At 35.0% G+C, this 71,745-nt stretch overlaps 2 protein-coding genes, 1 non-coding gene and 1 pseudogene across 3 annotated transcripts; all 4 read right to left on the bottom strand.

Annotated features, from left to right (window-relative positions):
- Positions 1–29,790: 29,790 nt before the first annotated feature.
- Positions 29,791–35,164, bottom strand: LOC138340666 (uncharacterized; annotated as a pseudogene).
- A 16,095-nt stretch (positions 35,165–51,259) lies between these two features.
- On the bottom strand, positions 51,260–51,731 carry LOC138340250 (uncharacterized). Its single transcript, XM_069291964.1, has 2 exons — positions 51,672–51,731; positions 51,260–51,625 (listed from the first exon to the last, which is right to left on the bottom strand). The coding sequence occupies exons 1-2, from the start codon at positions 51,729–51,731 to the stop codon at positions 51,260–51,262; spliced, it is 426 nt and encodes a 141-aa protein (XP_069148065.1).
- A 1,073-nt stretch (positions 51,732–52,804) lies between these two features.
- Positions 52,805–60,132, bottom strand: LOC138340249 (uncharacterized). Its single transcript, XM_069291963.1, has 2 exons — positions 60,124–60,132; positions 52,805–59,118 (listed from the first exon to the last, which is right to left on the bottom strand). The coding sequence occupies exons 1-2, from the start codon at positions 60,130–60,132 to the stop codon at positions 58,384–58,386; spliced, it is 744 nt and encodes a 247-aa protein (XP_069148064.1). The 3' UTR covers positions 52,805–58,383.
- A 5,513-nt stretch (positions 60,133–65,645) lies between these two features.
- On the bottom strand, positions 65,646–67,162 carry LOC101267924 (uncharacterized). The gene has a single exon (XR_011213082.1). It is a non-coding gene; the product is annotated as an uncharacterized protein (transcript).
- Between the last annotated feature and the right edge of the window lie 4,583 nt (positions 67,163–71,745).

Below are 71,745 nucleotides of genomic sequence, written 5' to 3'. Positions count from 1 at the left end.
GTATGCATATGCTTCCTTCAATACACACAAAAGCAATCCTCAAGACTTCCCCTTTTGTATTACCCAACACTAAAGTAACAATTCTCTCAATCAATGGAAAGACATTAAAAGACACCCAACAAACTATTAAAGTTTTTCCTTTCAAAATTCCTAGTTAGTGCAATGAGTAGATGGTGTTCCATACCACCACCTACGCTAAGTAGCACATTCTTTTAGAAGGTTTGACACCAATCTACTATTTTGGAAGGTCCTAGTTAGTGCAATGCATAAATAGCATCCCATACCACCACCTACCTTAAGTAGTACGTTATTTTAGAAGATTTAATTCATTCAATTCATATAAGTCTCACCAAGACTCCCTTTTTCGGATTGCCTACCTAGTGCAATGGATAAATAACGTCCTAGTACACTACCTACCCTAAGTAGAACACTCCTTTAGAAGACTTAGCAGGTTCATTTTTCTTTTATGGGAGTTAGATTAACCGACATAGACAATGAGATCTAGACATGGAATCTCGATATTAACCCTTATCTGATAAGGGATTCTCACTTTCCTACAATGAGGTCATTCTCTTAGCATTTACATCACTTTCCCAATAGTTACACCTATGCGGGCGCATAGTTAAGGGATAAGGAGATTGATACTAAGTAACTCATTCTCTAATGACGAGGATTACTCATCTCAAGAGGTATATTGGAATACAACATCTAAACTCACGAAGTGTAATCCACTTATAATTCATATCCTCTCGGTACTAGGCATAACTTCCCACGGATTCTAAACATTATAGACTATAGGTTAAGGATTACTAGTGAATACCAAATCTCAACTCACGAAGGGCATTCATCCTCCAACCTATCTTAGAAAGATCATGGGATGTAATGGGGTTGCAACTAAACACTCTACTCAACTCACAAAGAGTGTTCACCCAAAACCTCCCCTTTTTGACTTAACATAGCTCTAATCATTCATTCAAGTGTGTGTGCGTGTATACATGTGAGCACACTTTGCACATAAGCTTCATTTCATTTACGTTTAACTCCTAAACTTGCTTAGACCTTCATTCATCACATCACGCACTTTACATACTTCATATAATCATAAAAGTACTTTATACATAATCCTTAACATACTTCAGATAACAAGTTTAACAAAGCAATTAACAAGAATAACTTCATTCAAGCATACACTGTACATTCTTCACTTAATCAAGTCACAAGGCACATTAAACAAGAATAGCATATTTATCATCTTAATTCACATAACATGCCTTAGTAGACTCTTTCATAATAACAAGTAACTTTACATTTGTACAATTCATGTACACACCGCCACCAAAAAGGTGGACCATACCACTCATTAGCATTTCAAAATCAAAGATAAATATCATAACCAACTTACCTTTAATCCAAACATTCATAAAATATAAGATTTTCTAAACATTTCATCATAATATAGAACTTTGGGCAGTAGCTAATAATCAATAAAAACACTAGAACACCAAAGCTCATTCTCTACAGAAATATGTTGACTTAACCGATTTCTTAAGCCAACATTTAAAGAAAAAACTTTGTCATGATCTTATTCTAGTATTAGACTTAAAACAACCATCTAAATTTATGCATATCATTAATAAGTCATTCAAAAAATTTTCATGCAAGATCCATAACTAGAGTTTAATATAGAAGAAACTAGGGTTGAGAACCCGTTTTGAAATTTCATTAGAAGGGACTCCTTGAATGGAAGAGAATTCAAGCATGGATACCATACCTCACATTGAAAAAATACCTACTATTTTTGATGGAGAAACGTCCATCAACAGCCCTCCTTGCATTTCTGGAAATCTAGCATCCATGATGACTTGAGAGAGTCTTCTTAGAGAGAGGGGGTTTGGGTTTTAGGAAGAGAGGTCTAATATAAGGTCTTCGGGTTTAGAACACTTTAACATACCTATAAAAACTAAAAATAACTTCCTAATGTCATAAAACATTTGGGGTGACTTTACCAAAATCCCAACCCAAGGCAACAAACTTACAGCTTTTTGGAAGTGGCCAAGCGACGACCCATGATACTGGGCGTCGATCGGCTGATGGACCGTGCTTCTGGGCATTGATGGCATAAAAAGGGAGGGTCTCATACTCCCAATAAGTATGGAATGGCAGCCTCCCAGTTGACGGGGCGTCGATGGAGTTACGCCTAGTAAACTGCTCCGGTTGTTGGGCAGTGCCCTTTGCAGCTTTGTCCAAATGTTGGGCCCTTCATGTAGGTCCCCTCATGGGTCCTTGGTGGGGTCGTTCCCAAACGTTAAACCCCTAAAATAAGTCGTCTAGGTCTTAGGAACATCCCATCTTACTTTTAAGAAAAATAAGCATGTAAAACTCACTAAAACCTGACAAGACGCAAGAACACTTTCGAAGGCAAACCTTCCAAATGTCATGCACGTTCTTGGACGTTTGACCTCCAAACTTAACCGAAATTAACACACTGCCTAAGAACTAAATAAACTCAATTTAACATCAAATTAAATCAAGAAACACTCACGAGGCTCTAGTTCATCATAATTTGTTATGGGGTGTTACATGGAGTTTTGAGAATTTTGGATGTCAAATGCGAAGAACGTCTAAGGCCTTCGAAACATAGCCCTTAAGACACTTAATGTGTGTCTTGATGGGTCCTAGCCTATTTGGACGAGTTGTAGGTGTTTGTTTTGGGTGAAAAATATGTGGAAGGTATAAAACTTGTTAAGGTTTGTATTTACATTAGAAACATCAGGGTACGACTTCTAAAGGGACCCATAAAAGTCCTCACAAGAAGGACCCAAGGATGCTCGAGACACTGACTTGGCAGTGTCAATCGACAGACCAAACGACGGTTGGTTAGTTCACCAACGGCCCGTTGGTGAGGTATCAACAAATGGTACTTATCTTGGTTAGGTCTTAACCCAAAAAATTTCCAAATACCAATCGACGGAAGTCAAAGGACGACCCATAGACTAACCTATGGACAGACGATTGCTCCGTCGATAATGGCTTATACACTGGTGCATGCGTCTTTTTTATTTAAGGGATCAATGGGAAATTCATCCCACGTCCTAACCTTATTCTACTAGGTTTATTTAGCTACTTTTAGGTGTATATAAGTAAGCTAACACGTGAAGAACCCATTCCAAATCTTCTCTCACGAAACTAAAACATTGCCCTCCGAAATTTCTCCCTAGAAACCACCATTGTTGGTAAAACTCAAGAATAGCTTCCAGCTTGGATTTACATGGATTAATCATCAAGTTTTAGAGATTTTAATTTAGATAATGGTATGGTGATCCTTCAATTGTAGTTATCTATCAATCTAGAGAGTTATCTCTATGTTTTCAAAGAGAAAAGTATGGTCAAGTTCTTCTTCTTCATTCTAGCCATGGATTTTTTCTTAGATTGATTACAAAAGAAAAATATGAATGTATTGATGATTTTGAACTGATTGGGATTTGATGTTAAATCCTATTGCATGATGAACCCATGTCTTTCACTAACTCGATTTTAGCCTATGTATGGCTTTATGATCTTGATCTTATGCCTATCGATTTGTGATTCAATTATGATAATATGCTTATGTATACTGTTTATTATGTGCATTTATTATATATCATTGATGAATTACCCATTTAAATCAATGCATGAAGGTTTGAACATGCCTAACCTAGTCTTCATTATGATCATTGTAATGTGGGTTCTCAGTTGATTAAAAACTGGATTTCGAATATGTTGATGTACTTGTAGCAAACATTTTAGGTTAATACCATATTTGAATTGTGGATATAAATATTTTATGAACAAAGTAAAAAAGACCTGGTTTGAATTGATGTAGGTTCTTCTAGTCTATCAAGTAGTAACTTGTGATCTTGACGTTAGGTAGTTGTTATATGAATTGATCATTATTGATTGTCTATAGATGCTGCCTATCACGTTATGAGAGTATGAATTATATGTAATGGATTTAATGTGTATCAACTCATGATAGTTTGAATAGGATTTACCTATGTAAACTTACCTTCCATGAATACCTAATATGAAACATGTTTGAGGTGAATTCGACCTTATTGGCAATTTTAGTAGTGTCTCATCTAGACTATGATTTCATTAGCTACTGTCTAGTATTTAATTTCTTGTTAAAATATGATTGATGACTAATAGTTCGGGAAAATTTATAAGATGGACTATTCTCACTACTCTACATTGAATTGATAGTATAATGTGTACGATAGTAGTTTGATCTTGAAGATCTTTAAGCACAAATTCGATATGATTAAGTGTATGATTAGCTACTGCCTTGAATTGATATTATTTACTAAATATGATGTATAATCCATGGAAGTGAAGTTTTTTGATGGTTTATGTCCTTCTACATTATAGCATCTTAATAATATGTTGTACAAGTTTGTAGCATGGCCTTGTAGTAGCTTATGCTTAACTTCATGTATGATTATTGTAACTTAAGATACTTCCCTATACTTGATTTATTAAAAAAGATTAATAATGGTAAATTATGACCAAAGGCTAAAGAATTTGTAAGAATTTCTCTACTCTTATACTTCTTTATTTCTTTATAGTAATGATAATAAAGCCTTGTATCACATTATGTAGTATTGTGCAATTATGGTGGTGGTGTTTACTTTATTGTCAATATATATATGTTTTGATCATGATCATTAAGGAAAATTGATTCATTTATGAACATTTGCCTACAATGATACTATGTGAAGCTTATGCCTACTTCCCTATTCTAGCTGTAATTTAGGTTGTATGGCTATTGTGTAAGCATGTGTACATCCATGTTAGGGTAAAGTATAGGTTCTTCCATTGATGATTTAAAGTGGTTAATAATCCCTTACCGATGTACCCCTATGTTAATGAATGAATAGAACAAGTTAGGAGTCTTAAGTGTAATATGAAGTTGGCTTGTGTCCTATGCTATTGTGTGTTGTGTGGTTTATGCTTTAAAGAGTATTATGGTCTAAGAGGGTGGATGAATCAATATGTTTTTGATAGCCATTAGGTTATCATGCTGACCAATGTACACACACGCTCACTTTACATGCATGTTACAACTGTATAGATCATAGTATTTAAATGAAAGGTAGTTTTCATATTCACTAGTGTCTACTACTACGGATGTAAAGTATATGTATGTGAAGTATGTTATGTATTCCTTACTGGGATGAATTTATTGGTGTAGTAGTATGGGCAAGGGTATGAGACTTTGCTTATGCTTTACACATGTGTACCCTTGTTGAAACCCAATTTTGACCGACCTTTAACCATTTTTAGGATTATATTCGATTAAATACGTATTTTGAAATTTACTTAAATTTTTTAAGTTTTAGTCGATTTTTCTCATAAATTATATATTTTAGTATTGTTTACTTAATAAAACTATCGTAAATATTATTAAAATATTTTTAAATTATTAATGAATTTCAAATGTTTCAAAATTTAAATGATTTCCAATTATATAAAAATATTTTAATATATGTAGTATTTTAATTAAATAGTAATTCCTAAGCTTTCCTTAAAATTATTTAAATTCTAGCCTATTCTATTATAATTTCTTCCAATTCTAGCCACTCCAATTAAAACTTTATTACAATCATAGCCACTATTTCATTTCAATTCCAGCCAATTTAATTGCAATTTTAGCCATTCCAATCGTCCAACCAATTTGATTTTAATTTTTCATCTTTTAATCTCATCCATCCATCTTAAATAATTCCTAGATCTAATCCTTGCCCTTCATTTCAAATTAGATCAACGGGTTAGATCAAATCCTTCTCTTAATCTATCAAATAACTAAGCCTATAACTCTTCCTCCCCACCCTCTCTCAAGCCACCCCTGTCCCTCTCTCCCCATTCTTTCCGGCGAACCTCCCTACTCCATAGCCGCCGCCGACAACCGCCACCCCCCTCTTCTTCTCCCTCTCCAGTCGTCCCTCTCCCTCTCTTCTCCTTACCCTCTCTCTGCCTCCCTCTTCTCTCTCCCTTTCCCTCTTCTTCCCCTCTTTCTCCCTCCGTTCTTCTCTTTTCACCTTTCACCTTTGCTGCCTCCCCATTCCCGTCTTTCTCCCCTTCCCGTCTCTTCTCTTCCGCTGTATCTTTTTTCAAATGCGATGGTGCGATTTTCTCATGAATATTAAGATCCTATGAATATTTTCTCTATAATCGCATATTCGGGTTGATTCAAATTTTTGCTCATATTTTCATCATTTTATTATATGCGTGTATATGTTTGTATTCTTGTTAGATGGGTATTAAAATCTAATTTCCTATGATTTTGAAAGGACTTCTCAACTAAGTTTTTCTATTAATTATTTTTTTTTTGTTAATTTGTACATTCACTGTTAATGATAAATTGTTAATGGTAAGGAATTGCTGCAAGAATTGGATCAGTTGATAGTTGATTGATAATTCCTCTAATTGCTCATGAATAGATTTCTCCTTTACAAATTATGGATGATTACTAATATATTCTTGTTGCCTTAGTTTTGAAGAAGATAGGCATATTTTACATGGTAAGAATATATATTTGATAATTGGTAAAAAGTTCATTAATTCACATGTTTATTTAACTAATATTTATTTATTCATATTACCTTTAATTTAGAGCAGATTCTTACTTGTAACATGATGGTAAAGTATATATAATTGGTATGTGAATATTTCTTTCCTTACTATCTTTTATATTCTATTAATTGGATACCCTCAATTGTTTATTTGCTTGTCTCAAATAAATTAAAATAGAGTTTTTACTTACATTATTTTTGTAAAATTGTGAATTATTGTCACGACCCAAATCGGGCCGCGACTGGCACTCACACTTACCCTCCTACATGAGCGAACCAACCAATATAAACCTTAACATTTCAATGTAATATCACATAAAGTAATGCGGAAGACTTAAACTCATTAATAAAAACCAATTCAATAACTATTATTTCCCAAAATCTGGAAGTCATCATCACAAGAACATCTATCCTCAAATTACTAAAGCTAAGAGTATCTAAGAAACTAAAAATACATAAAAGCTAGTCCATGCCGGAACTTCAAGGCATCAAGACATGAAGAGGAAGATCCAGTCCAAGCTAGAAGCATTAGCTCACCCTGATATCCGGAGTAATGAAGACTGGCTAGAGTTACTGTTGAGTCGAAGATGACGGCACGTTTGCTGCACTCCACAAATAAACAAGAAGAAAACATAAAAGTAGGGGTCAGTACAAAACAAGGGTAGTGAGTAGATATCATCGGCCAACTCAAAATAGAAATCAATATATACCAAGTATAAACATAAAATCAACAATGATACTCAATACCATACTCATTTGGGAATTATGCTCATTAGATTGAGTATATTAACATCTTTCAAGATTCATTATCTTTATTTCTCTTGTGTCGGTACGTGACACTCCGCTCCCTCATATTCATTAATTCTCTTATGTCGCTACGTGACACTCCGATCCCCTACTACTATGTGTCGGAACGTGACACTCCGATCCCCTAAATCTATGTGTCGGTTCGTGACACCGATCCCCTAAATCTACGTGTCGGTTCGTGACACCCGATCCCCTAAATCTACGTGTTGGTTCGTGACATCCGATCCCCTAAATCTACGTGTCGGTTCGTGACACCCGATCCCCTAATCTACATGTCGGTTCGTGACACCCGATACCCTAAATCTACGTGTCGGTTAGTGACACCCGATCCCTTAAATCTACGTGTCGGTTCGTGACACCCGATCCCCTAATCTCCTTCTATCAATTCATCAAGCCTACTTTCTTACCAAGGCATTATCAATCTCATTATTTTAGTTCATCACGCCTTCTTTTATACCAAGGCCTCATCATTAACAAAGAGATTAGGGTTTCGCAAGATTTGGGATTCAATAACTTCATCATGCTTATATAATCACAATTATATAATTACATTCATGCAAGCATACAATTAAGCACATAGCAGGGTTTACAATATTATCAATACATATCATTCGCTATTAAGAGTTTACTACAAATATCGTAAGAGAAACCATAACCTACCTCCACCGAAGACTAGTGATCAAGCAAGCAAATTCCCAAAGCTTTGTTCTTCTTCTCTCCCTGTTTGTTCGTTTTCTCCCTCTCTTGTGCTTTCAAATTTTATTATTCCAACCCTCTTTATTTTACCCTAATTAGTATATAATTAAGAATAAAAGATGGAAATAATAACCCACTAATTAACTTAAGGTTAACTCTTTGAACCCCCAAGTAATTAGACTTGTTAACATTAACCCACTAACTTTATAATCAAAGCAGGAATAGTCAAAAACGTCCCTTAAAACCATTGAGGAATTCCAACTCAGACTGGGATTTACGCAGCCTGTGACGGCCCGTCGTGCCTGCGACGGTCCGTCCTGCAAGTCGTCGCAAGATTCAGAGACTCAATTTCCACCAAAGAGTTTGTGACAGTCCGTCACGCCTGTGACGGTCCGTCCTGCCATTCCGTCACGAAGTTCAGAGAGTCAATTTTCAGTACCCAATTTCAGATTTTCTAAGTGTTTTGAAACGAGACCCTGCGACGGTCCGTCGTGCCCATGATGGTCCGTCGTGGGTTCTGTCGTCTCAATCTGTTTTTCCAGAAATAAAATCTGCTGCTCAAAACGACTAAACAGGTCGTTACAATAGATACCAATTTACCCATCGTTCGTCCCTGAACGATCACAAGAAGGAAAACAAGTGCGAAAAGGAGTACCTGAATCTGTAAACAGATGTGGGTATCTTTCTCGCATATCTGCCTCCTTCTCCCAAGTGGCTTCTTTAACGGGTCGATTCTTCCATTGAACTTTGATGGATGCAATCTCCCTTGATCTCAACTTGCGAATTTCTCTATCAAGAATGGCAACAGGTTCCTCCTCATAAGACAAGTTCTCATCAAGCAAAACTGAATCCCAACGGATAATGTAGTTTCCATCCCCATGGTATCTTTTCAACATCGACACATGGAATACCGGATGCACTCCAGACAGCCCTGGAGGCAAGGCTAACTCATAAGCCACCTCCCCTACTCGCTTAAGTACTTCAAATGGACCAATATACCTTGGGCTAAGTTTACCTTGCTTACAAAACCGCATCACCCCTTTCATTGGCGAAACATTCAACAAGACTTGTTCACCCTCCATAAACTCCAAGTCTCTAACCTTCTGATCTGCATACTCCTTCTGTCTACTTTGCGCCGCTAGAAGCTTTTCTTGAATAGATTTCACTTTATCTAATGATTCCCTCAGAAGGTCTGTACCCCAAGGTCTAACTTCAAATGCATCAAACCACCCAATGGGAGACCTACATTTTCTCCCATATAGTGCCTCAAATGGGGCCATATCAATGCTTGAGTGATAGCTATTTTTGTAGGAGAACTCTGCTAAGAATATGAAGCTATCCCACTGACCACCAAATTCTATCACACATGCACGAAGCATATCCTTCAACACTTGAATCGTTCACTCAGACTGACCATCGGTCTGAGGATGGAACGCAGTACTAAGGTCCAACCTAGTACCCAATTCCGCATGCAATGTTTTCCGAAACATAGAAGTAAACTGCGTACCTCTATCTGATATAATGGAGAGTAGAACCCCATGCAACCGAACAATTTCCGAGATATAGATTTTGGCTAACTTCTCTGCATTGTAAGTCACCTTGACCGGAATGAAGTGAGCAGACTTAGTTAACCTATCAACAATTATCCAAATGGAATTAAACTCTCCCAATGTCTTTGGAAGACCAACCACGAAATCCGTTGCAATCCTTTCCCACTTCCATTCAGGAATGGGCATTCTCTTAAGTGTTCCTCCGGGCCTTTGGTGTTCATACTTTACTTGTTGAAAGTTTGGACATTTGGCAATAAAATCCACAATATCACGCTTCATTCTACTCCACCAAAAGTGTTGCTTTAGCTCACGGTACATCTTGGTTTCACCCGGATGTATCGAATACCTTGAACTATGAGCCTCGGTCAGAATAGTGTTGATCAAATCATCGACGCGGGGTACACATACCCTTCCCTTAATCCTCAAAACACCTTCCTCGTTGATTGTCGCTTCTTTAGCCTCTCCTTGCAACACTTTATCTCGGATCCGGATCAATTCTCATCATTAAACTGCTTTCCCTTAATCTTGTCAAGGAAGGAAGATCTTGCCTCCACACAAACTAAAAATCCTCCCTTCTCATTTACTTCTAATCTCATAAGGTCGTTAGCCAGAATCTGAACTTCTCTAGCCAATGGGCGTCTAGAAGCTTGCAAGTGAGCTAGACTTCCCATGCTTCCCGCCTTTCTACTTAAAGCATCCGCTACAACATTCACCTTCCCCGGATGATACAAAATAGTGATGTCGTAGTCCTTCAGTAGTTCCATCCATCTCCTCTATCTCAAGTTCAAATCTCTCTGAGTAAAGACATACTGTAGGCTACGATGATCCGTATAGACCTCACACTTAACCCCATATAAATAGTGTCTCCATTGCTTTAATGCAAACACTACCGCGGCCAATTCCAAATCATGAGTTGGATAGTTACGTTCATGAACTTTTAATTGTCTTGAAGTATAAGCAATCACATTCTTGTCTTGCATTAGCACTGCGCCCAAACCCGAATAGGATGCATCACAATAGATAATGAAATTCTTACCTTCTACTGGCAGGGTAAGGATTGGTGCAGTAGTCAACAAGGTCTTGAGCTTTTGAAAGCTTTCTTCACATTCATCCGACCATACAAATGGAACATTCTGCTTAGTCAAGTTCGTCAATTAGGAAGCAATAGAAGAGAATCCCTTGACAAATCGGCGGTAGTAGCTAGCTAACCCAACAAAGCTCCTTATTTCTGACACATTAGTAGGTCTTACCCAATTCTTCACTGTCTCATTCTTAGAAGGATCCATCATCACTCCATCCTTAGAAACCACGTGCCCCAAGAAGGACACTGCATCTAGCAAAAACTCACACTTAGAGAACTTGGCATAAAACTTTTTCTCCCTCAACATTTCCAATACCATTCTCAAATGCTCCTCATGTTCCTCCTTACTTTTAGAGTATATCAGTATATCGTCAATAAATACGATCACAAAGAGATCCAAATATGGCTTAAAAATCCTGTTTATCAAACTCATGAACGCAGCAGGGACATTCATAAGACCATATGACATCACTACAAATTCGTAATGCCATACCTGGTTCTAAAAGCGGTCTTTGGCACATCCGTTGCCTGTATTTTCAATTGATGATAGCCGGATCTCAAGTCAATCTTAGAGAAGACACAAGCACCTTGTAACTGATCGAACAAGTCATCAATGCGAGGAAGAGGATATTTGTTCTTTATGGTTACCTTGTTCAACTGCCGGTAGTCTATGCACATCCGAAAACTCCCATCCTTCTTCTTTACAAACAAAACCGGAGCACCCCAAGGAGATGCACTTGGTCTAATGAAGTCTTTGCTCAACAACTCTTGAAGTTGGGCTTTAAACTCTCTTAACTCCATGGGAGCCATTCTATAAGGGGGTATAGAAATGGGGCGAGTACCTGGTTCTAGATCAATACAGAAGTCAATATCCCTATCTGGTGGCATACCAGGAAGATCTACAGGGAACACATCCAGAAACTCGCGGACCACCGAAACCAACTCAATCGAAGGTACTTGGGTAGTGTCATCCTTGAGATGTGCCAAGAAAACTAAACACCCTTTACTAACCATTTTCTTAACATGAACAAAGGAGATGATACGCACCGGATTGGAAGTGTAGTCACCCTCCCACACTAACGGATCTGTCCCAGGCTTGGCTAACGTCACCGTTTTAGCATTACAATCCAAGATCACAAATTGCGGAGAAAGCCAAGTCATACCCAGAATTACATCAAAAATCATCCATTTCTAAGATAACCGAATCTACATAAGTGTTGCTCCCCACAAAGTTCACCAAACAAGACCTATATACCTTTTCAACTACCACAGACTCACCCACCGGAGTAGAAACACGAATAGGCATATCAAGTAATTCAAAATGTAAATTTAGACCATTAGAAAATGAGGAAGATACATAAGAAAATGTGGATCCAGGATCAAACAATACAGAAGCCATGCAATCACAAACCAGAAGATTACCTGTGATGACAGCATCAGATGCCTCCGCTTCAGACCACCCAGGGAAAGGGTAACAATGGGCCCTATCGTTTGTCTGTCCATTGCCCCTACCATGTTGTGATGTAGTGGCTCCAGTTTTCCCATCACCTCGGCCATTTTGGTTACCACCATTACCTCGACCACCACGTCCTCCAAAATAACGGCCTCTACCATGACCACCTCTACCTCTAGCTATTGGGGGTCTATAACTCTGTTTGGCACAATTCCTCCTAATATGTCCAGTCTCCCTACATCCATAACACTCTCTAGAGTCAAGCATAGGTCTCTCAGAGAAGTGTTGACCGGTCTGAGGTGGACCCCCAACTACAGTCTGTAGTGAAGACTGAATGGGTCGAACTGAGTAACCTCCGGAACCCTGTCCTCTAGATTAAGAACCATTAAACTCACCTCCCTTTCGAAACCTCTTTGATGTCGATGCCATGGTTAATTCATCTGGCTTTACTCCTTCCACCTCTACCACGAAATCTACCACTTCTTGGAAGGATTTTGCCGTAGCCGCTACCTATAAGGCTGAAATCTGCAACTCTAACCTCAACCCCTTCACAAAACGATGAATCCTCTCTTGTGGACTGAAACAAAGTTGAATGGCGTATCTGGATAGTGCACGAAACTTAGCCTCATATGCATTGACCGGAATCCTACCTTGCTCTAGGCTCAAGAACTCATCCCTTTTCCTATCCCTCAAAGTCCGGGGGATATACTTCTCCATAAACAAGCTAGAGAATGAGGCCCAAGTCATAGGTGGTGCCTCTGTTAGTTGACACTCAACATGTGACCGCCACCACATTTTGGCGTTCCCTTGAAACTGATAACTCACGAACTCAACACCAAATCATTCTACTATACCCATCTTGTGTAGTAGCTCATGACAGTCAACCAGAAAATCGTAAGCATCCTCAGATTCAGCACCCTTGAAGACTAGAGGTTTCAATTTCAAGAACTTACTGAAAAGTTCATGCTGATCATTTGTCATTATAGGCCCAATAGTCAGACGTGGAAACGTGCCTATGTCCAATGAGGCATCCATACAGGGAGCCATAGTGGCTGCATGTTGTACCTCTGAAACCGGAGGTGTTGGTGCAGAAAACAATGGAGGGGCCTGACCCTGATCAGACAACCCACTAAGATAAGTGAGAACCTGATTGATCATCTCTGGGGTAAGTTGGGGTGGCAATTCCTCATTTTGCACTTGTTCATTCTCCCCTTCCTCACCCTCTCTTACCACTTCCTCAGTCGGTGGAGGAGTCATTGCCCTAGTATCAAATGAGCTAGGTGCTCGTCCTCTTCCGCTAGAGGACGTCCTCCCACGACCTCTACCACGGCCTCTTGCTGCTACTCTTCCTCGAGCTACAGCCCCAGTGGCTGGCTCAGACGCTTCTTGTCTTGCTGATGTTGATGTAGGCGCAGTCGTTGCTCTAGTTCTAACCATCTGCGAAATAGAGTGAAGATGGTCAGATACCGATTTGTATCACCTAGATACCAATTGGACCAAGTAATAGCACGAAAGAAAGAAAGAAAGAATGGAATTTTCCTAAAGTCTTATAGCCTCTCAAAGAAAAGTAAAGGCGTCCCCCTACCGTTCCTTAAGACTCTACTAGACTCGTTCTTGTGTGATGAGACCAACGAACATAATGCTCTGATACCAAGTTTGTCACGACCCAAATCAGGCCGCGAATGGCACTCACACTTAGCCTCCTATGTGAGCGAACCAACCAATCTAAACCTTAACATTTCAATGTAATATCACATAAAGTAATGCGGAAGACTTAAACTCATTAATAAAAACCAATTCAATAACTATTATTTACCAAAATCTGGAAGTCATCATCACAAGAACATCTATCCTCAAATTACTAAAGCTAAGAGTATCTAAGAAGCTAAAAATACATAAAAGCTAGTCCATGGCGGAACTTCAAGGCATCAAGACATGAAGAGAAAGATCTAGTCCAAGCTAGAAGCATTAGCTCACCCTGATATCCGGAGTAATGAAGACTGGCTAGAGTTACTGTTGAGTCGAAGATGACGGCACGTTTGCTGCACTCCACAAATAAACAAGAAGAAAACATAAAAGTAGGGGTCAGTACAAAACACGGGTACTGAGTAGATATCATCGGCCAACTCAAAATAGAAATCAATATATACCAAGTAATATCATAAAATCAACTATGATACTCAGCATGTAGCAACAACAAGTACTATATCATTAACAATTACCGTCAGTTCACACATGAGGACTCAAGCCTCAATACCATACTCATTTTGGAATTATGCTCATTAGATTGAGTATATTAACATCTTTCAAGATTCATTATCTTTATTTCTCTTGCGTCGGTACGTGACACTCCGCTCCCTCATATTCATTAATCCTCTTGTGTCGGTACGTGACACTCCGATCCCCTACTACTATGTGTCGGAACGTGACACTCCGATCCCCTAAATCTACGTGTCGGTTCGTGACACCCGATCCCCTAAATCTACGTGTCGGTTCGTGACACCCAATCCCCTAAATCTACGTGTCGGTTCGTGACACCCGATCCCTTAAATCTACGTGTCGGTTCGTGACACCCGATCTCCTAATCTACGTGTCGGTTCGTGACACCCGATCCCCTAAATCTACGTGTCTGTTCGTGACACCCGATCCCCTAAATCTACGTGTTGGTTCGTGACACCCGATCCCCTAATCTCCCTCTATCAATTCATCAAGACTTCTTTCTTACCAAGGCATCATCAATCTCATTATTTTAGTTCATCGCGCCTTCTTTTATACCAAGGCCTCATCATTAACAAAGAGATTAGGGTTTCGCAAGATTTGGGATTCAATAACTTCATCATGCTTATATAATCACAATTATATAATTACATTCATGCAAGCATACAATTAAGCACATAGCAGGGTTTACAATATTATCAATACATATCATTCGCTATTAAGAGTTTACAACGAATATCGTAAGAGAAACCATAACCTACCTCCACCGAAGACTAGTGATCAAGCAAGCAAATTCCTAAAGCTCTGTTCTTCTTCTCTCCCTGTTCGTTCTTTTTCTCCCTCTCTTGTGCTTTCAAATTTTCTTATTCCAACCCTCTTTCTTTTAGCCTAATTAGTATATAATTAAGAATAAAAGATGGCAATAATAACCCACTAATTAACTTAAGGTTACCTCTTTTAACCCCCAAGTAATTAGACTTATTAACATTAACCCACTAACTTTATAATTAATGCACGAATAGTCAAAAATGTCCCTTAAAACCATTGAGGAATTCCGACTCAGACTGGGATTTACGCAGCTTCTGACCGCCCGTCGTGCCTGCTACGGTCCGTCCTGCAGGTCGTCGCAAGATTTAGAGACTCAATTTCCACCAAAGAGTCTGTGACGGTCCGTCACGCCTGTTACGGTCCGTCCTGCCATTCCGTCATGAAGTTCAGAGAGTCAATTTTCAGTACCCAATTTCAGATTTTCTAAGTGTTTTGAAACGAGACCCTGCGACGGTCCGTCTTGCCCATGACGGTCCGTCGTGAGTTCCGTAGTCTCAGTCTGTTTTTCCAGAAATAAAATCTGCTGCTCAAAACGACTAAACAGGACGTTACAATTATTATGGTAAAATATTTCATTGATTTGGTAATGTTTTATCTAAGAAAATTATATTATCCTTTCTAAATTTTATTTTTTACTTGCTTAAATTCGATAATTCTTTTTGTCTCTCTTCATATAAGAATAATATTAATTGATCACTCTTTCCATTAATAGTTGATTTGACTAATTCTCACTTGTTTATATATGACTTTAAATTATTTCCTTGTAATATTTAGTTGCTCATATATTTGGAAAATATAGTTTTATTCCTAATTTATTTTTGGTAATGAAATATTTTTAAAATTTTTTATTTTAATTATTTAAGGAATGAAAATATTATTACTCCCTCTCTCTCTTAATTTATTCTTAGTTTTTTATATTTTGTACTGAAATATTTTAAAGTTTTCTAATTTGACTCTCCTTTAAAATAAGAAAAATAGTATATTTATTTAAATCCAATAAATATTATTTTCCTTATATGCTCCCCCCCTCTTTGCTATATAAATAGTCCCCCCTCTCATTCTCTTATCATTCATTCATACTTTTTATACAAGCACTTGAACACACATTGACATCTTTGAGAAGAACGCATTCTCCAACTCACACTACTCTTGCTACAATTTTTCTCATTCTCTCATTGCTCATGCACATATTCATTCTCTCAACTCATCATACAAGTTGATAATCTTTTATTCATAATTGGTTATTCCTCTTCATTAATTTCAATTTGATTTTTGCATATTTATAATATTCGTGTGTTGAATGAAATAACAAGGAAGCATCCAAGTTAGTTTCATTATCCTTTTACGTTTGATAATATAGCTATGGTTATTATTTATCTCTTTTGGTGTTTTATTTACATATATATAAGAGTAATTTGCTACTATGAGCATTCTGTATTGCAATTATTTCCTCATCATATATGTGCTAAATTATCTCTTCTTCCAGGTTTTGAACTTAAATTTCAAGATTTTGAAGATTTGCATAGATGAAATTGTGGACGAAGACTCGTTCACTTTATTATGTATATGTTTATTCAATCTTTATTTTTACTTGTAATATTTGTACAACTCATTTAGAAATCATGCCTATAGGATTTAAATAATAAGGTTAAATATCATGCTTATAAGATTCAACTAACAAAATCAGGGTTAATTAATTTTTAATTATTCTTTCATGTTTCAATAACTTAAGCTTGGTATTTCATTAATCAAGTTTACCTAATCTCAAATTGACAATAAAATTACCATGCCTAATTGTTGAGAAACCTTTGTTATAACTTGATCGTGTTAATTAACTTGTCATGAATATGTGTTAAATCTTATTTTCTTTGTTAATTTTATCAATTGATTAATAATAAGCTAGTCATTATTTTGTGAGCTCTGAATAATATTAATCTCCAGGGTACTTGTTTTTTTTTTAACTTTAAGTTTGTTAAAGAGTTAAAAATAAATAGATTCTAATAACTTTTGGATGTTAAAATTAGATTCTAATAATCTTGGTAAGTTAAATCAATTAGATTTTTATAACGTTTAGTACTAATAATTTTTCAACATGCTCATACAAAAATCATGTCCCTAGGACTTAAAGTAACAAGACAAATGTCAATTAGCCCGTTAAAATCAATTTTCAGCATATTAAATAATTCAAATAAATTTGTTGCACATTTTATGCTAACTATAAAATAATTTCCCAAAGCATTTTTGTCACTTTGAACCAATCAATCTCTGCATGTATTTCCTTAAATCTCTATCCATGTCATATTTTGCCCTTATAATTAATCTTTGTTTTGTTATCTTACTTTGTATGCTCACACACTTAGCATGAAACTTTTAACAATTATGTGTTGTTTGCAAGCATGTCCATTTAAAATTTAGAGGCCAAACTGAAACCTACCGTGTTAAAATGACTGTATTATTTGTCTTGTCTGTTTGACTTGGTATCTAGGAGAGCCTTATATTCTTTTTTGTCTAAACCCACTCTTTAAGAGTCCAATGCCTCTTGGAAAATAAAGTTGGGACGATTAGGCACCTTTTAGGTACGGAATGCATGCGATGGTTGAGTAGGGGTAGTTGGCCCTACGGAGATTATGACATCGACTTAGGTTTGAAAGACAAACTTTGGTTTTGTCTGTCCCTATACGGCACTCTATCGGAAAACAAAAGAAAAGTCGAGTGCTGATCCAAAAGTTTCTTTTGAGTCTCCCTTCCCATTGTACCCTTTTACTTGTTTAATAATTATGTTTGTTTGGAGTGGTTTAAAAAACATAATTTTGTTTGCTTATTTATTCGTCTCTTTTCTATCTTCTCGCTTATCTCTTAATCGGTTGTTTAGTATATTTATTTTATTGTTACCGCTTAGCTCATATATTTTTAAAAAATAGTCTTAATTGTTTTATACTTGTTATCACATAGCAAGCATGCTACTTAAATAAACTAATAAATGAAGTGACCTTATTTTCTACTTGTAACCCACACATAGATTACATGAGCCACGGTCGGGACCCACATTTGGTGACCTCGAGGGAGGCCTAACACCTTCCCCTCGAGGTAATTTGAAGCCTTACCCCGATCTCTGACTTGTTGACTTTAGATAGACTTAGTAAGGTTAGATAGGTGCCCTAATGCGCCTTAATTCGTTAGTAGGCGACTCCAAACTCGAAATCCTAAAAGAGTTGTTAGGTCTTGCACAAAACCCGAAACCCGTTTTTGTGAAAAATGGGGTGCAACAGAATGGCAACTCCGCTAGGGATATTAGGTTCTTACCATTATGTGTTTCATGCTTATTTATGTGGATTAACTTTATATTGTATATTTTATTATTTGCTATGTGTTTATCATATTTAGTCATGAATTTGTTGCCTTATTTACTGTGTTCTTTTCATGTTCCACCCCTTCCCCCTTTCTTATTTGTTTATTACTATGTTTCACATTCCCTCGTTTCCCTTATTTGTTTACTACATATAATCCCATGCCCTCTTTCCTTATTTGCGTTATTTTTTTTAATACCTTTATATGTTTAAATTCCTTTATTTATTTATGCTTATTTATTTATTTACTGTTTTATAAAATGCTTATATGTTACCACTTTCCAATTTAAATGCTAAGTGTTTATTGCTTTGATAACTGGCATTCCGCTCATACTTCCCCCAATTGGGACCCTCTTCCTTTCTTTTTATTTTAGTTCTCGTGATGTTGTGTCTTTGCACCTCTCACAACTACTCCAGTTCTATTCAAATACCCACTATAGAGAGTCGGTATATGCGTGGACCTAACAGATAGTTTTACTACCGCGAAATCACGAGCCTCTAGCATAGAATCCCTTTCAAGTCCGCATCAAGACAACTCTTAGAAGTCCTTGTTAGGTCATACATGCTGCATAAACCCTAGGTGGTTTGATCCTTGGCGTCAATCCACATAATTAGTAGTCACCCTATTGTCTCAAGGGCCCCAACACCCTTTAGACAAATTGCATACTTATGTGTCAATTTGATCATCTTATTTAAATCAAGTCATTATGACAAAATATAGTTAAAGACTTTCTTTGACTCTAAACTTCAAATTGGCAAATATGACTTTAACCAATTATGTGATCTTATTCTATTAATTGTTATGATTGTCCCACTTTGAGGGTATTGTGTCATTTATTTGATATTATAATTTTGGCTCACTATATAATCACTCGCTTTTGTGTTTAATTTACTTTTTGACTATTGGTTGTCTAATATTTGGATTGTGGACTCGACTAAGAACCTGCAATATGACAAATATGTTCAACCTTCGAAAAAATCACACCTCTTCTCGTCCAACACAAAGTACCTGTTAGACCATCTTTCCTCATCCTACTCAGACCCTCTCTCAACAAAGGTCTCCCACACGCCTCAACTTTGATGCTTCAAAATATGAGGGAAAAGGTTACAAAATAGAGAATTCTAAGCTAGACACATTGCAATGAAAAATGCATGACTTGGAGAAAGAGTTGAATGGAGGACTAAACTCAATACCTTCTCATGACCTGAGGTATAAAAAATTATGTCTACAACAAGGAGTGGAATTACCGTTGGGATTTAAAATTCCAAAATTCAACATGTTGGACGAACATGGGGATCCAATGGCACATCTCAAAGATTTTTGCAGCAGGCTAGTTGGCTTAGAAAACAATAAACCTCTCCTAATGAGTTTATTTATTCAAAGCTTATGAGGAATATCCTTCACTTGGTACGTCAAACAAGACTTTGACAAATGGCTCGCATGGGAAGACATGGCCCGAGACTTTGTGGGACCGTACAAGTTTAATAAGAAGCTTGACCCAACAATGTTCAATTTTCTCAAAATGATGAAATTAAGTCATTAATCTTTCGAAGAATATGTCATACTGTGGCGAATGGAATCCTTCAAGATAATTCACTTACCGCATGAAGAGGAATTGGTTCAAACTCTCATCAGGTCACTTGAGGGTATATACTACAAAACCCTTTTCTTCATTGGTATTAAAATTTTGGATAGTCTAATTCGAATTGGAAAAGAGTTAGAATATGGCATTCAATCTGGAAGAATAACTGATACACAAATTCCTATTCAAGTCCTGAAAAAATCATTAGATGAAAGGAACGAAGTTGCATCTACCTATCCACCTCCGAAACAAAGAAATCAGAATATTGAGAAAATTCATGCTATTCTTAAGACTTCCAACCCTCAGGTATCTCAACATAAGGTGCGGAAACCTCGTGCCTTCACTCCCTTAATGGAAACTTTGACCGACATCTTTTTAGAGATTATGGGCTAAAGGACTTCTAAGACCAATAAATGGATAGATTCCCAAGCACTCTACTTCAAACTTTGATCTATCCAAAAATTGTGCCTATGATTCAAACATTCAAGTTCATGACACCGAAGAATGTGCAGCATTGAGAAATAAGTTTTAGAATATAATTGAAAAAGGAATGTAATGACCTGTTTAGTCGTTTTGAACAGCAGATTTTATTTCTGGAAAAACAGGCTGAGGAGACGGACCCCACGACGGACCGTCATGGGCACAACGGACCATCGCAGGGTCTCGTTTCAGAACACTTAGAAAATCTGAAATTGGGTACTGAAAATCGACTCTCTGAACTTCGTAACAAAATGGCAGGACGGACCGTCATATGTGTGACGGACCGTCATAGACTCTTTGGTGGAAATTGAGTCTCTGAACCTTGCGACGACCTGCAGGACGGACCGTCGCAGGCACGACGAGCCATCACAGGTTGCGTAATCCCAGTCTGGGTCGGATTTCTTTATACATTTTAAGGGACGTTTTTGACTATTCCTACTTTAATTATAAAGTTAGTAGGTTAATGTTAATAAGTCTAATTACTTGGGGGTTAAAAGAGGTAACCTTAAGTTAATTAGTGGGTTATTATTGACATCTTTTATTCTTAATTATATGCTAATTAGGGTAAAATAAAGAGGGTTTGAATAAAGAAAATAGAAAGAACAAGAAGAGAGAGAGAGGGTCGATCGAGAAGGGGAAACCACAAAGCTTTGGAGAAAAATTTGCTTGCTTGATCACTAGTCTTCGGTAGAGGTAGGTTATGGTTTCTCTTACGATATTCGTAGTAAACTCTTAATAGCGAATGATATGTATTGATAATATTGTAAACCCTGCTATGTGCTTAATTGTATGCTTGCATGAATGTAATTATATAATTGTGATTATATAAGCGTGATGAAGTTATTGAATCCCAAATCTTGCAAAACCCTAATCTCTTTGTTAATGATGAGGCCTTGGTATAAAGAAGGCATGATGAACTAAAATAATGAGATTGATGATGACTTGGTAAGAAAGAAGGCTTGATGAATTGATAGAAGGAGATTAGGTGATCGGGTGTCACGAACCGACACGTAGATTTAGGGGATCGGGTGTCACAAACCGACATGTAGATTTAGGGGATCGGGTGTCATGAACCGACACGTAGATTTAGGGGATCGGGTGTCACGAACCGACACGTAGATTTAGGGGATCGGGTGTCATGAACCGACACGTAGATTTAGGGGATCGGGTGTCACGAACCAACACGTAGATTTAGGGGATTGGAGTGTCACGAACCGACACGTAGTAGTAGGGGATCGGAGTGTCACGTACCGACACAAGAGGATTAATGAACATGAGGGAGCGGAGTGTCACGTACCGACACAAGAGGAATAAAGATAATGAATCTTGAAAGATGTTAATATACTCAATCTAATGAATATAATTCCCAAATGAGTATGGTATTGAGGCTTGAGTCCTCATGTGTGAACTTGACGGTAATTGTTAATGATATAGTACTTGTTGTTGCTACATGTTGAGTATCATAGTTGATTTTATGATATTACTTGGTATATATTGATTTCTATTTTGAGTTGGTCGATGATATCTACTCAGTACCCGTGTCTTGTACTGACCCCTACTTTTATTGTTTTCTTCTTGTTATTTGCGGAGTGCAGCAAACGTGTCGTCATCTTCGACTCAACAGTAACTCTAGCCAGTCTTCATTACTCCGGATATCAGGGTGAGCTAATGCTTCTAGCTTGGACTAGATCTTCCTCTTCATGTCTTGATGCCTTGAAGTTCCGACATGGACTAGCTTTTATGTATTTTTAGCTTCTTAGAAACTCTTAGATTTAGTAATTTGAAGTAGATGTTCTTATGATGATGACTTCCAAATTTTGGGGATAATAATAGATGTTTGAGTTTTAGAAGTTATTTGATTTATATTGATTAATGAGTTTAAGTCTTCCGCATTACTTTCTGTTGATATTATATTGAAATGTTAAGGTTTACATTGGTTGGTTCGCTCACATAGGAGGGTAAGAATGGGTGCCAGTCGCGGCCCGGTTTTGGGTAATGACAAACTTGGTATCAGAGCATTAGGTTCGTTGGTCTCATCACACAAGAACGAGTGTAGTAGAGTCTTAAGGAACGGTAGTGGGACGCCTTTAGTTTTCTTTAAGAGTCTATAAGCCTTTAGGAAAATTCCATTCTTTCTTTATTTCTTTCGTGCTATTACTTAGATCCAATTGTTATCTAGGTGATACAAATTGGTATCTGACCATCTTCACTCTATTTCGCAGATGGTTAGAACTAGAGCAACAACCGCGCCAACACCAGCACCGGCGAGACAGGGTGCGTCTGAACCAGCCACTAGGGCTGTAGCTAGAGGAAGTGTAGCGGCAAGAGGCTGTGGAAGAGGTCGTGGGAGGACGTCCTCTAGAGGAAGAGGACAAGCACCTAGCCCATCTGATGCTAGGGCGGTGACTCCTCCACCAACTGAGGAAGTAGTAAGAGAGGGTGAGGAAGGGGAGAATGAACAAGTGCAAAATGAGGAATTGCCACCCCAACCTACCCCAGAGATGATCAATCAGGTTCTCGCTTATCTTAGAGGGTTGTCTGATCAGGGTCAGGCCCCTCCAGTGTTTTCTGCACCAACACCTCCGGTTTCAGAGGTACAACATGCAGCCACTATGGCTCCTCGTATGGATGCCTCATTGGACATAGGCACGTTTCCACGTCTGACTACTGGGCCTATAATGACAAATGATCAGCATGAACTTTTCAGTAAGTTCTTTAAATTGAAACCTCCAGTCTTCAAGGGTGCTGAATCTGAGGATGCTTACGATTTTCTGGTTGACTGTCATGAGCTACTACACAAGATGGGAATAGTAGAACGGTTTGGTGTTGAGTTCGTGAGTTATCAGTTTCAAGGGAACGCCAAAATGTGGTGGCGGTCACATGTTGAGTGTGAACCAACGGAGGCACCACCTATGACTTGGGCCTCATTCTCTAGCTTGTTTATGGAGAAGTATATCCCCCGGACTTTGAGGGATAGGAAAAGGGATGAGTTCTTGAGCCTAGAGCAAGGTAGGATGTCGGTCAATGCATATGAGGCTAAATTTCGTGCACTATCCAGATATGCCACTCAACTTTGTTTCAGTCCACAAGAGCGGATTCATCGTTTTGTGAAGGGGTTGAGGTCAGAGTTGCGGATTTCAGCCTTACAGGTAGCGGCTACGGTAAAATCCTTCCAAGAAGTGGTAGATTTCGTGGTAGAGGTGGAAGGAGTGAAGCCAGATGAATTCACCATGGCATCGACATCAAAGAGGTTTCGAAAGGGAGGTGAGTTTAATGGTTCTTACTCTAGAGGACAGGGTTACGGAGGTTACTCAGTTCGACCCATTCAGTCTTCACTACAGACTGTAGTTGGGGGTCCACCTCAGACCGGTCAACACTTCTCTGAGAGACCTATGCTTGACTCTAGAGAGTGTTATGGATGTGGGGAGACTGGACATATTAGGAGGAATTGTCCCAAACAGAGTTATAGACCCCCAATAGCTAGAGGTAGAGGTGGTCATGGTAGAGGCCATTATTCTGGAGGACGTGGTGGTCGAGGTAATGGTGGTCACCAAAACGGCAAGGGTGATGGGCAAACTGGAGCCACTACATCACAACATGGTAGTGGCAACGGAAAAACAAACGAAAGGGCCCAGTGTTATGCTTTCCTTGGGAGATCGGAGGCGGAGACATCTGATGCTGTCATTACAGGTAATCTTCTGGTTTGTGATTGCATGGCTTCTGTATTGTTTGATCCTGGATCCACATTTTCTTACGTATCTTCCTCATTTGCTAATGGTCTAAATTTATATTGTGAATTACTTGATATGCCTATTCGTGTTTGTCGCACCCCTTTTTCGCGCGGTGGCGTAAGGGTTTTTCCAATTTAAGTGACGTTATTAATTAAGGGATTATTTTGATTTTTTCAGAGTCGCCACGTGGAATTGAGTTACGGTGTTCCAAGTAACCTTTTTTGTTTAATCCCTAATCAAAAGGAAATGACTCTTTGTTTGGTCTGCGAACGAGTTTGGGTAAGGAGCTCTGTTGACCAAGGGGAAGGTATTAGGCATCCCTCGAGTCCCGTGGTTCTAGCACGGTCGCTTTATGGACATTTATGACTTAAACTAATTTATGAATATTGTATTATTAAGACAAATATATTTACCCTCATTCTTTGACTTATATAAATATATTAAAACTACCTTATTTTATTAATCTATGCCCTTTAATTAAAATATATATATACACATAGAGATGTCACACCCCTTTTTCGCGCGGTGGCATAAGGGTTTTTCCAATTTAAATGACGTTATTAATTAAGGGATTATTTTGATTTTTTCAGAGTCGCCACTTGGAATTGAGTTACGGTGTTCCAAGTCACCTGTTTTGCTTAATCCCTAATCAAAAGGAAATGACTCTTTGTTTGTTCTGCGAACGAGTTCGGGTAAGGAATTCTGTTGACCAAGGGGAAGGTATTAGGCATCCCTCGAGTCCCGTGGTTCTAGCACGGTCACTTTATGGACATTTATGACTTAAACTAATTTATGAATATTGTATTATTAAGACAAATATATTTACCCTCATTCTTTGACTTATATAAATATATTAAAACTACCTTATTTTATTAATCTATGCCCTTTAATTAAAATATATATATACACATATAAATTAAATCAAGCAAAGCAGAATAAAATAAGATATTCTTTATTATTATTATTTCTTTTGTTTTTATTATTAGTTTTATTTTTTATTCTATTTTTTTACATTTTTTTTATACTTTCTCATCATTTGCTATTATTATTATTTATTGTTATTATTATTTTTTATACTTTCAAGGTTTTTTTTTTAACTTAATTTTTTTTTTGTTTGGACAAAGAAAGTTTTGAGAAAATAAATATAAAAAATTCTTTCCTCTTCAATTGAATTTTTTATATTTTTTTTATACTCTTTTTCTATTATTTTTTTGTTTTCTCTCTTCCCTCTTTTTTTGTATGTTCTTTTTCACAGTTTATTTTTTTTTAACTTTTCCCTTTTTCCTTTTATTATTATTATTATATTTTTTCATTTTTTATTCAATTTTTTTTATGTCGCTAACATTAAATAAAAATTCTACTAACTAAAATTAATATATTTACATAATAGCTACACATTTTATCATTATAAACTAAATATTAAAAATTACATGACTTGGACAATAATTTTACTTAAATATAAAATAAACTATGGGTTATTTAAATATAAAATAAACTATGGGTTATTTAAATATAAAATAAATCATGGTTTGATATAATAATTTCACACTAAATATAATTATACCAAGATCTAAACATAAAACTGATATGAACGTTTGAACATACTTCATACAATAACATGAATAAATATTAATGGTTTAAACATACGCGAAATTTAACAACTTTAAAATATATTGCAATTCATTCTCGTATTATCATGACATAAAACTAATACAAAATTAAATTAGTATTACCTCTTGTGGAAATTATTTCACCAAAAAAAACCAATGCGAATAAGAAACCGCGAAAGTAAACCTCAACTTCAACCTTTGGTTTCTTTGTGCGTGTGTTCTTTCAAAAAGAAAATTCTTTGTTGTTTCTTCTCCTATTTTACTTACAGAATTTTTTCCTCTTTTTCTTTCTTTCTCTTCTTACTTTTTTTTTCTCTCCTCCTCGTGTCTTTTTTTTTCGTGTCTTGTTGCTCTTCCTTTCTGATGTTGTTCCTCTTTTTTTTCTCGTTGATTTCTCCTTTTTCTCCTTCTGATCTTTTTTTTTTGTTTGTTTTTCATTGTATGTATATAGTAGTAGTAGTAGTAGTGTACGTGTGCAGTGTGTACGTGGGGGGAATAGAGAATGGGGAGTGGGTCATGGGATCGTGTGTGTGTGTGTTTCTCCTTTTTTTTTAATATTAATATTAAATATATATATAAAAAATGATAATTATATAATTATTAATTGTTTTGAGTAAATAAATAAATAAAGTTATATGGGTAATTAAAATAAAAATATATATAATGAAGAAATATTAGTTTATTTGAATAATATATGTAATATATATATATTAACAATCAACATCAACATAAACTTATCTAATAAAAATTATATTTATGTTGTTTATTTTTATATCTTTTAAATAAAATTAATGAAAATAATAAAAAGTCAAAATATATTTAATTTAGATTGATAAAATTATTTATGCTTTAAATATTAGTGTTAAAATTAAATTCGGTCAAAAATTACGTATCTACAGTTTGCCCCTCTTTGACTGGAAACACGAAGAGTTTTTCAGACAAAGAAGTAGACAAAGTGACAAGTTTTGACCGAACTCTTATTTGAAAGACCAAAATTTGTGCGACCGAGTCCTTGTTTGGACATCCTACATATCCCGGGTGATAAGGGAATCAGGCCGCTTGTAGTTCGAGGAGATAAAGTGATTAGTTCGAAGATAAGTGAGGTTCCGTCGAGGCTCCAGATCGCGGCTCTTATCCTTACATAAAAATTGAAAAACTACTAGTCAAAAGAAAAACAAATGTACAAACTTCTATCCACGCAGCTTTCCTTGAATCTTCACTTGAATTTTGACTTTAAGATATCACCTTGATTTTTGAGTGAATATCTTAACTTAGAATTGGAATGGAGGCTGAACTTGTCACTTAGACGGAACTTTTGACATTCTTCAAAATGACAACTTGAAAAATGCTCTTGAATGAATGCGTGTTTTCTTGATCAAAAGTTGACGAGCAAAAGATGTGTGGAAATCAGGCTGCTACATGCATTGAAGAAGCTAATTCTAACCATCATGGAATTGATTATTCTAAGAAATTTGAAACTTTGTTCTTGAATTTCAAATCCAGGTCTCGCTTGAGAAAACCTGAGAACCACCACAAACAAAAAATAAATAAAATTTTTGCCCCAGTTTTCACTGGGAAAATTTTGTGAGTTATTAGCAAATATAAATATAAAACATAAACTTCGGCTAGGAAGTGTTTATTTCAGGAGAAAATAAAACTAAAAATCTAGACTAGGAAGTGTTAATCCTACGAGAAAGTAATCTAATCCCATTATTCAGGAGGGTCCTCCTAGTCCCATTATCCAGGAGGGTCCTGTTAATCCCATTATCCAGGAGGGTCCTGCTAATCCCATTATCCAGGGGGGTCCTGCTAATCCCATTATTCAGGTTGGTCCTGCTAGTCCCATTATCCAGGAGGGTCCTGCTAGTCCCATTATCCAGGAGGGTCCTGCTAGTCCCATTATCCAGGAGGGTCCTGCTATTCCCATTATCCAGGAGGGTCCTGCTAGTCCCATTATCCAGGGGGGTCCTGCTAGTCCCATTATCCAGGAGGGTCCTGCTATTCCCATTATCCAGGAGGGTCCTGCTAGTCCCATTATCCAGGAGGGTCCTGCTAGTCCCATTATCCCGGCGGGTCCTGCTAATCCCATTATCCAGGAGGGTCCTGCTAGTCCCATTATCCAGGAGGGTCCTGTTAATCCCATTATCCAGGAGGGTCCTGCTAGTCCCATTATCCAGGAGGGTCCTGCTATTCCCATTATCCAGGAGGGTCCTGCTAATCCCATTATCCAGGAGGGTCCTGCTAGTCCCATTATCCAGGAGGGTCCTGCTAATCCCATTATCCAGGAGGGTCCTGCTAATCCCATTATCCAGGAGGGTCCTGCTAATAAAATTTCAACAAACTAATAATACCAACGAAACATTGTGAATGTTATCTTCATTATTTGGAAGTTCCTTCAAGGAGAAAAGAAAAATAATAATAATAATAATAAATAAAATAAATATTCCAACATTCAAGTAATTGCTATTTTGATATATATTAGCCAACTTTCATATAATATTCCACAAGTCTTTATTGTAGGGTTTTCATTTCGTTCGCTGCAAACTAGGTTGAACATCTAGGTTCCTCGAATCCTTAATCTTGAAACAACTTGTGTCCCTGCTTCAACAAAGAAAATTTGTGAGTTTGAAAAGGTGGCGGTTGGTTTGTGGTTCCATCTTTCGACAAGGGCGGCTCAGACACTTATGACGCTTTGATTGTTTCGAACGGTCAATACTTCTTATTGATTGATAGTACTTTCATCCGAATTTGCTTACTTTTGGACCTAAATCCAATGTCTTTATCTCACAACACTCATTGTTTAACCTTCATAGGATCAGAGGATTTTCGAATTCAACACTTGAAGACAGATTAACTCAGTTGCCTGATGCTTTGTCTAGTACCGATGAGAGACTTGGTAGCGAGTCTTGAAATTCCTTCATAGTTTTTTTTTGTGAAAGACCTGACTCAAATACATACCAAAAAAGTGACGGAAAAAGTATAAGAAAATTACGAACTATATGAGAATAAAAGAAAAGATACGATGAAGACTCTTTTTTTTGTAAGAAGAAGAAAGAAAAACTTATCTGAGTGTGGAGCCAAGTCTACTGATCATGCCATGCAATTTGAATTGATCTCCAGACTTGGCTATCCAATATATTCATCAACCATTATTGATTATTCAATCTTTGATGTGGAATCCCGACACTTAATGAAGCCATAAATAATTTGGAACCTTTATACACTTTGTGATATTCACGAAGGTCCTTGCCGCTAAAATTCAATCATGTTAATTGCTCCTGCTCACGTCTGCCTTATGGTGCATGTCAGAATTTTCACCAATAAGACTCTCCAATATTCAACTCCTTTTCGCCTTACGGTGCCCACTTAGGGTTTTCACCAATAAGACTCTCTCATTTTTATTTTTTTTTACTCGCATTTGTCTTATGGCGCCGATTCAGGATTTCTTACCTACCCTTAACCAACTTACTTTCAACATATCAAGGGTTGATGCAAAGACTTTTTTTTTACTTTAGATGATGGGGTTGATTTTGAGCTTTGAGATGAGAGGCCGAATGAATACACAAACGACTTTTGCCCCAGTATACTACAATACGAATTTTTGGATTTGTATTTGGTTGAACCGAACCCAATATTAGGGCTACCTACGTATCTTGCCGAAACAAGAATCAGGTCAAACGTAGTTCAGACAATTTGTTTTTTTTTTGTCAAGGACACAGCATAACCAAGAGATCCCATTGAATCAACCCTTGAAATATCAAGCCCAAACGTAAGGGTTTCTAATGTCGAAACTCAATCATATGTAATATCTTTTCACAGCATCAGCATTGACGACAGTTTCTGTCACTTTGCCTTCTATATCTGCTAAGTAAAGAGCACCATTGGGTAATACCCTTTTAACAACGAATGGTCCTCTCCAATTTGGTGAAAATTTGCCTTTGGTTTCAGCATGATGTGGCAAAATGCGTCTCAACACTAATTGACCCTCTTCAAAATGTCTGGGACGCACCTTTTTATTGTATGCCCGTGCCATTCTTCTCTGATATAGTTGCCCATGACATACTGATGTCAGACGCTTTCATCAATCAAACTTAATTGCTCTAACCGAGTTTTGATCCATTCATCATCGTCAATTTCAGCCTCCACAACGATTCGTAAAGACGGGATCTCAATCTCTGCAGATATAACTGCCTCAGTCCTGTATACTAGTGAATATGGGGTAGCGCCCACTGACGTACGGACTGTAGTGCGATAACCCAATAAAGCAAAAGGCAACTTTTCATGCCATTATCGAGAACTTTGCACCATCTTACGAAGTATCTTTTTTATATTTTTGTTGGCAGCTTCCACAGCCCCGTTTGCCTTTGGGCGATACGGAGTCGAATTTCGATGCTCAATCTTAAATCGGTGGCATACCTCTTGCATCAAGTGGCTGTTGAGATTTGCGGCGTTGTCAGTTATAATCACCTTTGGAATACCAAACCGACAGATGATGTTGAAATGGATGAAATCCACCACGACCTTCTTGGTCACTAACTTGAAAGTTACTGCTTCCACCCACTTTGTAAAATAATCAATAGCCACTAAGATGAACCTGTGACCATTCTATGCTTTTGGTTCTATCGGTCAAATCACATCTATTCCCCATGCCACGAAAGGCCATGGAGCAGACATTGCATGCAACTCAGAAGGGGGAGAATGTATTAAATCACCATGTATTTGACATTCATGACATTTACAAACAAATCGTATGGAATCCCGCTCCATGATGAGCCAATAATACCCTGCTTGAAGTATCTTCTTGGCTAGAACATATCCATTCATATGAGGTCCACAAACTCCTGAGTGTACTTCAATCATGATTGTGGAAGCCTCTTGAGCATTTACACACCTTAGAAGACCTAAATTGGGTGTCTTCTTGTACAGTATGCCTCCGCTTAAGAAAAAACCCCTTGCTAGTCGTCGAATAGTCCTTTTTTGATTACTAGTTACATCTGACGGACATTCTCCAGACTGAAGATAAGTTTTGATATCATGAAACCAAGGCTTACCATCAAATTCCTCCTCAATCATGTTGCAATAGGCATGTTGATCACGAATTTGTATGTATAAAGGGTCGATATGGGCGTCATCAGGGTGTTGGAGCATCGAAGATAAAGTGGCCAATGCATCTGCAATCTCATTGTGCATTCTGGGAATGTGTCTAAACTTTATCGACACGAATCGTTGACAAAGACCTTGTAAACAATGTTGATATGGTATGAGCTTTGGGTCTCGAGTTTCCCATTCTCCTTGAATTTGATGAACTAGTAAGTCTGAGTCTCCTAACACTAACAATTCTTAGATGCCCATGTCAACAGCTAACCTCAGACCCAAAATGCACGCTTCGTACTCAGACATATTATTAGTACAATAGAATCTAAGTTGGGTAGATATGGGGTAATATTCCCCTGATTCATACATAAGAACAGCTCCTATTCTAACTCCCTTCCTGTTAGAGGCACCATCAAAGAATAACTTCCAACCTTGATCATTATCGTGAATAACTTCATAGATACAAGATATCTCTTCATCTGGAAAATAGGTTTTAAGCGGTTCATATTCTTCATCAATAGGGTTCTCTGCCAAATGATCTGCCAATGCTTGAGCTTTCATTGCGGTCCGCGTTATATAGATAATGTCAAACTCTGTGAGCAATATTTGTCATTTCGCAAGCCTGCCTGTGGGCATGGGCTTTTGAAAAATATATTTCAACGGATCCATACGAGAGATGAGATAAGTAGTGTAAGACGAAAGATAATGTTTCAACTTCTGTGCTACCCAAGTTAGGGCACAACACGTTCTTTCAAGAAGGGTATACTTTGCTTCGTAAACGGTAAATTTCTTGCTGAGGTAATAAATGGCCTGCTCTTTCTTCCCAGTGTCATCATGCTGACCCAGTACGCAACCAAAAGAATTATCAAGTACTGACATATACAATATCAAAGGTCTTCCCGGCTTGGGAGGAACCAACACAGGGGGATTTGATAGGTAACTCTTAATTTTTTCAAAAGCTTGTCGACATTCTTCGGTCCACTCGACTGTGGCATTCTTTTTCAACAACTTAAAGATAGGCTCACAAGTTGTTGTGAGTTGAGCAATGAATCTGCTGATGTAGTTTAACCTTCCTAGAGGGCTCATAACCTCAGTTTTGTTCTTTGGAGGTGGCAATTCTTGGATTGCTTTAATCTTTGAAGGATCCAACTCGATACCTCTTCGACTGACTATAAACCCCAAAATCTTCCCTGATGGTACTCCAAATACACATTTTGCAGGATTAAGCTTGAGATTGTACCTGCGGAGCCTTTCGAAGAATCTCCTTAAGTCTTTCAAATGATCTGACTGTTTTTTAGATTTAATGATAACATCATCCACATAAACTTCGATTTCTCTATGCATCATATCGTGAAACATGGTTGTCATTGCTCTCATATAAGTAGCCCCTGCATTTTTTAATCCAAAAGGCATAACACAATAACAATATGTACCCCATGGAGTGATAAAAGATGTTTTTTCTGCATCTTCATCATCCATAATAATCTGATGGTAGCCCGCATAACAATCCACAAAAGATGCAACCTCATGTTTAGAACAATTATCCAATAAAATATGGATGTTAGGCAAAGGAAAATCATCTTTTGGACTCGCCTTATTCAAATCACGATAATCAACAGACATTCGAACTTTGCCATCTTTCTTAGGGACAGGTACGATATTGGCTAACCAAGAAGGATATTGAGCGACTTGAATGACTTTAGCCTCAAGTTATTTTGTGATCTCCTCTTTAATTATCACACTCATGTCGGTTTTCAGTTTTCTCAACTTCTGCTTTATCGGAGGAAAATTGGGATCAATTGGCAACTTGTGAACAACCATGTCCGTGCTTAATCCAGGCATGTCATCATAAGATGACGCAAATATATCTTTGTAATCAAACAAGGCCTGGATTATATCGTCCTTTTGATGTTGAACATGTACACTTATATTAGTCTCTTTAATAATTTCCTGATCCCCCAGATTTATCGTCTCAGTTTCATTCATGTTTGGATTTGACTTATTTTCAAAATGATTGAAATCCCTCCTTACTTCTTCAAATACTTTGTCTTCATCATGTTCGATTTCTTGACTTATTATTTCAATATTAGGTCGAAGATTAGATTGGATATTAAGATCTGGTGAAAAATTCTGCATGCATGTCATATCACTAGAATCGGCATAGAAAGAACTGTATAAAAGAAAACAAACAAATATATTAGACTGAAATAAAGATGCAATTACATCCTATTGAAAAGGGAGATAGAATGTTTGAAATAAACGACAAGATAAAATCCGAATTACAATTCTTGAATGAATCGTATGATAAAAGAAAAAACAAGACAGACTACCAAGACTCGTCTTTAACGGGGAGAGGGGTGGCCTCCCAATTGTTTAGATTGACATCAGGACCAATGAATTGCACATCATTGTCGCTAGTGCCTTCTCCGAGTTCCACCATATCAACCTCGACAAATAAATCTTGAAAATAGTTGATCATTTCTTCGCTAACTTTCATCACTGGCTCTGGAAAAGATGATTGATAAGATTCTGTTGCGCGGGCTTTGATGAAAGATTTGTAGATTGGTTGTATAGGCTTGGTAAGTGACCATACATCTCTCTTCTGCTTCTTTGCCTTCATTTTGTCCTCGACTCTAGGTTGGTAGCCTAAGCCAAAAGTACTGATTCTCTTTGGTAGACTCACAGGATAAGCTCTTCCTTGCAAGCAGATTCCTAAGCCTTTACCCGGCTCAAACCCATGTTTCAGCAATTCATTCACCACCATTACAGACGCGATGGACATATTTGGTTTTGGAATGACACTCCCCTCGGGGACATGCTCAATAACCACTACCTCAGAAGCCTGATAAACTAGTGCCTCATTCTCATTATCCGCATTGATAAAAGGGAAGGAAGAGTCTTTGTAGATTGACAAATCCCCCTCACCATGAACAATTACCTCTTGTCGGTCGTGTTCAAACTTAATCATTTGATGCAACGTTGAGGGGATGGCTCCAGCCTTATGCACCCATGGCCTCCCCAACAATAGATTATAGGACGCGTTGATATCCAACACTTGAAAATTCACAGCGAAATCCACAGGCCCTATGGTTAGTACAAGCTCTATCTCACCAATAACATCTGTTTTTGACCCATCAAAAGCCCTAACACATACATTGTTGGGTCGGACCCTTTCAGCACAAACATTCAATTTCTGTAGAGTTGATAAAGGACAAATATTTGCTCCAGATCCTCCATCAATTAGAACTTGAGTGACATATGAAAGCTCACACTTTACAGTGATATGTAGGCCTTGGTTATGTCCTGTTCCTTCTTTGGGTAGTTCATCATCCGAAAAGGTGATGCGGTTTACCTCAAATATTCTCCCAGCAATCTTCTCTAACTGACTCACTGTAACTTTCCTAGGAACATGTGCTTCATTCAAAATTTTCATTACAGCCTTACGATGTTCATCAGAATGTATTAGCAAAGACAACAAAGAGATTTGGGATGGAGTCTTTCTTAATTGTTCCACCACGGAGTAGTCTGATAATTTCATCTTCGTTAGGAATTCCTCTGCCTCTCCTTCAGTGACCGGACTCTTCATTTGTATTTGGTCATTTTTAGTTTTCCTTAATTCCACCGGGACATAACATCTTCCTGAACGGGTTATTCCTCCTATTTCATCAATTTCTTTTCCCTTGTATGTCACGACAGTAGGCTCATAATTCCAAGGAACAGCTTTGGGGTTAGTCATTGGGAGCTGGGATACTGGCTTGATAATCACCGGAGGAATATGGGCCCCTCGCACGATCAAGATAGGCTTGTTTGGCCCTTTTGGAACAAACGATTTTGCCTTACTCGGACTTGCCCAAACATCTTCAAGGGCTCCTTTCACAGTTAAGATGGGTGTGTTCGATGGACTCAACTTTTCTAACACACTTTCCGTCCCTAAAGGCATCATTTTTGTTAAATCAACAACATTTGCTGACTTCTCAATGCCATTTCCAACCCTAAGGATTGGCTTATAAGGAGATGCAAACTCTTCATGACCCTTCATCATTTCCAGCATGTTTGTTTCAGGATGCCTCGGCAATGGATTTTGATTGATGTTGGGTCCACTCGGACTTTCAACTATAATTCGATTAGAATCGATCAAATCCTAAATGGCCCTTTTCAAATACCAACATCTCTCTATGTTGTGCCCTGGGGCATTAGAACAATATGCGCAATGTTGAGAATAATCCAAATTTCTCGAGGGAGGATTCGACATCTTTCTCTCGATAGGACTCAAAACATTCAACGTCCTTAATTTTTGAAACAAGCTAGCATACGACTCCCCAATAGGAGTGAACTCACCTTTAACGCCATTTCCCTTTTTGTATTGTGGTCTAGGACAGAAAGGAATTCTAGCAGTGTTTTGATGAACTTGAGGGGGTGGTGGATGATTTTGTGGAGTTGGTGCACGCCATTGTGGATAAGAAGGGGGTGCAATTGGTTGTGCATTAAAAACATGATATGGAGTGTATGGCATAGAATATTGTGGAGCTTGGGAAGGAAAATAGTGTTGTGGGGAATTACCTAGAACATGAGTCCTAGGCGCTGATACAATAGTGGCTACATCCTCCCTTCTCTTCTTGCCTCCAATATTTCCAGAACCATTTTGAAGCACTTGTGTTGTGGCTTTTAGGGCAGCCTGACTTACAATCTTTCCAGACTTGATGCCATTTTCCACCATTTCCCCCACCTTAATAACTTCAGCGAATGTTTTCCCTATGGCAGAAAGCAGATAGTGAAAGTAATCAGGTTCTTGCGCCTGGAGAAAAACGTCAATCATCTCTGACTCCTTCATCGGTGGTTTAACCCTAGCAGCTTGTTCCCTCCATCTGATAGCATATTCACGAAAATTTTCCGTAGTGTTCTTCTTCATGTTAGCTAACGAGGAGCGATATGGGACAATGTCAATATTATATTGGAATTGCTGTACAAAACATCAAGCCAAATCATCCCATGTGTGCCAGTTGGTGATATCCTGATCTATGAACCATTCAGATGCAATCCCTACTAAGCTTTCCCCAAAATAGGCCATAAGTAACTCTTCTTTGCCCTCTGCACCCCTCAATTGGTTGCAATATCTCTTTAGATGAGCTATGGGGTCCCCGTGACCATCATATTTGTCAAACTTTGGAGTTTTAAAACCAGCAGGTAAATGGACGTGAGGAAACATACACAAGTCACTGAATGAGATGCCTTTGTGGCCTCCTAGTCCTTGAATATCTCTTATACTCTGTTCCAAACTCTTCATTTTCTTAGTCATTTCTTCATGTTCCTCATTCTTGACCATCCTCTCAATTTCAACAGGGGAACTATATTGATGAATGTGGGGATGAGAACTTGGAATTTTAATGGTCTCTTCAAGAGTGTAACTCTGCTCACGCCGAACTTTGGGCGGAGGATCGCTGTTGGATTTGGGCACCATCGTTGGCTACGGGATGCTGTTAGTCGGGGCAGTTGACACAAAGAGTGGATTACTTATTACAGGCGTATTCGAAGGGTGCGCCATAGAAGTTCCAGCGACATTGGATATGTTAGCATAGGGGTCGAATCCAGGGGATATATCGGATCGCTTGTCGACACCTGGATAGGGTGAGACATATTTGTATTAAAATAGTCTCGGATTGAAGATGGTGGAGGTTGTCCACTCATCCAAGCCTCGTACATCTCTGCCATTTGTTGTCTTAACACCCTTATCTCTTCTGTTGTCCCTGTTTCTTGTGAAGTCATCTGGTTTTGGATCTCCTCGTCATTGTCCGATTCATTTCCGTCTCTGGGGGCCATTTTCTGTTTCCCTTTCGATCTTGTGTTGTAAGGATGTGATGCCAGTTTAACCACAAACCAACCACCTTTAAGCTAGTATGTCTCTCTCTCTTTCTCTCTCTCTCTCTCTCTCTCTCTGAATAGAGTAATAAACCGATTAGTATTAAGAAATTATGCACATTACATCCACATACATACTTCTAATATGGAGGACCTCATGTTTCATCCCGGCTTACCTAGGCATTCTTCTCTTCATTAGTTTTTTAATATTTTATTATTATTACTTATTTATTTACTTATTTGTTTATTTATTTATTCTCATTATGATTATCATTTTTTATTATGATTATCATTTTTTACGAGAAAGAAGAAAGAAAGAAAAGAAATAATAATAATAATAATAATAATAATAATTTGGATCGAACCCCCCTGGGTTGCCTACGTATCATGTTTGGCCCATGAATCAGATCTTGCGTAGTTCGAGAAAGATATTAATAATAATTTTTTTTCTTATTAATTTACTCTTTTTTTTGCATGACATATGCACACAAGGTGACCGAAAGTAAATCTTTTTCATTCATTTTCAAATATTTGAAACAATGATTTGGATAAAACAAACAAAAAAAAAGGAAGTACCTAGGACTTAGATAGATTCTAAATGAAATAAAATAGCAAAACGAAAAGAAAGAGAAAAAACAAAATAATAATAATAATAATGAAATAATCACTACTAAGAGAATAGACTCTAAAAGAAACTGAATCCTCGAATCTCAATGATCTCCAAGGCCCATATAAATCTTCGCCAACGCTTTCGGTAGATATGGAGCCAAAGCACGGGCCTGTTGGCCCAACCTCTCATCGTTCTGGTGTAAATATCTAGCGTAAACATTGTTGAGTTCATCCCTGAGTTGCAGTATTCGGTCTCTAGCTTCATCCATATTGTCATAACAATTCTGTAACCAGTGGTGAGCAGTATTGACTTCATGCGTCAAATTTTCCCTTTGTTCTTGGAGCTCTTCAATTTGAAGGTGAAGTGCATCTCGCTCGGCTATCCTTTGACCTCTCTCAATCTCATAGTCTGCCTGACAAGCACTGAAACACCTTGCTATTTCTCTTTCTCGTTCCATAGAGGCTTTAACTTGAGTTTGGAGCCTAGACTGTGCGCAGATAAGTTGGGCCTTTTCTTTCTTATACTCCTCTTCATGTTGCTCCATAGCGCCTGTGGCAATGCCCAAGTCTTCTTGTAAGGTTAGAATGGTCGAGCGGTGTTTTCTAACTCTAACTTCAAATATCGCATCACGTTGGGCCAACTCCTCTTTAGCGTTTTTTAGGTCATTACTTAGGATATCCAGAGTAGACTTGTAGCTTCTTTCGACTTTGAGTCGAGCTTGCTTAATCATAACCTCAACTTCTGCTTCTCGATCTATAGGTCCTTTTATTGACCCTTCTGGCATAACCTTAGGAAGGGGCTGATCATGAACCCAGTCTAAGTATGCTTGGTCCACCTCGCCTCTTGTGCGATCCTTCACCATATCGTGGGGACTCGAGAGTATGCATCCCCCCCAAATCTTAAATATCTCTGATTACCTTAAAAGTATCTTGGGCCGAAACTCATACATGAATTCACACATATCTTCATTGGGTGGTATAAACTGGCGTCGCCCAAGTTGTCGCATGACTCTAAGTGGCATGTAAGGCTGGACACCTCGAAGACCCATTAGGACAATGAACGATCGGAAAGTAGACATGTATATCACCTCGGCCGACGGAAACCAATGATAATTCCATTCAATCTTGTCAGCAGTCAGATTATTGAGGTGTTGCTTCCAAGCTTCAATACCCTTCGGAAAACTATGACCTTTGATTCTTTCTTTGTGGCCTCCAATATAATCATTCCATTCTACTTTAAAGTCCACTACATAAGGGTGATGACGAATGTGTTCAATCATCCATAGTTGTAATAACATATTGCATCCCTCAAAGTAGTCTTTTCCATCCTTGCACATAGTTAAAGCACGATAGATGTCTGCCAGAATCATTGGTACGAGGGTGATATTAGGATTTTTCTCAAAAGCTGTAATGACTGCAGCTAAGTTCATGCTAATCTTTCCTCCCTTTTTTGGAAATACCATGATCCCCAAAAAAGCCACCACGAAGGCATCATAACTGTGTGCTTCCCAGGTCAGACGACACCCATTATTACGGAGTTTCTTTCCATACGCTTCGAATCCATCACTTTTGCCATATCTTTTGTACAAAAATTCTAAAGGAACCCATCCATTATCGAGACAACCACCTATATCATTATCATTTATATGCAGTAATTCTAGAAACCTTCTCCCATTAATATGTTTTGGTATCATAGGCTCTTCTATGTGAAGATGTTTACCCTTTCCAATGAATGCCCCTATCTCCTCAAGGGTGGGGGTGAGTTCACAATCAGATTAATGGAATACATTCCTTAACGGGTCCCAAAAATGCACTAGTGCTTCTATCAAATCCTGTTGTGGCTCAACATACAAAAGGCTTCGTAGAAATCCCAAGCGTTTGAACACCATTCCTCGTCCATGGTTTGTCATGTTTTCATACCATGTCTTCAAGAGTGTTGGGGCCTTATCCACTATCATGAATCGAGGTGATTGGTCCTCTCTTTGTCTCTTATCTCCCTTTCCATATGGATTCATATTTCCCTATATTAGGATAGTGACAAACTAGGCTTAATAAAATATATATTTTTTAACAACAATAAAGGAAAAATCATACACACAAAAAAAAGTAATTTTTTTATATATAATATATATATATATATATATATATATATATAAAATAAGAATAAGTAAAAATCACACACACAAAAAAAAAGCAAATTTTTTATTGTTGTTTTTTTTTTGTTTTATTTTTTTTTATTAAAATGGTTATTAAAGGAAGAAGGAGAAAAATAAAATTATATATATATATATATATATATATATATATAATAGCCCTTAAATTTTTTCCAAAATTAAAATATTAGTGTATTCAATTGTATTTTATTTTTGTTGATTAAATTTTCAATCTTTTTTTTATATAAAAAAAACTTTGATGGTAATGATAGATTTTTCTATTTGTAAAAGAAATATAAATTTTGATAGAAAAAAAATCATGTTTAATAAGAGGATTACATCAAAACTTTAATTTGATATTTTTTCGTTATAATTAATTTTTCATTATAATTCATTCATCTAAAGCCGATCAACATTTGTATAGTCTTCGCCATAATGCAACAAATAACACAAAATAATGTACATGATAGTCTCAAGTAGGGATATTTCTCCTAGACAGGCTCGACCCTTTTGTCGAGCTCCCCATTATTTCAACATTATGCATGATACAGATAAATTGAATCCTATTAGGGATAGTCATTGTTGAGGCTTGTTTTACTAGGAAACAACCTAATAGGGAAGGTGTCTAGACTGGCCATAAAACGAGTGGACTACTCGAGTCGAGAAGGGACAGCTTACCAGTAGCAGGGCTTTCTGGCCTCACTGTTAGTCCTCCCCATCCTAAGACATGTGTTACTATAGAATCCTTCCCAGGAGCGTTGCCGCATCTCTGGTATCTCATGGCTCGGGAGCGTAATCGCATCTCCGAATAAAGTATCTTAGAAGACTCAGATAGATGCGCGAGGAAAGACAATTATATGATAATTAACATACTATCAAGAATGGTAAATAAGCAAACAAATAACATATTGTGCAATTAAACACAATATTCACAAATCGATAAGTACGTAAATACATAATAAAGTCATATAGAAGTTCATGTTTACAAGCTCGAATTCTAAGTCCCCAGCGGAGTAGCCAGAGATGTCACACCCCTTTTTCACGCGATGGCGTAAGGGTTTTTCCAATTTAAGTGACGTTATTAATTAAGGGATTATTTTGATTTTTTTAAGAGTCGCCACTTGGAATTGAGTTACGGTGTTCCAAGTCACCTTTTTTGTTTAATCCCTAATCAAAAGGAAATGACTCTTTGTTTGGTCTGCGAACGAGTTCGGGTAAGGAATTCTGTTGACCAAGGGGAAGGTATTAGGAATCGCTCGAGTCCCGTGGTTCTAGCACGATTGCTTTATGGACATTTATGACTTAAACTAATTTATGAATATTGTATTATTAAGACAAATATATTTACCCTCATTCTTTGACTTATATAAATATATTAAAACTACCTTATTTTATTAATCTATGCCCTTTAATTAAAATATATATATACACATAGAGATGTCACACCCCTTTTTCGCGCGTTGGCGTAAGGGTTTTTCCAATTTAAGTGACGTTATTAATTAAGGGATTATTTTGATTTTTTCAGAGTCGCCACTTGGAATTGAGTTACGGTGTTCCAAGTCACCTTTTTTGCTTAATCCCTAATCAAAAGGAAATGACTCTTTGTTTGGTCTGCGAACGAGTTCGGGTAAGGAATTCTGTTGACCAAGGGGAAGGTATTAGGCATCCCTCGAGTCCCGTGGTTCTAGCACGGTTGCTTTATGGACATTTATGACTTAAACTAATTTATGAATATTGTATTATTAAGACAAATATATTTACCCTCATTCTTTGACTTATATAAATATATTAAAACTACCTTATTTTATTAATCTATGCCCTTTAATTAAAATATATATATACATATATAAATTAAATCAAGCAAAGAAGAATAAAATAAGATATTCTTTATTATTATTATTTCTTTTGTTTTTATTATTAGTTTTATTTTTTATTCTATTTTTTTACATTTTTTTTATACTTTCTCATCTTTTGCTATTATTATTATTTATTGTTATTATTATTTTTTATACTTTCAAGGTTTTTTTTAACTTAATTTTTTTTTGTTTGGACAAAGAAATTTTTTAGAAAATAAATATAAAAAATTCTTTCCTCTTCAATTGAATTTTTTATATTATTTTTATACTCCTTTTCTATTATTTTTTTTGTTTTCTCTCTTCCCTCTTTTTTTGTATGTTCTTTTTCACAGTTTATTTTTTTTTAACTTTTCCCTTTTTCCTTTTATTATTATTATTATTATTATTATTATTATATTTTTTCATTTCTTATTCAATTTTTTTTATGTCACTAACATTAAATAAAAATTCTACTAACTAAAATTAATATATTTACATAATAGCTACACATTTTATCATTATAAACTAAATATTAAAAATTACATGACTTGGACAATAATTTTACTTAAATATAAAATAAACTATGGGTTATTTAAATATAAAATAAATTATGGGTTATTTAAATATAAAATAAATCATGGTTTGATATAATAATTTCACACTAAATATAATTATACAAAGATCTAAACATAAAACTGATATGAACGTTTGAACATACTTCATACAATAACATGAATAAATATTAATGGTTTAAACATACGCGAAATTTAATAACTTTAATATATATTGCAATTCATTCTCGTATTATCATGACATAAAACTAATACAAAATTAAATTAGTATTACCTCTTGTGGAAATTATTTCACCAAAAGAAAACAATGCGAATAAGGAACCGCGAAAGTAAACCTCAACTTCAACCTTTGGTTTCTTTGTGCGTGTGTTCTTTCAAAAAGAAAATTCTTTGTTGTTTCTTCTCCTATTTTACTTACAGAATTTTTTCCTCTTTTTCTTTCTTTCTCTTCTTACTTTTTTTTTCTCTCCTCCTCGTGTCTTTTTTTTTCGTGTCTTGTTGCTCTTCCTTTCTGATGTTGTTCCTCTTTTTTTTCTCGTTGATTTCTCTTTTTTCTCCTTCTGATCTTTTTTTTGTTTGTTTTTCATTGTATGTATATAGTAGTAGTAGTAGTAGTGTACGTGTGCAGTGTGTACGTGGGGGGAATGGGGAATGGGGAGTGGGTCATGGGATCGTGTGTGTGTGTGTTTCTCTTTTTTTTTAATATTAATATTAAATATAATGATAATTATATAATTATTAATTGTTTTGAGTAAATAAATAAATAAAGCTATATGGGTAATTAAAATAAAAAAATATATAATTAAGAAATATTAGTTTATTTGAATAATATATGTAATATATATATATATATATATATATATATATATATATATATATATATATATATATATATATATATATATATATATATATATATATTTTAACAATCAACATAAACTTATCTAATAAAAATTATATTTATGTTGTTTATTTTTATATCTTTTAAATAAAATTAATGAAAATAATAAAAAGTCAAAATATATTTAATTTAGATTGATAAAATTATATATGCTTTAAATATTAGTGTTAAAATTAAATTCGGTCAAAAATTACGTGTCTACAGTGATTCTACTCCGGTGGGTGAGTCTGTGGTAGTTGAAAAGGTATATAGGTCTTGTTTGGTGAACTTTGTGGGGAGCAACACTTATGTAGATTTGGTTATCTTAGAAATGGTTGATTTTGATGTAATTCTGGGTATGACTTAGCTTTCTCCGCAATTTGCGATCTTGGATTGTAATGCTAAAACGGTGACGTTAGCCAAGCCTGGGACAGATCCATTAGTGTGGGAGGGTGACTACACTTCCAATCCGGTGCGTATCATCTCCTTTCTTCGTGCTAAGAAAATGGTTAGTAAAGGGTGTTTAGCTTTCTTGGCACATCTCAAGGATGACACTACCCAAGTACCTTCGATTGAGTCGGTTTCGGTGGTCCGTGAGTTTCTGGATGTGTTCCCTGCAGATCTTCCTGGTATGCCACCAGATAGGGATATTGACTTCTGTATTGATCTTGAACCGGGTACTCGCCCCATTTCTATACCCCCTTATAGAATGGCTCCCGCGGAGTTAAGAGAGTTAAAATCTCAACTTCAAGAGTTGTTGAGCAAAGGCTTCATTAGACCAAGTGCATCTCCTTGGGGTGCTCCGGTTTTGTTTGTAAAGAAGAAGGATGGGAGTTTTCAGATGTGCATAGACTACCGGCAGTTGAACAAGGTAACCATAAAGAACAAGTATCCTCTTCCTCGCATTGATGACTTGTTCGATTAATTACAAGGAGCTTGTGTCTTCTCTAAGATTGACTTGAGATCCAGTTATCATCAATTGAAAATACGGGCAACGGATGTGCCAAAGACTGCTTTTAGAACCAGGTATGGGCATTACGAATTTGTAGTGATGTCTTTTGGTCTTACGAATGCCCTGCTGCGTTCATGAGTTTGATGAACGGGATTTTTAAGCCATATTTGGATCTCTTTGTGATCGTATTTATTGATGATATACTGATATACTCTAAAAGTAAGGAGGAACATGAGGAGCATTTGAGAATGGTATTGGAAATGTTGAGGGAGAAAAAGCTTTATGCCAAGTTCTCTAAGTGTGAGTTTTGGCTAGATGCAGTGTCCTTCTTGGAGCACGTGGTTTCTAAGGATGGAGTGATGGTGGATCCTTCTAAGATCGAGACAGTGAAGAATTGGGTAAGACCTACTAATGTGTCAGAAATAAGGAGCTTTGTTGGGTTAGCTAGCTACTACTACCGATTTGTCAAGGGATTCTCTTCTATTGCTTCCCAACTGACGAACTTGACTAAGCAAAATGTTCCATTTGTATGGTCGGATGAGTGTGAGGAAAGCTTTCAGAAGCTCAAGACTCTGTTGACTACTGCACCAATCCTCACCTTGCCAGTGGAAGGTAAGAATTTCATTGTCTATTGTGATGCATCCTATTCGGGTTTGGGTGCAGTGCTAATGCAAGAGAAGAATGTGATTGCTTATGCTTCAAGACAATTAAAAGTGCATGAACATAACTATCCAACTCAGGATTTGGAATTGGCCGCGGTAGTGTTTGCATTAAAGCAATGGAGACACTATTTATATGGGGTTAAGTGTGAGGTCTATACGTATCATCGTAGCCTACAGTATATTTGAACTTGAGACAGAGGAGATGGATGGAACTACTGAAGGACTACGACATCACTATTTTGTATCATCCGGGGAAGGCGAATGTTGTAGCGGATGCTTTAAGTAGAAAGGCGGGAAGCATGGGAAGTCTAGCTCACTTGCAAGCTTCTAGACGCCCATTGGCTAGAGAAGTTCAGATTCTGGCTAACGACCTTATGAGATTAGAAGTAAATGAGAAGGGAGGATTTTTAGCTTGTGTGGAGGCAAGATCTTCCTTCCTTGACAAGATTAAGGGAAAGCAGTTTAATGATGAAAAATTGATCCGGATCCAAGATAAAGTGTTGCAAGGAGAGGCTAAAGAAGCGACAATCGATGAGGAAGGTGTTTTGAGGATTAAGGGAAGGGTATGCGTACCCCGCGTCGATGATTTGATCAACACTATTCTGACAGAGGCTCATAGTTCAAGGTATTCGATACATCCGGGTGCAACCAAGATGTACAGTGACCTAAAGCAACACTTTTGGTGGAGTAGAATGAAGCGTGATATTGTGGATTTTATTGCCAAATGTCCAAACTGTCAACAAGTAAAGTATGAACATCAAAGGCCCGGAGGAACACTTCAGAGAATGCCCATTCCTGAATGGAAGTGGGAAAGGATTGTAATGGATTTCGTGGTTGGTCTTCCAAAGACATTGGGAAAGTTTGATTCCATTTGGGTAATTGTTGATAGGTTAACTAAGTCTGCTCACTTCATTCCGGTCAAGGTGACTTACAATGCAGAGAAGTTAGCCAAACTTTACATCTCGGAAGTGGTGCGACTGCATGGGATTCCACTCTCCATTATATCAGATAGAGGTACGCAGTTTACTTCTATGTTTTGGAAAACTTTGCATGTGGAATTGGGTACTAGGTTGGACCTTAGTACTACGTTCCATCCTAAGACCGATGGTAAGTCTGAGCGAACGATTCAAGTGTTGGAGGATATGCTTCGTGCATGTGTGATAGAATTTGGTGGTCAGTGGGATAGCTTCTTACCCTTAGCAGAGTTCTCCTACAACAATAGCTATCACTCAAGCATTGATATGGCCCCATTTGAGGCACTATATGGGAGAAGATGTAGGTCTCCCATTGGGTGGTTTGATGCATTTGAAGTTAGACCTTGGGGTACTGACCTTCTGAGGGAATCGTTAGATAAAGTGAAATCTATTCAAGAAAAGCTTCTAGGGCGCAAAGTAGACAGAAGGAGTATGCAGATCGAAAGGTTAGAGACTTGGAGTTTATGGAGGGTGAACAAGTCTTGTTGAAGGTTTCGCCAATGAAAGGGGTGATGCGGTTTGGAAAAAGGGGTAAACTAAGCCCAAGGTATATTGGTCCCTTCGAGGTTCTGAAGCGCATAGGGGAGGTGGCTTATGAGTTAGACTTGCCTCCAAGGCTGTCCGGAGTGCATCCGGTATTCCATGTGTCTATGTTGAAAAGATACCATGGGGATGGAAACTATATTATTCGTTGGGATTCAGTCTTTCTTGATGAGAATTTGTCTTATGAGGAGGAACCTGTTGCCATTCTAGATAGAGAAATTCGCAAGTTGAGATCAAGGGAGATTGCATCCATCAAAGTTCAATGGAAGAATCGACCCGTTGAAGAAGCCACTTGGGAGAAGGAGGCAGATATGCGAGAAAGATACCCACATCTGTTTACAGATTCAGGTACTCCTTTTCGCCCTTGTTTTCCTTCTTGTGATCGTTCGGAGACGAACGATGGGTAAATTGGTATCTATTGTAACGACCTGTTTAGTTGTTTTGAACAGCATATTTTATTTCTGGAAAAACAGGCTGAGGCGACGGACCCCACGACAGATCGTCATGGGCACGACGGACCGTCGCAGGGTCTCATTTCAAAACACTTAGAAAATCTGAAATTGGGTACTGAAAATCGACTCTCTGAACTTCGTAACGAAATGACAGGACGGACCGTTACATGTGTGACGGACCGTCACAGACTCTTTGGTGGAAATTGAGTCTCTGAACCTTGCAACGACCTGCAGGACGGACCGTCGCAGGCACGATGGGCCGTCACAGGTTGCGTAATCCCAGTCTAGGTAGGATTTCTTTATACGTTTTAAGGGACGTTTTTAACTATTCCTGCTTTAATTATAAAGTTAGTAGGTTAATGTTAATAAGTCTAATTACTTGGGGATTAAAAGAGGTAACCTTAAGTTAATTAGTGGGTTATTATTGCCATCTTTTATTCTTAATTATATGCTAATTAGGGTAAAAGAAAGAGTGTATGAATAAAGAAAATAGAAAGAACAAGAAGAGAGAGAGAGGGTCGATTGAGAAGGGGAAAACACAAAGCTTTGGAGAAAAATTTGCTTGCTTGATCACTAGTCTTCGGTGGAGGTAGGTTATGGTTTCTCTTACGATATTCGTAGTAAACTCTTAATAGCGAATGATATGTATTGATAATATTGTAAACCCTGCTATGTGCTTAATTGTATGCTTGCATGAATGTAATTATATTATTGTGATTATATAAGCATGATTAAGTTATTGAATCCCAAATCTTGCAAAACCCTAGTCTCTTTGTTAATGATGAGGCCTTGGTATAAAGAAGGCGTGATGAACTAAAATAATGAGATTGATGATGCCTTGGTAAGAAAGAAGGCTTGATGAATTGATAGAAGGAGATTAGGGGATCGGGTGTCACGAACCGACACGTAGATTTAGGGGATCGGGTGTCACGAACCGACACGTAGATTTAGGGGATCGGGTGTCACGAACCGACACGTAGATTTAGGGGATCGGGTGTCACGAACCGACATGTAGATTTAGGGGATCGGAGTGTCACGTTCCGACACATAGTAGTAGGGGATCGGAGTGTCACGTACCAACACAAGAGGATTAATGAATATGAGGGAGCGGAGTGTCACGTACCGACACAAGAGGAATAAAGATAATTAATCTTGAAAGATGTTAATATACTCAATCTAATGAACATAATTCCCAAATGAGTATGGTATTGAGGCTTGAGTCCTCATGTGTGAACTTGACGGTAATTGTTAATTATATAGTACTTGCTGTTGCTACATGTTGAGTATCATAGTTGATTTTATAATATTACTTGGTATATATTGATTTCTATTTTGAGTTGGCTGATGATATCTACTCAGTACCCGTGTCTTGTACTGACCCCTACTTTTATTGTTTTCTTCTTGTTATTTGTGGAGTGCAGCAAACGTGCCGTCATCTTCGACTCAACAGTAACTCTAGCCAGTCTTCATTACTTCGGATATCAGGGTGAGCTAATGCTTCTAGCTTGGACAGGATCTTCCTCTTCATGTCTTGATGTCTTGAAGTTCTGGCATGGACTAGCTTTTATGTATTTTTAGCTTCTTAGAAACTCTTAGATTTAGTAATTTGAAGTAGATGTTCTTGTGATGATGACTTCAAAATTTTGGGGATAATAATAGATGTTTGAATTTTAGAAGTTATTTGATTTATATTGATTAATGAGTTTAAGTCTTCCGCATTACTTTCTGTTGATATTATATTGAAATGTTAAGGTTTAGATTGGTTGGTTCGCTCACATAGGAGGGTAAGTGTGGGTTCCAGTCGCGGCCCGGTTTTGGGTCGTGACAAGGAAAAATTATAGTACAACAAGGGCCACAAAACAACAATTACAATCCTTCTATGGCGAATACATTCATCTTTCAAGGAGATCCTACAAAGATGTACGTTAGGCACTTGACAAGGAAGCGTAAATCACATAAGAGAAATTGATATGGACAAGACTCTAATGAACAAAGTTGGCTTTATTGTTCTCAGACCTTATGCCCAAAGCCTTCCTCATTCCTTTCGTTTTCCTTCTAATTCTGAACTACGTTTGACATGATTTCCTTTTTGGATAAGTAGGCAACCCTAGATGGGTACGGTCTCTATCAAATAAATTATTTTTCTTTCCCATGGTCATTCAAAACACTCCTTTACAAATTCAAATCTAGTATAATTCACAACCCATGAACATAATTGACACTTGAATTCAAAGTCGAGCCTTAATGTCCAAATACAAGACAATCACTTTCTTTGGATCTTATAATTTTTCTTTGAGTGAAGCACGATAAAAAATTTCCCACTAATAAACTGGGGTATATTTTTGGAGGAAACCTCAAAATTTTTAATAGAGATATTTAAAAAAGTGAATATATATTTTATACTCTAAACTGGGGCAGAAATTTTTGAGAAATCCTCAAAAAATTCACCACAACGGAATGAAACTCTAAAGTCAAAACAAGCAAAGGTATGACCATCTCTCGCCTTTTGAATTTACGATTTTTCTCTGGATGCAGGAATAAATTATATATGAGCGTACTGTCATATTTAGGAGCTATTATGTAAGCCATACTATCATCAGATTATTTTATTTTTTTTGAAAAGGCTATTATCAACTTTCTTCAACGACTGACTGAATATATATTTAAGCTCTCCCGCCTTATTATAATACGACATTTAGGCTCTTCCGTCTTACAATAGGATGTTTAGGCTTCTTCGCCTTAAAATATGATGTTTAGGCCTTAAAATACGAAATTGAGGTTCTTCCGTCTTACAATAGGATGTTTAGGCTTTTTCGCCTTAAAATATGATGTTTAGGCTCGTCTCCCTTACAATACGAAATTCAGGTTCTTCCGCCTTACAATAGGATGTTTAGGCTTTTTCGCCTTAAAATATGATGTTTAGGCTCGTCTTCCTTACAATAAGACATATAACCTCTTCCGCCTTATAATAAGATGTTCAGGCTCTTCCGCCTTACAATAGGATGTTTAAGCTCGTCTGCCTTACAATATGACATTTAGGCTTGTCTGCCTTACAATATGAAATTTAGGCTGTTCTGCCTTACAATAGGATATTTAGGCTCTTCTGCCTTACAATACGATATTTAGGCTCGTCTACCTTACAATACGATATTTAGGCTCGTCTACCTTACAATACGACATTTAGGCTCTTCCGCCTTACAATAGAATATTTAGGCTCTTCTACCTTACAATACGATGCTTAGGGTCGTTTGCCTTACAATACGACATTTAGGGTCGTTTGCCTTACGATACGATGTTTAGGCTTTTCCGCCTTAAAATGTGATGTTTATGCTCGTCTGCCTTACAATATGACATTTAGACTCTTCTGCCTTACAATAGGATGCTTACATACGTCCACCTTACAACCAAACATTTCCGTCTATATTATTATATCGCTATACTATCAGATCTATTGGAGTTTGACGTTATTCTTCCGAGATGAGTTTCAATCCTTCAAGACGTTAAGCCAAAGACTATCAAGGCCTGCACTACGTATCAAAACATATACGCTTCTTCTCACCTCTTGTCATTTATTTAGAACTCATATTTTATCATTCTTGTTCATACTTTATCTATTTATAAGCTAACATTTTATCTAGAATTTGCAGATATGATCGATTGCCGCTTGATTACAATTATCATGATATCACCTATCACAACAAAGACCTTATCAATTCTTTGCTCCGAACCTTGCTCAAAGGCTGATAACATCACTCTATCATGCTCTTCCTGCTTCTCTGTCACGCTATTCTAACCTCTCAATCTCTCTTTTCTCTCTACTCTTATTTTACCCATTCAAGCCGATATCGTGCCTTTCAAATACCTTAGCGCTCTTTCAATTTTTAAGAGTTCCATTTGCTCTTGAATCTAGAAATACACACGACCTGATTCTCGTATAACCAGAGATACGTATGCGACTTAATCCCAATGTTTTGGTCGTACCCTTTTTCAACTCTCTATCGTTTCAATTGATCCAACTTGGATCTCTCGTCGGTCGAACAAAATCGGCTACTAAGTCAACGTTGGTTGCCTGACAATTCATTCTTCATTATCATTCAACCAAGGGCATGTTGACACCCAATTTTGACCGACCTTTAACCATTTTTGGATTATATTCGATTAATTACGTATTTTAAAATTTACTTAACGTTTTGAAGTTTTAGTCAATTTTTCTCAAAAATTATATATTTTAGTGTTGTTTACTTAATAAAACTATCGTAAATATTATTAAAATATTTTAAAATTATTAATGAATTTCAAATGTTTCAAAATCTAAATGATTTTCAATTATATAAAAATATTTTGATATATGCAGTATTTTAATTAAATAGTAATTTCTACGCTTTCTATGAAATTATTTAAATTCTAGCCTATTCTGTTATAATTTCTTCAATTTCTAGCCACTCCAATTAAAATTTTATTACAATCATAGCCACTATTTCATTTCAATTCCAGCCAATTTAATTGCAATTTTAGCCAGTCCAATCCTCCAACAAATTTGATTTTAATTTTTCATCTTTTAATCTCATCCATCCATCTTAAATAATTCCTAGATCTAATCCTTGCCCTTTATTTCAAATTAGATCAATGTTTGAGACCAAATACTTCTTTTAATCTATCAAATAACTAAACCAGTAACATTTTTTATTCTCTCTTTCTCCCCTCCCTCTCTCCAGCCTCCCGTCTCCCTCTCTCCCTATTGTTTCCGGCGAACCTCCCTTCTCCATAGCCGCCGCCAAAAACCGCCACCCCCCTTTTCTTCTCCCTCTCCCGTCGTCCCTCTCCCTCTCTTCTCCTCACCCTCTCTCTGCCTCCCTCTTCTCTCTCCCTTTTTCGGCAGCCGCCTCCCCTCTCCTCTTCTCCCTCTCGTTTTGCTCTTCTCTCTGTTTCCCTCTTTTTCCCCTCTTTTTCCATCCGTTCTTCTCCTTTCCCCCTCTGTCCTCCGCTTCCTCCCCATTCCCGTCTTTCTCCCTTTCCCGTCTCTTCTCTTCCCCTCCTCTTCCCCTTTATCTATTTTTTCTTCTTGCAGGCACTAGCAGCCCACTAGCAGCAGTACCTCGAGAAGCGCACGACAGCAGCAGCAAGCCATGACCAGCACTTGAACACACATTGACATCTTTGAGAACACATTCTCCAACTCACACTATTCTTCCTACAATTTTTCTCATTCTCTCATTTCTCATGCACATATTCATTCTCTCAACTCATCATACAAGTTGATAATCTTTTCTACATAATTGGTTAGTCCTCCTCATTAATTTCAATTTGATTTTTGCATATTTATAATATTCGTGTGTTGAACGAAACAACAAGGAAGCATCCAAGTTAGTTTCATTATCCTTTTACATTTGATAATATAACCATGGTTATTATTTATCTCTTTTGGTGTGTTTTTTACATATATATGAGAGTAATTTTCTACCGTGAGCATTTTGTATTACAACTATATCCTCATTGTATATGTGTTAAATTATCTCTTCTTCCAGGTTTTGAACTTAGAGTTCAAGATTTTGAAGATTTGCCTAGAAGAAATTGTGGACGAAGCCTCGTTCACTTTATTATGTATATGTTTATTCACTCTTTATTATTACTTGTAATATTTGTACAACTCTTTAACTCTATATACATAAAAAAAATATTTTGGGGGGATCACCTAAGGGAGGGGATTATATGCTAATTTGTTATTTATTTACAACTCATTTAGAAATAATGCCTATAGGATTTAAATAATAAGGTTATATATCATGTTTATAGGATTCAACTAACAAAATCAAGCTTAATTAATTTATAATTATTCTTGCATGTTTCAACAACTTAAGCTTTGTAGTTCATTAATCAAGTTTACCTAATCTCAAATGGCTAATAAAATTACCATGCCAAATTTTTGAGAAACCATTGTTATAACTTGATCGTGTTAATTAACTTTTCTTGAATATGTGTTAAATATTGTTTTCTTTGTTAATTTTATCAATTGATTAATAATAAGCTAGTCATTATTTTGTGAGCTTTGAATAATATTAATCTCCAGCATGCTTGTCTTTTTTTTTAACATTAAGTTTGTTAAAGAGTTTTAAAAATAAATAGATTCTAATAACTTTTTCATGTTAAAATTAGATTCTAATAATCTTGGTAAGTTAAATCAATTAGAATTTTATAACGTTTAGTACTAATAATTTTTCAACATGCTCATACAAAAATCATGTCCCTAGGATTTAAAGTAACAAGACAAATGTCAATTAGCCCATTAAAATCAATTTTCAGCATATTAAATAATTCAAATAATTTTGTTGCATATTTTATGCTCACTATCAAATAATTTCTAAAAGCATTTTTGTCACTTAGAACCAATCCATCTCTGCATGTATTTCCTGAAATCTATATCCATGTCATATTTTGCCCTTATAATTAATCTTTGTTTTGTTATCGTAACTTTGTATGTTCACATACTTAGCATGAAACCTTTCACAATTATGTGTTGTTTGCAAGCATGTCTATTTAAAATTTAGAGGCCAAATTTAAACCTACCATGTTAAAATGACCGTATTATTTGTCTTGTCTGTTTGACTTGGTGTCTAGGAGGGCCTTATATTCTATTTTATCTAAACCTACCCTTTAAGAGTCCAATGCCTCTTGGACAATAAAGTTGGGATGATTAGGAACCTTTTAGGTACGGAATGCATGCGGTGGTTGGGTAGGGGTAGTTGGCCCTACGGAGATGATGACATTGACTCAGGCTTGAAAGACAAACTTTGGTTTTGTCTGTCCCTATACGGCAACATATTGGAAAATAAAAGAAAAGTCGAGTGCTGATCCAAAAGTTTCTTTTGAGTCTCCCTTCCCATTTTACCCTTTAACTTGTTTAATAATTATGTTTGTTTGGGGTAGTTTAAAAAATATAAAATTGTTTGCTTATTTATTCGTCTCTTTTCTATATTCTCGCTTATCTCTTTATTAATTGTTTAGTATATTTATTTTATTGTTACCGCTTAGCTCACATATTAAAAATAACAATAAAATAGTCTTAATGGTTTTATACTTGTTATCATATAGCAAGCATGCTACTTAAATAAACTAATAAATGACGTGACCTTATTTGCTACTTGTAACCCCCACATAGATTGCATGAGCCACGGCCGGGACACACATTTGTGGACTTCAAGGGATGCCTAACACCTTTCCCTCGAGATAATTTGAACCCTTACCCCGATCTCCGGCTCGTTGACTTTAGCTAGACTTAGTTAGGTTATATAGGTGCCTAACGCGCCTTAATTCGTTGGGTGACGACTCCAAACTCGAAATCCTAAAAGAGTTGTTAGGTCGTGCACAAACCTGTTTTTGCAAAAAATGGGCGCGAAAACCTTTATAGTATAGTTCTAGTTTTGGTTGCTATATGTATGAACATATATGTCTGAACATGTGTGACTTAAGGTTTTATGTAAGAGGTTTGCTGACATATATGTATACACACACACGTGAATAATGATCTAGTCAATAGAGGAGCCTTGAAAGGTCTGATCAAGTATATCCTAAACTAGAGAAGTGATAATAAATATGTTATGTCCATGTGAACGTATTTTTTCACATGATATAGGTTGAGGCAAGTACTTCTCATCTATAACATATGAGCTAAGCATATGGGGTGTGAATCTCCTAAGCCTACATTTGATAACTATGTGTTTGTATAAGACCTCCAAGAGGTCAAGTACGCCATGTTAATTCTAGGAGGTACTCCCCGGATGTGACAGATACTTGGTTCGCCTACATTCAATAAACTGGTGAAATATTTTGAAAAATTTTGATATTGTTTTGAGAAATCAGGGATCTACGAGTGTGGATACTTGGTGGATTTACCAGTGTGGATATGTGTTGTAACGAAGAATATAGATTAAATGACTATGCTCATAAATGCCAAACTTATTGTTCATCTTTTCACCCTGTTGATGATATTCAAAAAATCATCATTTATATGACTATTTGTTCTCTTTTTGAGATATTGAATTGTAAGGTGCAATCTGAGCTCTTAATAATCTGCACATTTTCTAAATCTTAGTTTCATTATAATGCATATGGTGTTCTGGAATGGTATTGTAGATTGTCTTTTGAAATATTTTCTTTTCTTTTCGCTTATTCGTGACTATGTATAATTTTTTTTCTTTTATTTTGAGACTAGTATATGGACACGTGCGTTGCACGTTACTTCATAACGATGAATAAAACGATAATCAATTTAGTTTTCAAAAAAATGTTTGTAATGTACAATTAACTTGAAGAATTTTTTTTACATTTAGTCCTCCCTTTATTATAATTTTGATATATAAATTATATATTTATTTTAAAAGATAAAATAAAGTAGCAAAAAAAAAATGGATGCACACTATCTTATGATTAACTTTCTTAAAATGTCTTTTTTGTCTCATAAAAATGTTGAAATTAAATTAATATTTATACATTTCAAGAAGATAAAATGTTTGACATTAATTCATAAAAGATGAAATTCTCCTTCTCATTAAGTAGAATGCAATTAAGTAATAAAAATTTATAAATAAAAAACTTATTAGAAGAAAATAACTAAGATTTAAAGTGCAATGATTGATATTTAAAATATGTAATTATACAAATAAAATATTAATATTAATTAAATAAATTAGATTTTAATTTAATGGAGAGTCAAAATGACAATATTAGTATTCTTACAATTAAAAGTTTTGTTGAAATATACTTTACATTTTTTTGTTAACAAAATAATAGGAGCAATATTTGGCCAAAGGATAAAAAGATCTTCTAACTTCTTAAGCATTTTGGTATATCATTTTTTCGACTTTGGAATTTGGATCTCATGATAATTTTAATGAAAATTGTCGAAAAACTATAGATTTTATCCACAATCACATGTAAGAATGATTCTTTACAAATATTTAAAATTTAAAATGCAAAAATATAATTATTAATTTTTGAAATTAGAATATCTTGTATGCATTAATTGTTCTGCATGTCTTATACACTATTTTTATGATTGTATTTGTCTCATTTTCTAAAGCAAAAAATACACCCTTCAATCAAATATATTCTTAAAATAAAATTACAAATACAAAGAAAAAATATCATATATAGGAGCAAGTTTAGCATAAGACAACCAACGAAAAATAGAAAAATGCTAAGACAATCTTTTTTCTGTTTTTTTCCTTATAATGCAAAAAGAAACAAAGTTATAGTAATCAACATTCAACTTTTGACCATAAAAAATTAAAATATTTTGAAGACAAGTTAATGGAAGTTATATTCAACTACATAAATGGAGGGGTCTTACCATAGTTCTGATCTCGACAAATAAGTAAAAATAAATAAATACATCAAGCTTCGATATTTTAGCAATTAACATTCATTCCTATAATCACATTATGCCTTGACACAAATTCTCTTGCCTTGAAATTTTCTTCACTTGATTAAAACTTCTCTTGTCTTCCACACACAAAAAATTGTATCACATGTAAATCTTTCTATAAAAATAATATTAAAAGATTGTATTTATAGGAAAAAATATAGCTTTGGAATATGAAGATTAACTTACAAAGTTGAAAGGTCAAGTGTTACAAAAATTAAAAACAAATATTAATTATGAACATAAATTAATCTAAAAGATAAACCATATACATGTATCTATTTAAAGGGTAAATATTTAAAGAAAATAAATTAAATTAGATATTTTAATTAAGAAATAATCTAAAGAAGTGCAAAAGTCATTAACATTTCTATTAAAATAATATAATTAAATATTTAAATTAAATAATTAAATATTTTTATATCATTTTAATTTATAATAACGGTAAAATCGTAATTTAACTTTCAACTTTTTTGGTTTCCTCTAATAATAATATATGATTAAAGTATTTATTTTAATGATTGTAAGTGTCCAAGGGATTGTCTTCTATCAGCTAACAAATTCGAATTTTCTTTTAGTAAGAATCTAAATTAATGATGTGGAGTTTCAAATCTTGTAACATACCGCATACAATTCTCAATAATTATAGTAGTATGCAGTTGTGTAGAACAGACTAATGTCATGGATACTTTTTATCATAGCTGCATAAAATATTCATCATTTCTTGTATTATTTTTATTGACATTTGATTTTGATAATGTTGTGTAGAATAAGCTAACGTCAATTCACCTGATGTTTTTCTTTTAGATTTTTATAGGATTAATGTTAGACCTATCGCTCCTTTTGGAAGTGCTAGTAGCAAGCATTTTGTTGATCCTGCATTGACAGACCAGGTGCTACCTGATGAACGTCTTTTTGAGGTATATGCCTTTGTGCATTTCATTTAATTTCCATCTTGATGTGGATCTACAAAGAGCTCTCTTCTGAATATAAGGACAAGCTTTAGGATGTATACTTTGTGTATCCTGGGCCCCGGTTAAGGCGTATTTTTGCAACATTAGGTAGATTTTTGTGAGTGGAGGGTAAGTAGTTTCTTCATTAGTTAAAAATATGCACATGGTAATTGTAGACCTCAAACTTCCCCCTGCATGTTTAGTCGAGATTGCATGTATTTTAATTACATTTTTTTGTTGGTTTGCCTAAATTCCATGATTTTAATTACATTGTACTGCTGACCCTCTTTTTTTCCGAGGTACAAGATTTTGCTCATCTTGATTTACTATAGTTCTTATACCTTGAGTTTGGATTGAACGAATTGGGTAAGCAGATCTTTTGTATTGTTTGAAAATTAGCTCCAGGTAATTTTCAAAAACACCAAATCAATTATCTTAGGTATACTTAAATATTACCGACCAATTTTGAAAATTAGTAATTTATTATGCTATGTCTCAAGATTATTCTTTTCTGTTTTTTCAGTTTGGTTTTATTAGTAACTTACTAATTTAAAGCGGGATGTTAAGAATCCGTAATAGTTGAATAGTAGTTGCATATGATCATGTATGTTGTGTAATAGTTATGTATCGTTCTTTTAGCTTGTGTAGAGCTACAATGATGTACCTGTATTGGTGAGATATGTTCAATAGTTGTGTGAATGCATAAAAATTGACTCCTTGGTGATATGAATATATGGGATTCATTTCGATGTTTTCTAATGGCTTTCAGTAATGAGATATTACTCTATGTTACATTCTTAAGATGGTAATATTTGGAAAGTCAAAATTCATATGAAAGATGGATACTTTGACCTTGGACTCCTAACTCCTTTGTTCATTTTTAGTTGGACGAAGTAGTAGGTGTTTATGGAAGTAGGATGTAAAGAATAGACACTACATTAAGTAATGGTTGCATAAAAAATCATTATCTACTTATATTTGTTATTCAATACTTCTCTTCCATATACTTCTTTTCTTTGTATTTCTATCTCTTTCCAATATCAAAGATTACTTATGTTTCTAATGAATTGTGGGAAATATACTAAAATTGGTAGAACAACTTCATTATTTTTCTGGATACTCATTTTATAATCTAAAAAGAACTCGTTAATCAAATTTTTAATATCTGGCAGCACGGGGATGCATTAACTATCAAGTGTGAATTACTTCCCTCTTGCTTTAAAGATTATCATTTCAGTGAACTCATAATCTTGATTAGCTAAACTCGTATCTACGTCCTAATTTTTATGTAGCTGAGGTAGTATGGCATGAAGTCTTGTTTCTCTTTTCGAAATTCCATCACCCTTCACTGAAGTCATTTTTTGAAAGAGTCTATGTTGGAGTAATGTTCTGTTGCTTATGGCAGTTACATGTGGTTTCTCAACTATTACTAACAGTTAGCTGCAAAGATTGGCATAGAAACTGGGTATCTCAACTCTTGTTATCTCTGGCTGTTGGCCTATATCTTCTGGGATTATCATTTCTCGTGTTAGCCCAATTTTGACAATCTGAATCATTGGCTTTATTTCATCATAGAATATCTCTGCTGGTGCTGTGTAGAATCTTATGAAAAATAAGTTTCCTTTTGTTATCTTTTTATATATTAAAAATGCTTTGTGGACCTCTGGGATTCCACTTATCTCTTCACCTGTATATGTATAGACTGTATTTAATAATCCATAGTTATAACAAGTTTTAACTAGGTTTGGATTAGTTTTTGGTTGTGCAATTAACTTATTATAGCCTTGTAGTTTTTGGGTTAGGTAGTCTTGGGTTTTTTCTAATGTTGTGGTAGATTTGGGTTTTTGATTTAAAAAGTTTTGTATTTTGTATAGGTTTTCAATATATGTTCGGGTTATATGGTTGTATGTTTTCTTCTCTTTATGCAGGCTAGTTGCATAGGTAGATGTTTGTGGTGTTGAAGCATCTACTATCTGTATCTTTGGAGTAAATGGTTTGGTAAATATGCTATTTAGGTTTATGTTTTTTGGTGTAGGTTTCTCCATAGCTTTTTTGCTTGTACCTGCAGCATCAGTAATGTCATGGGTTTTAAGGAGTTTCCCAACGTCTCCTTTTAGCTCTGGCTGTTTTTCGTCTGCCGAACGACGTAGCTCCGCATTTTTATAGTCATGCTACTGACTTGTAGATTCTTCCTTTTCTTCTAGCTTTTGAATTCTCAAGCCCATACTGTCCACTTTTGTACAAAGTGTAGTTAGGGTTTTGAGTATGTTTTCCATAACATTATCTTGTCCTGGCTGTGTAACTCTGTCTTGATAAATAGTCTGCAATCATATTTTTGTCAGTTTTTATTACCTCAATTGTAAATGTAAAATTTAGTATGTTCAATACTAGTCTCCTTATTTCTTTTGTTGTAACTGAATCATCTAATTTTTTCGTTATCCACCATTTTACTTGTGTATTATCTGTTCTTACAATAAATTTATTGTAAACAATATATGGTTCAAATGCTAATAAACATTTATATAATGCGAATAATTCTTTTCTATTTATTTCCCATTTTATTTGTGCTTCTGTATAAGATCCTGAATAATACCTACAATGGTGTTGTATTTTTTCTTTTTCATATTTGTATTTTAAAACTCTTCCATAACTATGATCACTTGAATCTGTTTCGACAATATAAGTGAATGTTTTATTTTCATCAGGAAAATATAGTTTTGGTAATTTTTTACATAAGTTCTTAATATTTCTTATATGTTTTTTATCTTTATCATCAAAATGATATTCTACATCTTTTTTAAATTTTTTATGTAATGGTTTTAGATGTTCTGCTAATTTTGGTATATATTCTCTTACCTGATTTACTAATCCTAGAAAGGATTGTAATTTCTTTTTTGTATCTATATTTTCATCAATAGTAATTATTTTTTGTACTATATGTGTTTGCATTTTTATTCCATTTTTATCTATTTGTATTCCTAGAAATTCTATCTATGATTTCATAATTTCTGCTTTTCTTTTACTCAAACTTATACCTGTATTTTTTACTATATGTATAAATTTTTCCAATAATCTTATATGTTCATCTTGTGTTCTAGAATATAACATGTCATCTATATATACGATACAGTTTTCTAGTTGGTTAAAACAGTTATCCATAAAATGTTGGAATCTACCTGGTGCATTTTTATATCCAAAAGGTAAAACATTCCATTCATAGAAACCTTGCGGTACTGTGAATGTTGTTAATTGTTTAGATTCTTCTTCTAGTTTTAGGTGGTAAAATCCTGATTTACAGTCAAATTTACTGAAATAATTATATCCTTGTATTTGTCTTATTTTTAGTATTTTGTTTGGTATTGGATAATTGTATGTTTTGGTTTTAGCATTTAGATTACGATAATCTATGACCATTCTGCTTTTACCTCTTTTTTGTTCACTATGTTTTATAACTATAAATGTTGGACTTGTATGTTTACTATTGCTTTTTTGTATGTAATTATTTGCTAATAATTCATCTATATGTATTTTAAATTCTTTTAAATCATCAAAGTTATATTTTAATGGTTTCTGTGTTATTATACTATTTTCATCTATTAACTCAATTTTTATTTGTCTTATGTTTTTCCCATCCTCGTAATGGGTCTTCACTATATAATTGTTCTAGTTGTTCATTAATTAATTTAACTTTGTCTATAGCAAATATAATAATTTCTAATTGTGTTATTTGTTTATTATTTATATTTTCCATTTCTTGGTTTATTTTTTCACTTCCGTTTATCCATTCCATTGGTTTTCGTTGTTTATTATTTACTCTTTTTGCTCCTATCTTATTTCCGCATGGTGTAGTAAGCCACCAATGTGTTTTTGTTATTATATGTGGATAAAATCTATCTAGAAATGGCATTCCTAATAACATATCTTTTGTAGTAAATTCAAAATTATACATTTCTTCTATTGTTAGTATCTTATCCCATATTTGTATTTTTATATTTTTTGCTTTATATTTAATCATACTTCCTTCATTGTTAAATCCCGTTACCACCATAGGTGTTTTTAATTTTTCCCATTTATCTTCTGATAAGCAATTATATTTACATATATTCGCTTCTGCTCCTGTATCTATCATAGGGGTATAGTATCTGTTGTAATATCCTTCTACTATAATTTTTGTAAGTATAAATATTTTCATTAATCATTTTGTTCTTTTTATAATTATTTTCTTATTTTGACAAGTTATTGTTAATTGTTCATTTTCTATGTTGTATGATTTAACTTTTTCTAACCACTTTATTCCTAATGTAATATTATGATCTCCTTGGTATATTTTGAATTGTATTACTAAGGGTATTCCTCCTATAATTATTTCTTTTTCTGTTGTTTCTTCATTCGTGTTCACTATCTCACTAGGTAGTCCAGGGCATGTATGTGCTGTTCTTATAATTTCTTCTTCTAATACTAACTCTCTTGTTATATAATTTTCTTCTTGTCCTGTATTTATTAATATTTTATATTTTCTTTGGTCTATTATTCCTGTTATGAAATAATGATATGGTGTTATTTCTTCTTTATCTAATAAGCTTTGTGAAATTTCATATTTTCTTTTAGATGTACTCAACCTTGATGAGGTAGCTCTTGTCAATGTATTTGGTACGCTTGAAGTGCTTAATCTTTCTTTTACTATCTCTAAATCTTCTTCTATATCAATTTCTTTATAGCTATAGTCATTATTGTCTACTACAGTAATTATTTTTTCAAAAGGATTTTCTATTTTTATTTTATTAATTTTATTTCTTGCTGTTATTTTATGCTTTGTTGTTAATATATATAAATTTTTACATCTTGCTGTAAATAATTTGCTCCCTGATGCTAGTTCTATTCCAGACATTTTCCAATATAGAACTAATGATCTATCTATATTTTTATCTGTTAATGATACTGTATAATTAGCACTTATTGTAAACTTAAATTTTTGATATATTAAGTTTCCTTTTACTGCACTAATTATGCTTTTTTCTATAGGGTGTACAATTCTATCATCTGCTAAATATATTTCTATAGGTGTATCTATTCCTTCTCTAAAGCAGGCTTTTATTAATATTTCTGTTCCTCCTAAATGTACATATTTTATTGGTGTTTTAGTTTTTATATCTTGTATTTCTTTGTTTATCATTCTTTTATTTATTATAGGTATATATGCTTTTCCTCTTGTGTATTTACAATTTATGATATGTTCTTTTTGACTAACTACATAGTATTCTTCTTTTTGTCTTTTAAACCAATTTCTTAAAATAGGTATTTCTAGTACTTTTTCAACACTTAAATCTAATTCTTTTCCTTTTATTTGTTCAAATATCGTATTATCAAATATAATTTTCTGTTCTGATGATTCTTCATCTTGATATTCTTCTTTAGATATTATTTTTATTTCATTTTCAGACATTATATTTCTTCATCTGTTTCGTTATTATCTATGTTAATATTTTCTTCTTCATTCTCAGTTTCTATGTCTGATACTTCATATATACTATCATTTTCACTTAATTCATAATCTATGTACTATATTTGCATGTATTTTTCATTGTCTATAATTAATTCTGCTACTTGTTTTCTTTTTGGATTTTTGGGTAATTTACAATCTTTAGCTATGTGTCCTATCTTTCCACAATCATAACAAGTACATTGGGATATTTTTCTTTTTGGTCTGTATGGTCTTTTTATTTTATGATTTTTTACATAATACCTTCGTCTTGGTTGTTTATATTTATATATAGTTTTATTTTTTCTATAATTTTTATATCTTTTAGATTTTTGTTTTTTAGTTGTGCATCCAAATTGTGGTGCCATTTTATTTTTACAACATGATAAATTTTTATTTAATACTTTTTCCATTTTTAATTTTTCTTTTTGGTTTTCACATAGTTGTATGAACCATTGATTTAAAAATTTTATTCTAGATCCTAAAGTATCTACCATTTCTTCATTATCCCAATCCTTTATTACGTTTGTACTAAATGGTTCTGGTAATTTTGTATAATATTGTTTTCTTATTTCTTTTGCTTCGTCTAAATTGTATTTAGCTTTGTAATAATATTCTTTAAATGCGCAAGTATATTCTTCTAAGTAACACATTTTACATATAGCTAATTTTGTCATAAGTTGTTTATTTATTTTTTTTTCTCTATTTTGTTCTCTTATATCTGTAGTCATGCCTCCAAATTCATTTCTTATTGCTGATTCATATTTATCTAGTATATCTATATTTGTTGCTGATGGGGATCCATCCATTTTCTTATCATTTCTAAGTACTTCTAAACTTTCTGGGGGTAGATTTTCTATCCATAATTTTGCCGTTCCTACGAATGTTCTTTCTATATATCTTGGTGTTTTTGTTGTTTCTATTTTATTATCTATTAACTGCTTGGATATATTTCCTGTCCATAGTAATATTGCTTTATTTATGTCTGTGACGCAATCTAATTCTAAGAAATTATATTGTTCACTTATTGGTTTCGGTATCCAATTCTTATTTAATCTACTGTTCCATATTGCATTATTTCTATCTGATTGTTGATAACTTTCTGTATAATAAGTTGGTGGTGTCCACCTAGGACTATTTCTAGGGCTATTTCTGGGACTATTATCTGGGGTTTTTACTCTTGACGTACTAGGTCTATTCATATCTCCTGTGTTTATTTCTAATTTTTTTGGTTTATTTATCTGTTCTAGAATTTCTGTATATGTTTCACTTATATCACTTATTTCCGATTGTTGGTCATTTTCATTTCCGTCATTTTCGTTTCCGTCTATTTCATTTACTTCAATATATTCATTTAGATCTTTTAGATCTTCATTTAGTTTCTGTTCCATTTGTTTTATTTCATTTGTTAATTCTAGCTCTTTATCCTCTTGTTTTTGTTTATTTTCATATAATAATTTTAACCTAGCTAATTCTTTTTCTAATTCACTTATTCTTGTATTTTTTATTTCTTCTAAATTTTGTACTTCTTGTTTTGCTTGTGTTTTTATTTTTTCAATTTCTCTTGATTTATCTATTTCTTCATTTTCTTTTGTTATTCTTACCATAGCTGTTAAACTATCTTCTAATTTTGCCGTTTCTTTTTCTAACATTAAGTATAAATTATTTTCTATTTTTTTATATCTTCTTCCTAGATTTGAAAATATTATTTTTATTATCATTCCGTCTTGATTTTCGTATGTTTTTTCGTCTACTGCAAATTCTTCTTTATTCATTATAATCTATGCATTATATTATGCTGTAACTCATATTCAAGACAATCCAATTCTAATTTTAACATGGATATATCTTTTCTTTGTGCTAGTAGTGATTTATTACATACTCCTGCTAATATGTTTTCTTCTAATCTTCTTTTTCTATGTTGTAATTCTTGTTCTTTTTCAACCATTATTTCCATTATTTCTTTTATTAATTGTTGTTTATAGATTTCTCTGTTCATACTGTTTTTTCAAATAGCAGACATATTTATATTCTATTTTTGAAATTATGTTTATCAATTGATCTTTTCTATCATTATCTGTTTTGACTAGTTGTGATAGTTCATATTCTATATATAAACATCTTAATTTTTTCCATATTTTTCTTACCTTTTTATCAATCTTGGTTCTTTTTATTTTAGTATTTTTATTTTTATTCATCATAACTTTTTATATAATATTTTAAAAAGCTTACTTAATTTATCTTGATATCTAATCTTTTTTAACCTGTAATTCCTACCATATCGCCTTAGCCAATATTCAGTCATATTTAATCTGCAATATCTAAATCATCATATAAATCATACATATCATAATAAAGCTCATCTTGTATACTTTGTATGGTTAACTCAGTCCAACCTTGGGTTGTTATTTCTATTATCTCATATGTTAATAATTTATTATAAATTTCTCTTTTTATATCAGTATTCAAATTTTTTAGTATATAGAGTAGTAATATCTTATAATCAACATTATCGTCTAATAGGTATGTTTCCATTTTTATTATTTTCATTTTTCACTAAAACTTTATTCCTTCCAACCTCTTAATAAATTATACTTGCTTATTATGCAAAAATAATAATTTAATAATCATCTCGTCTGGTCACTACTACAACTTTCTTCTTTGATTAGTTACCCTAATAGCGCCTCAACTTTGTTTACTCCCCTAAACGGCCTTCTCTGCCTACCGGTTTCAACCTTAGGATGGCATAGTCTGGGCATACTTATTCGAAGAATATTTCTGTAGCAAACTAGGGGTGGAAGCGGTTTTGTTATTTTAGAGTAGAGAGAAGATTGTTGGAAGAAGGATATTTTATTTATGAAGGCAAATGCCCCTTATATAGACATACATAATGACCTTTCATCCTTGTTAAAGGACGATTGACCTTTACTATTTACAAGTTACTTGACTCTTACTATTTACACAGTAACTTGACTCTTACTATTCATGGTTACTATTCATGAATAGGATACTGACACTATTTACTTTACAACTTTTTTACAAAAAACAAAATAGACTTTGGCCAAATGGCCGACATACTTTTTTCTTCTTTATTTAATGGCCTTTACTTTTTACATGTGGCCGACAATAATTATGACTAATTTACATATATTTTATGTCTATCTTTTCCCTATTTTCTTTTTCTCAGCTTACTCCAGTTGTACTTCTGGAATTATGTCATCACCTTGGTTGCACTTGGACATATATGGTCTGGTAATTGTGTCCGACTAGCTTGCAATATCTCATCATTAGTTCTTCGGATATGAATCCTTGCTTTATTGCTCTAGTTGTTGGCGTAGCTTCTGGTTTTAACAGGGTCAAAATCCATTTTTGGACTTCTTCCATATCTGCTTGTCTTATTTCTTTCGAATTGGCATATATCATTAAGTGGTCTCTCGAATAGTAGCTCCATATGGCGTTGCCTTGTAGATAGTTATTTGCTAGCTCTTGTATAATAGTTGATAATCCAATTATCCTTTTATTGGCATAGAAACTGGGTATCTCAACTCTTGTTATCTCTGGCTATTGGCCTATATCTTCTGGGATTATCATTTCTCGTGTTAGCCCAATTTTGACTATGTGGATCATTGGCTTTATTTCATCATAGAGTATCTCTGCTGGTGCTGTGTAGAATCTTATGAAAAATAAGTTTCCTTTTGTTATCTTTTTATATATTAAAAATGCTTTGTGGACCTCTGGGATTCCACTTATCTCTTCACCTGTATATGTATAGACTGTATTTAATAATCCATAGTTATAACAAGTTTTAACTAGGTTTGGATTAGTTTTTGGTTGTGCAATTAACTTATTATAGCCTTGTAGTTTTTGGGTTAGGTAGTCTTGGGTTTTTTCTAATGTTGTGGTAGATTTGGGTTTTTGATTTAAAAAGTTTTGTATTTTGTATAGGTTTTCAATATATGTTCGGGATATATGGTTGTATGTTTTCTTCTCTTTATGCAGGCTAGTTGCATAGGTAGATGTTTGTGGTGTTGAAGCATCTACTATCTGTATCTTTGGAGTAAATGGTTTGGTAAATATGCTATTTAGGTTTATGTTTTTTGGTGTAGGTTTCTCCATAGCTTTTTTGCTTGTACCTGCAGTATCAGTAATGTCATGGGTTTTAAGGAGTTTCCCAACGTCTCTTTTTAGCTCTGGCTGTTTTTCGTCTGCCGAACGACGTAGCTCCGCATTTTTATAGTCATGCTGCTGACTTGTAGATTCTTCCTTTTCTTCTAGCTTTTGAATTCTCAAGCCCATACTGTCCACTTTTGTACAAAGTGTAGTTAGGGTTTTGAGTATGTTTTCCATAACATTATCTTGTCCTGGCTGTGTAACTCTGTCTTGATAAATAGTCTGCAATCATATTTTTGTCAGTTTTTATTACCTCAATTGTAAATGTAAAAATTTAGTATGTTTAATACTAGTCTCCTTATTTCTTTTGTTGTAACTGAATCATCTAATTTTTTCGTTATCCACCATTTTACTTGTGTATTATCTGTTCTTACAATAAATTTATTGTAAACAATATATGGTTCAAATGCTAATTAATATTTATATAATGCGAATAATTCTTTTCTATTTATTTCCCATTTTATTTGTGCTTCTGTATAAGATCCTGAATAATACCTACAATGGTGTTCTATTTTGCACTACTGTCATATACATTTGAATGCACTTGGTTTTTTGGAACTTAGTGATATTAGAGATATTTAAGAAATCACTTTCTAAGTATTGGTTGTACAAGACATGTTTGTCGAAGTAGATTAAAAATATATAGCTTCGATTTAATTATTAGTTAATTTTGTGCTTTAGGTCACTTATATATTTAATTATGTGATTATACATTGGATATATGCAATTCAAAAGTGTTGTTGTAGGACGCCCAATGTTAAAGTTACAATAAGTGTTACTTTAGATCAAGATATAAAGATACACTTTATAAGTGTTGCTTTATATGTGATATAATGTTACACTTCATCCGTGTACAAGAAAACACTTATAAATTGTCACCAATAACAGTGTAAAGGCACGTTTTAAGTTTAGTATAATAAATAATGTGTGACTAATTCATCAAAGCAAAGTGTGCCCTTATATCTATTTGGCTACGCTTTATAAGTGTAGCCAAAGAAGGCGGCATTTAAAAATTATTTCCTAATGTCAAAGGTTACGCTTCTTTAGGCCACCCCCTAAAAAGTATTGCTTAATGTCCAAATGTGTATCCTTTCATCAAAGGCCACACATTTTGCTATTTAGGCTACACTATAGTGGTTTGGCATAGGCCTAAAATGGTGTAGTGTAGAGTCCCTTTTTGAAATGTCTTTAATTCCTTTATTAATCATCATAACTTAATGTAGGTCATAGGGTCTAACACTTGTATAATATCACCATCATCATAGCTCAATATGAATTGCTTGAGTATTGTCCGTTAATTAAAATTCATATAGGTGAGGTTAGCACATTAACATTCACATGTCATGATAAGGCACATTTATAAATCATTCACCATCCCTATAACATTTACATCTTAAGTTAAAACCTCACAATCATAGTCAAGATATTTCAATTCAACATCATACCATCCTATTAATCCTAATAAAAGTCATAATCCAATACAACATCACGAACTTAATCACAATAAACAAAAATTTGAAGTAAATGATTGGGATCACAAACCTTCCATGTCTACATCATAATCCATCATCAAGTTCTTACCATCAACCCCTATTTCAACCTAATTAGGGTACAATATCATCATAATTCAAAGAACAACACGATATAAAGTCTAAAAGAATCACTACATCACAATTCAATACTAGATCAAAGCTTTAGACAAGATACTTAGGTCAATTCACAACATACTTCATAACCTAGATCACTTGTCAAGAACTCGTGTGAAAGGACTATAAATCACCATAATTCATTCATGATTAGTATAAAAACATCATCTAGTAGTAATTAAACCAATAAAAAAGTCAATAGAACCAATACAATATAATTCATATCAAGATCATAACCTAGGGTTAAGTGGAAAAAGTCATCTTCTACAAACTAGACCAAACTATCAAGATATATCATAATTAAGTTATAATAAATGTTAATATATTTATAATATTCAAAAGAAATCACAAACAAATCAATTCATAATATCAATTTCGAGATTGGATGACACCCACTTGAAACGCATATTTTGGAAATCAATTTGATGGTACCCTTTGAGGAAAGAGGTCTCAAAGGTTAATTATATCCCATAAATTACTAATTGATGAATATTGAGGGTGAAAATTTACTATTTGCATCCCTTTAAGTCCTCCCCTATCTTGGTCTTCAATGGTGTTTTTCACTAGCGAGAGAAAGAAGAGAGAATGAACAAAGTTTAATTTTTTAGTTGTGATTAGTCTAATGGGGTTGGGGTCTTTATACGGGGTGTTAATTTAATTAATTAGGATTCCATAATCCCATTACTAAAGACTGAACCCCTTAATTAATTTGAACTATTTAAAAACGTGGAGAAAATTACAATGACCACAGACGACACCACGATCGATGGAGCATGGGTCAATCAACGACCATTGTGCCCTTCCGTGCTGTATATCCATCGTTTTGGTCGGAGACTATTCAAAGTTACCCCTGAGTGATTTTGTCTAAGTGACCATATATGGTGGCATCGATGCCCCTACGATTCACCAATGGCCATTGATTTGTCCTTGGGGAGTCACATCCGGATGTTTTTACCATGAATCAACTTAAACATTTTCGACACCCTTACACAAATTTTCATCATTTTTTGACTTCGAAATGATAGTCAAATAGACTAATGAACACTAGTACCTCCTTGAACTAGTTTCCGGACATCATGAACGTTATTAGACATTTTTGTTTCTAGACTTACTAATGACTTATAATCATTGAGATGGACTTTAAAATAGTGTCTAAACATTAGGACACTTATTTTTTGCTCTAGAACACGTCTTGAATTTTCGAAGTGTTACACTATCTTTCATTACATAAGACATGAAGAGTAGTGTGGAATTTAAACTTTTCACGACATTTAATACAAGAAGGAATCTTTTATTAATACAAAGAAAATGTCATTGTCACAAGACAACTTAAAGATATGATATAATATCTTAAGGACACCTGTTTTTACATTTAAAAGAAGTACATAATAAGAACTTATACAAAACTTAAAGAATTAGGAACTATGCCCTTAAACATGTGAGGAAATACTTTTTATTGAGAGGATCAAATCCCATGCTTGCCTTCTAAACATCAACTTTGCTTTCAAACATATACTTATAGAGTATAGAAAAGTACGGGGTTAGTATAAAACAATGTACTAAGTATGGCGTATGCAAAACATACAAAAAGAGACATTTTAGTAAAACACATTTTTCATGACAATTGAGTAAAACACTCAAGAAAATAGAAGTAAAAAAACATAAGAATCTCCATTTAAAACATAGAGAAGGGTTTCCATAATTTTAAGCAAAATGAACATTATACAGTAAGATTCCCAAATCACAGTGAACTTTTTTTTGACTTTACAGTTATGTATCCCTATTAAAAAAAATAGTGGACTCCCAAGGACAAGCAACGAGGAAGTGAACTCATTTCCATAGGAGTTTCCCTAACTAAGGTTATCTTAAGACTCACCAAGGTAAGACATGAAGTAAATGCACATATACCTCCTTCAATACACACCAAAGAGATCCTCAAGACCACCCCTTTTTGGCTTACTCACCTAGGGAGAACAACTCCCCATTGATTGACAAGACATTAGAAGAACACTCAAGCAACACATAAAGACTTCCCTTTCGAAATGCCTACTTAGTGAAATGAGTAGATGGATTCCCATTCCACCCCCTACCCTAAGTAGTACACTCTTTTAAAAGGCTTAGCACCAAGGATCCCCTTTCAGAATGTCTACTTAATGCAATAGATAACATATCATTCCACTACCTACCCTAAGATGTACGTTCTTTTAGGATACTTAGTTCATTCAATTCATATAAGGCTCACCAAGACTCCCATTTCGGAATGCCTACCTAGTGAAATGGATATATAACGTCCCGTTCCACTACCTACCCTAAGTAATACACTCTTTTAGAACACTTAAAACGTTCATTACTTTTATGGGGGGTATCTTAACTGCCATAGACCATGAGAGCTAACTATGGAATCCCGATACTTCCCTAATCGGAGCAGGGTCCCTTCACTTGCCTAGGTTGAGGTCTTACTTTTTAGCTTTTACATGGCTTTCCCAATAGCTACACCTATACAGGCGCATAGTTAAGGGATAATGAGTTGTTATTAAGTAACTCGTTCTGTTCTAACCAGGATTACTATCTTAAAAGGTACATTGTAATACAACTTCTCAACTCATGAAGAGTAACCACCCCTTCTTCATATCCTCTAGTTGCTAGGCAAAACTCCCAACGGATTCTCAACATTCATTACTAAAGGTCAAGGATAACTTTCTGGACACCACATCTCAACTCACGAAGGGTATCCATCCTACAACCTACATTATAAAACTCTTGTGAATAGTGAGGTTGCTTCTAAACACTTCATATCAACTCACGAAGAGTGTTCACCCAAAAACTTCTCTTTTTGACTTAACTTGGCTTCCTTCATTAATTCAAGTGTGAGCAGGTGTGTGTACATATGAACAAACCTTGCAGATAAGTATCATTTCATTCACATTTAACCTCTGTACATGATTAGACCTTCTTTCTTTATATCATACACTTTAACATGCTTCATATAATCATACATGTCATTTAGACATAATACTTAACATACTTTTCATAACAATCTTCATAAAACAAATTAACAAGAGTATCTTCATCTCCATATTTCTTCACATAATATGCCTTTATGTCCTTTTTCACCATACACAAGTAGCTACATATGCATACAATTCATGTAAACACCTCCACCAAGAAGGTGGATCATACCACTCAAGAGCATACCATAATTTATGCTACACAACATAACCAACTTACCCTTTAATCCAAGCTTCCATCACCTATAACCTTTTTCTGAACATTTCATCATATTATAGACCATAGGAAGTAGCTAAAAAACAATGTCAACCATAAAAAATCAAATCTCAAAGACTATCTATTCATGCTCATTTAACCCATTCCTTAAGCAATAATTTTATCAAAAGCTTTAACATGTTTTCATTGAAGTTTTAGAATTAAATCATCAACTAACATTAGAAACATCATTTTTGAATCATTAGAAATGTTTTCATGCAAGACCCATATTTAGAGTT

Source organism: Solanum lycopersicum, chromosome 12 (assembly GCF_036512215.1).
Source record: "Solanum lycopersicum chromosome 12, SLM_r2.1".
NCBI lineage: Eukaryota > Viridiplantae > Streptophyta > Magnoliopsida > Solanales > Solanaceae > Solanum > Solanum lycopersicum.
Note: the sequence above shows the minus strand (reverse complement) of the source record. Positions and strands in the feature narration are given on the sequence as shown.

Coding starts and splice junctions, on each gene's coding strand:
- LOC138340250 (XM_069291964.1), bottom strand. CDS start 51,731: ATGTCAATGTGTGTTCAAGTGCTGGTCATGGCTTGCTGCTGCTGTCGT. Junction 51,626..51,671: donor GCTGTCGTGCGCTTCTCGAG/GTACTGCTGCTA, acceptor AAGAAAAAATAG/ATAAAGGGGAAGAGGAGGGG.